Here is a 60,948-nt window from a genome sequence, read left to right on the forward strand (position 1 = left end):
AAAGCTTAAAGGGCCTACCTGAAACGGTCGAATTTTATAATAAAACAAAATTTGGGGTAGATATAGCAGACCAAATGGCAAAAAAATATAGCGTGAAGTCGGGATCAAGAAGATGGCCATTTCAAGTATTTTTTAATATTTTAGATTTAGCTGGCATAAATGCCTGGATTTTATATAAGGAAACCACAGGTGAGCAGATATCCAGAAAAGATTTTATGTTTCAATTAGCAAATGAACTTGCCGCTGACTATGAAAAATCACGGATAGAACAAAGAGCATCTGAGATCCAAAGTACATCAAAGAACTCACCTTATTCACGCAAATGGTGTCGGATAAGGTACTGTAATAATAATAAGACTACCACCATTTGCAGTCTTTGTAAACAATATGTATGCACGCAGAAGAAACTTTACGTTTGTAAAAACTGTGACGAATGATAACTTTTGTACCTAATAATTTAATTTATATTTGTATTTTATTTATTCTATTACGTTTATTATTATTATTATATTATTATATTACACTTCTTATATTTACCAATGGAAATTTATTTTAATATTCTTGTTACCAAAGATTTTGGTACTAAATATTCTTCATTATTGTACTTATTGTTATTATTATAGTTGTTATTATATAGTTTTTATGATCTCAGAACATGCAGTTCCTTTTGCCAGATAATAATAAATCAATAAATATAAAAATATTCTACTATTACGTATTTTTTAAAGACCAGTCATTTTGACTGGTATTGGTAGAGATAGCTACGTCTCAACTGTCGGTAGTTCTAGTGTTAAAAGGGGAAATACATTTTTATTTAATTTCTGGTTTCTACAATTGATTTGAGTGCAATTGAATTGTGTCTGCAAAATTTGAGCTTTCTTGTCCAAAGTGTGGCAATTCCGTGTCAAAAGATTCCAGGAGAAGTGGCGCAATGGAATCAAAGTGCAGGCCACCCCTTCTCCCTCCACCCCCAGGTTTCACGTCGTTCTCCAGTGGTCGCCGAATCCCTCGAACCCTTTTGTCCTTAACCGGTCACCTTAACCGTAACGTCCGCAGCCCGCTCTCGGAAGAGCAAAAGCCCCGGAGGTGGTCTTGCGTAATGCGAATACCATGTCGCATTCCGGGAACTCGGGGTCCCGTGGAAACCCTTCTTTATTCGATTAAATAAATTGGTAGCGATTACGTGGACGAGCCTCCGGCTAATGGAACCCGATAGCCGGTGATGAGCTGGGGTAATTAATGGCGCCGATCCGAAGGTTCATCCAGTTTCCTGTTTATTCTCAAGGATTGCGTCTTGTCCGCCTCTTTTTCTTCTCTTCCTGAATACGATCGCCCGCGACTTGTAATTAGAACGCTGCTGGTTCGAGGATAATTCGACGTTTCGACGAAAATGTCGGACCTCGAACTCGAACATCGGATATCCTCGAGAACATAACGAGAAGACAAACGTGGAACTCGTGAACACTCTGCTAGTTAGATCCGTGCGCGTGTAGACTTCCAAGGGCAGCTAATGTTAGCTGAAATAAAAATGTGGAACGCATTCGGAGACATTAACGTACTCGGAAACTATGAATCGTAACCATAGTAACCCTACGTTCATCGTCGAAGAGGTAAATCAATGAACTACCCCTAATATGGGCCCTGACCAAAAGCATAAATTGATTAGAAATTTGAGATTTATTCATATTCAATTTTCGGACAAAAATTCTGGAAGAAGTAGAAAGATGAACTGACATCCACACAAATTGCAATAAGTTAACCGCTGACCATAAAGAAGAAATAGAAAGGTGAACCGACAAATTGCAATAACAAGAAACATTTTTATTCTATCTGGCGGTTAGACTCTAAGCTATGGAAATATGAAAGGGAGCTTTTTGGAACGCTTCGCCTAATTTGTCACTTTCGAGCCACAATCGTCCCAAGAAAATTGACTGTACCACGGAGGACACCAGGGACGTCTCATCAGATTCCGCATTACGCCGGGCAACGAACACGGTTAGGCGAGTCCGGGGCACAGGTCGGGGGTGTAGCGGAATACCCAAAAAGGTTTTCGGGATGTGCGGCGTGTCGAGGGTTTACGAGAAACGCGGCCACCGCAACACACGCGGTGGCCGAGAGCAAACCAAACCAAAGATTAATGCACTACACTTACTGGGGCAATTTGCGCCAAGTGTCGGCCCTAGACCTGCCTGTATACCTCCGGTCCTCGGGGTAGATTTGTTCCAGAGGAGCGTTCTCGCAGGGAGATCCCTCTCTTTTGTAACAGTCACCCCCGAAAAGGATCCCGAAGAGAGTCTCTGTGCGCGGAACTTTGCGATCGAGGCTCCAACTGGGGCTACTTGTGGCCCTTCTGCACATTTGTATATTTAGTATGGTACCATGATTTGATACTTTTATACGCTTCTGCTACAATTGTGGGTCTGCCTCTGTTGCTATTTTATTAATAATTTATAAATAAATTAACTTAATAAGGAAGTAATGAATTATCACGTTCTTTTTGTTACGTTCTTCGGCTGATCTGTATAAAAATAATGCTAGTCCCTTTTTTCGGGCTGTTTTTCGCAGAATTAATTAAAGTCGTACACAACTCTGACCATAGTTAGTCTATGTCTATTTTAATTTGATTCAGTATTTTCTTCGTTGTATAAAAGTAATGTATGGGATCCGTATCTTCAGCACGTTTTTTGCAGAATTAATTAAAATTGCACACAACTCTGACCACGTTCGGTCTGTCCATTTAATTTTATTCTATGCTCACAGGAGGAGCTAATTAAAGCGAGTAACGAGGCACACACCCCAACTACGTTGCTCGACGCTCTGCCATTCTGATCTCCCATTGAATCAAGAAGCATATCACATAACAATTACGTGTCTATGCTCGAAGCGTGTATTATCGTTCTGTTTCTCGTTAAATCAGCGGTTTCGTAAAAATAAATGCAAGTTCATACTGTTCCCCGTTAAATCTGTAACGCCCCCCTAATTAAATAAAATAAAAAATTATATTGTGATTCGCTAATATTATAAGCTAGATCAAAATCATAATCGCACAGATTCATACAATTGAAATTCTACTGATATCCAAAATTATATTGTGACCATTACATTGCGTATACTCCAGTTAAATTGAAAGGTATTCCTTTCCCAACAATTTTAATGAAGTGACAATAATTTGATTTTAAGTTTTAGTTTCTAAATAAAGCCTACAAATATTTCTATAAATTCCAATCTCCACAGACAATTGCATACAACTCAATTATTCTTTTGATTCGCAAGCTAAAAATTTCCCCATGGGAAATATGAAATACAAACATCAATACTAATCACTAGACTGCGGATCTTTATGCATTTATGGCTTCCAAATATTTTCAAAAAATGATAGAATATAAAATTCGACAGAATTTAGTAGAATTTTGATTTATGTCAGATCTACAAAGGCTGCTGCCGCTGAAAATGATTTGATTCTACTTTCTCAAAATTCGTCTAGAAAAATTGCAAATTGCATAAACATCCGCAGCCCAATAATCACAATCCTGTATTTTCTAAAATTCCAAACGCTCTAAATTCATAAAGATCCGCGGTCTAGTCACGAAGTTCCATTACAGTCTCGGAGGTGCCAGTTCCAAGTCGTAATACGAAATTATGGCGGCATGATAATTCATTGGAGGATTCGACAGGCTACTCGGCGGTTTCGAATAGGAGAAGCAGATTAGCCGATGGCAAACAAGGCGAACGAGTGTTCGTCGGCCAGGAAACGTCTACTCGCGGCCGGGTATCATGGAGGGCTAGGATATAAGCAAATTAAACATGCATAATTAAAACGAAATAGCGACGTTCCTTCCGTCGCGCTGGCGCGGCTCGGCTCGGCTCCGGGAGGACCTAAGGCGAGGAAGGACCTCGTAGCAACATCTGGCTGCTATGAAGTATAAAGAGGCATGCGATATCATCCGCAGTGAATGCTTAATTAAAACCTCAGACTCCGGCAGCGAGAGAGCTTCCCCTAGTCGCTCGCTAATCGCAAGAACTGCCACTCCCGTTCAACGGCCGCTTCTCCGTCTTTCTGTCTGCGTCTCCGTCCTTCTGTCACACACCCCCGGCACCCATACCCCATGGTCTCTACCTTGTTCTCCGTTGATTTGGGATCTTTCGGCTGGAACTTATTGCAGGGAACCTCCTGCGAGCACGAAAATACCGGATTTTTTCAAAGCTTTTGCCAAACGCACAAATATCACTACAAAACTCATCCCTGTACAACGTCGACTAAGCTTATGATTGTTCGAAATGATTCTGAAAGAATCGAAGGTATGCATTGAATAAAATGTTTCGTCTCGTTCTGGAGCACTTCGTTGAATAAAATGTTTCGCTAGATTCATTCTAACACATTTAGCGATTCATTTTTTTAAAATTCATTGAATTAAATGTTTTATTGGTTACGTCCTAAACACTTCGTTGAATCAAATGTTTCATTCTTTTCAATCTAAAACCGCCTACAACAATTCTTTTTGTAAAACTTTCTCGAACAACGGGGTGGCCATTCACCCCCATTACCCGGAACCGGAAACGTAAAAGTCATTGAGCTTGACCGAAGGGGCATTCCCTCGTCAGCGAAACTAGAGAAATACGCCAAGTCCGGGCCGACATCCGCCATTAAAAATAAACCATCTTTCGTCGCCATTTTACCATGGCACGGTCACAAATAGAGAGAGAGAGAGAGAGAGAGAGAGAGAGAGAGAGAGAATGCGGGGCTCGATCTGTCAATCACCGGATCACCGAAACGAGTCCTCGGCAGTGCTCGCCTTTCCACAAGGGAGGCTTTCGCCCTACGTCCCTTGGAAACACGACCCTTCCACGAACTTTTTCCTTCGTCGACGTCTGAGGTAAAAGCGAACTCGTTAAAGACGCCAAATAAAATTGCCCCTTGCCTTTGAAGCCACAGGAAACGTCGCTTTCCTTTTTCGAATTGTCCCTTCTTTAATTGCTTCTCGAAGGACTGCCTTCAATTTGACGATAATGTGTTTCTTTAAACAATTTCCACAATTCCGCCAAATTACGATTTTCTAGATGGTTCCTAGAGAAACATTTCTGTCAAAATAATTCCATTGTTGATCGTTCTTTGTGAAATGGTTCTGACTGTAATTTTACCTGCTCATTTGGCTCACAAATGCACAAAATTTCTATTGATGTTCTGATTTTTCAATGAAAATCTGCAGACTAAACATTTTCTGATTTTTATAACTGCACCTACGCTATGATAAATTTCACAAAATCCGCAGTCTAATAACGGCCTTCATCTCTGAACAACGTCTTCAATTCCGCTCCTCGTTCCCTCTTTCGAGAATAATGAAAAATCTCCGGATACTTTACGATTTTCGTAAAATCCAAACGTCTGAGCCATCTGCGAGCCGTACATTCGCCGAAACGAGTACACTGTGTCGTTTACCGGTGAGATTTTCGCGTGGCGAAAATTTCTGTGTCTCTCGCGGTAAACGTCCGTGCTCGAAATCAGCGAGACTACGACTCTTATCTTATCTCGGTTAAGCTTAATACTAGAAAAATGGGATTCCACCGGCGCGGCGTGGCTCGGCGTGGCTCGGCGTGGTGGTGGCACGGCGGTACCGTTTCCCGCGACGAAACTGGAATTTTCTGTCTGTCAGTTCTCTCCTTTTCCTCTCCGGCTGCCACCGATTGCGAAATGAAGTTTTATATTAAGCTTCCCGGTTTCCTCCCTCTCTCCTTGCCCGTTCTGCACCCCCTTACCTCCGGAGGGTGGCTCCTCCAGGCCAACCCTGTCAGGCTATCCCACCCCCGCTTTTTTGTCGACGCCTTCCTCTTCATCCCCCTTCGCCATCCCCCGCCTCTTATATATATTTACGTACCGATAGATCGTTATGTCGGCGTTTGCATATATATTGACATCGCCACCCCCTCCGCGAAGATGCCCGATATAGTATAGGCTATCGAGTGGCATAAAGAAACTCGTGTACAACCGATCTTCGAGACACATTTTTGCCACGGCGAATTTCATCCCCAATTCGAACGCGTTTCGATCGCCTACTTGTTCCTCTTTATCTGCTAAGGGTTTTCTGTGATGGATAATCAACGCTCCGAGCGAAGTCACGTGTGCGTGTACAAAAATCTACATGGAATTTAAAATTACCACTAGGTTCGCGGGACTCGTCAAAATGACGGGTTCTAGAATTGTTAATTCACAATTGTCGAAATTGTAAAGATGCACGAATGAGAAATTATTCAACAAATTTATTTCTTTGGGTATATATTGTTAAAGAAATTGCTAAAAATTTGGATACACACAGTTTCGTTATTTTTATAAAGTAACGTAGAATAGGCATTTCTAGTGCCCCGTAAACCTAGTGTTAAATACCTCCACCTTTCCGTTAAAAAAAAAAAATGCAAAAGAGATACATATTTCTCGTTACAAAGAGAAAGACCCTTAACACTAGGTTTACGGAACACCAAAAGCGGCCAGTTTGGATTATTTTATAAAAATATCAAGAATATATTCAGCCAGATTTTTATCAGCTTTTATCACAATATATGTTCCAAGGAATAAACGTGTATATAAGGTGTATATAATTGTATATTAAACAATACAGAATCCGTAATTTTGACGGGTCCCGTAAATCTAGCGTTAATGTCATCTGGTGGGAATTTTTGAAATTGCAAAAACCAGATAGCACCGAATGCCTAAAATCCGCAGTCCACTCACCTATGATTTCTCGAAGTGTATAAAAATCTATGGACGACTAATTACAAACGTCTGACACGAATACGGCGAGGAGACCTTGAAAAAACGTGATGGAAGGATCGATCGGGGGTGGAATCGGGATCGGAAAAGCCCGTTGTCCCCGGAGGCGCGGGAAACGCGTCGATCCGAACTCGACACTCTCCACCCCTCCACTCCCCTCCTCCTCCATCCTCCCCGATATATTCTTCCTTGGAAGTTTTCGTTCGTATATTTCGAGCATCCTTCCTATATTCTTCGACGGTGCGCGCCAGAGGAACGAAGGGGTCGCGACGCGGGGAAGCGGTGAGCGCGCGCGATGAAACTTTTAATAAATGGCGGAGTCGATATGAAGTATAGGACTTTGACATATCGTGTGTCTGTAATGTATAGTTAAATCTGGCGGCAGATGTGGCGGCTGCTCTCCTCCCTCGTGCCCGATCTCTCGCTCTCTTGCCTCTGCTTTCCGCTCGGAGCCATCCGCGCCCCCGTGAGCGTTTGCGAACCGGTCGCCGCCCCTGCCAGCCTCGCCGAAATTTTCGCACCAACCCCGCGATCCACTGGATCATCGATCTTTGATGTCCCGATTTTTTCCTGGCCCTGCAGTTTTTTTCCGGACTACTTTTTTTGTGAAGAGGATGGTGAGAGGTTGTAAGAGTTTTTTGAAACTGTTATGCATCCCTTGAATTTAGAATTTTTTCTTTTATTGATATTGAAGGGTGTAGGGGTTGATTCTTTAGGAATTGCGAGTGAAAATAGTATTTGCATTCTTGGATGTCTGTGTGATAAGTATTTATTAAATTTCTAGTCTTCTGGACAGCGATGTTATTTTTCATCCCCTGAATCTAGGATAAATTCTTTTTTCAGACAGGGTTTCAAGACGGGCTTTGAATCCTGAAGAATTATGGATGAAAATAGTATTTGCACTCTTGGGTTTTGTGTAGTAATGGTACTCAATGGAATTGTAAGTTTTCAACAAGCCAAATGCTTTCTTTTTCTTCACCTGCATCCTCAGGGTCCCTGTAGGTACAATGATAATATTGAAGGGACTGGGAGATTTGCAGGTAAATACATATTGAAAGTAGAATAAGGTAATGAAAATTATTACGACATCAAAGTCTTGGATACACCTAACAATTAATCATTACACATTAAACTGACCAAAAAGTCAGAAGTGGTAAGTCTAACCAAAGAAGGGACACAGAAATTGCAGAATAGTAATGGACAAGGGGTGCAGCAGGATTGCATCTGCAAAAAATGTTTCATTTTTCTTCACTGGGGCATCTACATGAAGAATTGAGCAACTTTCGTTTTTTGTTGATAATTTCGAAGCTCTCGATCAAAGTGTAGTCGAAGGGATGAAGAAAGACTGGTTCGTTTCCATTTCGAAGGGTATCACGGAACGAGGGAAGTAGTGTATATATTTTTTAGCTTGTCTCGTTAAACGGTCGGCGAACTTTTCAATCAAACGGGCTGTCTAAATGAGAGCTTCTCCACAAAGCGGATCGGGTAATCTGTCATCAAAACTGCCCCATGGCAAGTCGTCGTAGCACCAGCCGGCGCCCCAGCAACCGAAACCGTTGCGACGACGTCACATCGGTGCATTCGATGCACATCCCACCGCACTGAATTGCCTATCGAACTTACTGCATCGTCCTCGTCACTCTCGCTCGTACATTCCGAACCGTTTCCGTGGTCGTCGCCCAAAAAAGTATGAAACATTTCAACCACCGAAATGCATTCGTATTTCGATAATAGTTTCCTTCAAAATGCTTTTGTAATCCATCCTCTGATGGCGATGGGAAATTTATTAACCCTTCAGAACTGGGATTCTTCCTTGTCTCCACTTTTCCCTTTTCCACCCTTGTGGAGCGACATACGCGTTAATACACATTCTTGACGAATTGAGATACTCAAGAACGGACGACGTGTACGAAAATATAAATTCTCGACAAATTTACAAAACTCAGAATGTCTTGATTAAATTGGGAGTTCAATATTTTGACGCAAGACTTTCTTGTTTCCATCCTTATGGAATGATACACATGTCAATATGCATTCTTGAGGAATCGAGGAATCTCAATATAAGGAATTGAATATTTTGTCGCAAAACCTTTTTCTTTCGTCCCTTATGGAATGATACGCATGTCAATATACGTTTTTGGCGAATTTATGAACCAAATACGATATTGAGAATGTTAACACTAGGTTTACGGAGCACTGAAAGTGACTATCTTACTTTATAAAAATAACAAGTATGTGCTGCCCAAACTTTTAGCCATTTTTTTTTACATAATATATACCCAAAGAAATAAATTTGTTGAATAATTCCTCGTGGCTGTACCTTTAGAATCTTAATAATCGTAAATTCAAAATATTAGAACCCGTCATTTTGATGGGTCCCGAAAACCTAGTGCTAAAAAAAGTCGTGATGATAAACTGTCGTCTGTACTCTTGTAACATTAACTAACTTATTGCGATGCCCTATGCTTTTTATGAACACTGGCGGGGCATTCAACGTATTATTCTACAATCCCAAACAACATTCACACACAACAAACAATCGCTCAATAAACTTCTCACTTCCACTCAACCCTCCAAGCACACAGTCCAAACCAACCCAAAACAACCCTCCCCTGAAGCAAGCTTTACAAGCAAGCACCATGTTCCTCCTTCGAGGTCAATAAAACTAATTCCCATGATCCTGAGATCCGCGATCCCGCGATCCCGCGATCCGTTCGTCTAGTTATCCACCCGCGGCCATAAACACGTACTCACCTCTCTCTCTCGCTCTCTCTCTCTCTCTCACTCTCTCGTTCCGTCGAGATCTCAGGCTAGATTTTTACCTCTTACTCCGCAATTCCCCCGCGCCGCAAGACAAGGGACCGCGTGGCCGAGCACGTGAGAGCTTCCCCACCACGTGGCGTACGGTGCGCTCGCGCGTCCCGCCCACATCTGCGCCGGAATCCATGACCGCCCAAGTCGGCCTCGTGCTCGCCGGGATCGAAAGCGTAGAGAGAGGAGAGAGAGTCGGCCGGTTGCAGCGTCGCAGGAAGGACCGTGTGTGTCGTGTCTGCGTGTTTCTGCTGCGTGTGCCCCGCTGGTTCCGTGCCCTCCGAGCCCTCCGAGGAGCAGGGGTCCGCCCACAGCTTCGGAGGGACGTGCCTCCTCCTCCCGGATACCGCGCACGGATTGGTTCGCCGTCTCTGCGAGCCGCGGTCACGTGACCCCCTCTCGCCCCCCACCGGCGCCGCGAAGCACGGATCCGCGGACCCCCTACCACGGCCAGGGCAAGAGAGACAGCAGTAACAACAGAGACACGCCACGGAGAACAGTGCAGAAGCGAAAAAGAGCGGTGGCGCGCGGTGGCAACTCTCGAGAGTGGAACCCGCCGTAGTGCGTCTCCTTCTCCTACCGAGGCCATCATCCTATCCGCCTCTTGCTCTCCCGGTGCAACCCAGGTTCCCCAGGTTCCTCCTCCTCTTCTCCCCGCCTCGCTCAAAAAGAGCTCGCCAGGCGCTCTCTCGCCTATCTTTCTCCTGTTGCCCTCCTCGGAGTACTCTACCACCACCTCCAACTTCTCTCCACCTCCTCATCCTCCTCCCCCTCCTCCTCCTCTACCTTCTTCCTCGTTCTCTTCGTAGACGAACATCGGAATCGCCAGCCTGCCTCGCCAGCCTGGGTTCCGGCCGATCGGAACACGCTCCTGGTAGCCGCGCTCTACCACTCGGTCCGCCGGCGATCTCGCGCGTTTTCATCGATCCTGTGACAGTGCTTCCGCGGTTTTGTGATCGTCGAGCCTATTCTCAGGGCGTGAGTGTTCTCTGTGTACCTAGACACCCCGCCTGCCATTGTGGGTTCTCTGACCCCCGTCGCGAACGATGTCGACGACGCGGTGAACGTGGTGCGCCCCGCCGGTGAACCACGCTGACAGGGTTTGGTGAACCGGGGCCCGAAGTGAGGTACCGTAGGTGTAGAGGTACACTGAAGTGGGGTAAAGCTGATGAAGGTGCAGAGAAGGTGCCGAATCCGAGAAGGTGCTGAGATGTTTGAGTGCTAGGGTTGTTGTGTCGATCTCTTGAACCAGAGACTTGGATGTAAGGTTGAAACAGTCGTCCCGGGAGAAGGGTGTTGCACTGAGATCCTTCTACTGAGAATGGTGCTCTAGTGCTGTACATCACCTGCAGAAGTAAGCTTTGAGTCCTTACAACTGATCTGTACCAGAGGCAGATGATCCGAGGTTGAGGGACACCGTGGTTCAACCCTGCCAGCATGACTGCTAGGATTATTGCGTCGACGTCTTGAAGTAGAGACTTGGATGTAACGTTGGAGGAGTTGTCCTATGAGAAGGGTGTTCCACCGAGATCCTTCTATCTAGGATGATACTCTAGTGCTGCACCCCACCTGGAGAACCCGAAGACGTGATTCTTGACTCGCTAGTCCTTGCAACCGATCTGTAGAAGTGTTAGGGGATCCTACAAGGTTGGGGAACAAAGTGGTTCAGCCCTGCCAACATCGACCGAGCGTCCGCCTCGTTCCATGCGCGGCAAACAACAGCCGCTGGCGCACCACGAAGAGGACCCCGACGAATCGGCGCAGCTGGGCAGCTCGGGCAACGTGCAGCAGCCCGGCGGACACCTCGAGGCGTTGGTCCACGCAGGCAAGGAGCTCGCGAGCCTGAAGACGAGGCCGACGACACCCGTCCTGGCGAACGACGGAGGGGGCGGCTTCTGGCTGGCCACAGTGGCCGCGGGGGCAGGTGCCCCAGCCGGGCTGCCCCCGCACGGGACCCATCATCCAGCCATGGACCCGACCTGCGGATCCGCCGAGACCGGGTTCATCAACAGCCAACCCTCCATGGCCGAGTTCATGACCGCGTTGCCGCAACTGGCCGGCGACGGTAGCCTGCAACACTCGCCGGGTACTGGAGGATCCATCAGTCCAGGGTCGCATCATCCAGGGTACCACACGATGATGGATCCCCATGGAGTCGCCGACCCCTCCGTCAACGTCCCCGAGTACCCCTGGATGAAGGAGAAGAAGACCACGAGGAAGAGCAACCAGCAAGGTAAGAAGTGATGCTGTTGGGGGTTGATTTTCATGGTTAGGGAACGGGTAGTCTAGGAGTTGGTGAGGTATGATCTTGCGTGATAACTGGACTGAGGATTTTATGCAGTTATGACAGCAATGAATTGGGGCAATTTAAAACAGTAAGAATATTAACAGAACTTAAGAATTGTAATTAATGTCAACAATTTTTATTTGGCATAAACATCCTCAGTCTTGTGGTCACTGTCTCCATGGATGAACTTGGGGTCTCCAATGGATCCTAAACTGATCTTTTGAAAAGGACTTCGAAGATGGGATTCAAGCTTTTATTGAATTGGAAGAGGTGACAAACTTAACTATAATTGATCCTAAATTGATGTGTTGAGAAGGATTTTGAAGAAGGGGTCCAAGATTATATTGAATTGGTACATGGGTTTGAGCTAGATCTAGGATTTAGGTTATAAAACTGAACTGTTGTTTGATAATAGGAAAGGATGAGGTAGGAGGACTCTTTGGGTTTTGGCGATTCAGTTGCGCGGGAGGCCGGAGACTTCAACCCTTAGTTCAATCCTTAATTCGACCCTGAAAGTAGACTTTCAGGGTGGACTTAGAAAAAACAACACGAATAATTTGATATTATACCTTTCATTCAATTCTACCCTTTAGTTTACCAAAAGCTTAACACCACACCTACCGAATCAGTCAAAATGACGGGTTCCTAATTTTTTCTTTCACAATTACCGAAATGAAACAAATTTTTTATGAGAAATGCTTGAATGAACGTCTTTATTGAAGCTCAGGTTGGAATAAAAATGGTATGAGGCTTGAATATTTATAGTCTTGCCATTATTACAAAGCAATATACATCAATTGTATTTATTACTCGGTAGTTCCGGTGTTAATAGAATAAAGGAAGTTTGTCTAAATCATCGAATTTCATTAGGCCTGTGGCTGGCTCAATAGTTCCACTTAGGGGTTGAAACATTTAAAACGGATCTCAGATTGCTTCTCCTCATTTCTTATCATTCGTAACAAACATTTCGCCAGAAAATCACAATCATCCCAAACAATATTTAAAATTCCTCCAAAAGCCTCCAACCCCTAACAATCTCTCGCCAAAAGCTCACCCAAATCAAGCTTCAAAAAAGTTAAGTTTTAGGATTAATTAATCCTTCAGGGGCGACATCATACCGACTCTGAGGAATATTTCAAAATTCGAAGGGCAGATAATTAAGTGCGACGTGTTTTTATGCATTACTGTTCGCTTTCTGGCATTTTAAGATAGTCTAAAATCTGAAAAAAGTCTACACCATCGAAAGATTATTCTAGCATCTGTAACACACATAACGTCGATCATACAGAATCAAATGGACAATCCATCGTCGTCCCTGAAGGGTTAAAAAGAAATCGGACACACAATCACTTCAATTCTCCGTAAGCTCTCAATTCGGCCAGCTCGTTCATAAATCACCGTGGATTAACGGGCTCGGAAATCGGCGAAAAAACGGTGCTCGTTGTCATTATCAATTAAGACAGTCCCGGTACACTCGTATGCTGGTCGTCACGGCGGGGTTCAAGCGACAAACAGTGGGCCGCAGTCAATTAACGGCGGTGGCGAGGATTCGGCGAGTCTGTTTATAGCATTAGCGTGTCGGGGTCAGGTAGCATAGTATATCGTCTGGCCAGGGGACACATTGTGGTACGCCACGGGGTGCCCAGTGTCCGTCGGCTAATGACAGTTCTCCTCTAACCTCTTGCTACTCCTTTTCCTCGAGGATCGCCGACATCTGGAGTCCATCACATGCGAAAACCGCGCGCGCGTTTTCCCCAAGCAGACACACTCGCAAAGTAGACGGTGTTTCTATACTCTCCACACCCCAGAATTATGATGTATCTCCTGGAGCGGACAATCGATGGACCGATGGCGAACACATGCGGACCCGCAGCCCGTAAACCCTTTCAATGAGGATGAATTATTGTCTTCCGGAATCCGCGTTTCGGTCCCCCGCGTGTCTTCGTCGTGGTGACCCGAGAACCCACCGGCGATTCGTTCTGGTTTGAGGTTTCGTTTGACGTCGATTAGGCTATTCGAACCTCGACTCCATTCAGCAACGCCATGTGTCGATCCCGAGCGGCTAATGATTTCTTTCGTTAGCCACCGCTCTTCTTACACGGCAGCGTTTCTTGATTTATGTACGCTTTGTTTGGCAGAGATCGACAAATTTGATGGTTCAGGGGGTTGCGTGAAGAATGAGTTTATGGTGAAGAATCATTGTTTGTTGAAGGAGGGTTGAAAGTTTGATTGGGATGTTGAGTTTTTGGTTTTCGACTGAGCGGTATGAGTTGGATTGATCGTACGTGGATTGATAGGCTGCGTAGTTGAGTTGGACTTTGTTTGACAGAGTTTGAAGATTAATGACAATTTAAACATTTTACGGTACACGATACAACTTGTTTAATTATTGAAAGATTAATGATTTTGACGACTTCGTGTGGCTAGATCCATCCAAATCATTACAAATCAACTTCTTCGATCGTCTTACTATTAACCCTTTGTACCGGACTGTCTTCGGAGACACCACTAATAAATTATTACGCTATAATTGAAACGATTTGAACATTTCTGAATTGTGTTTAATAAATTGCTAAATCCTCAAAATGAGAAAGGTCGTTTGCAACGAAAATATTCTACAGATAAAATGTCCGAATTCTGGAGGGAAAATAGCTTCGAGTGCAATGGGTTGAGGACCACCAAATTGAAAAATCAAAGTGAAGAGATATGTATAAAATTGTTATTGAATACGGTTAAAACTGAAAGCAGCCACTACACCAAATTGTACATGAAGATAAACCACAAGCCCAGGGGCTAATCAAATAACATTAATGATTAACGCCCAATGGACAGTTCATTTTGATTTATTAACTCGCGAGAATCGAGTCGTTCATCAAATCAACTGTGAAAAGAGTTAATCGAGAATGACCACAGAATATGTAAAATAATCGTCGAATCATTTTTACAAATAATTTGCAACAATTTCTCAGGAATGAACAATGAATTTATTTTTCTGTGTCCTTGTATGGTACTTGACGACTTTCTAAAACAATGCAGTATTAATTCTTCCAGTTCTTCGTAATTATTCTATCACAAGTGGATAAAATACTTTCTAATGTTTCTTTCAATACAATTTTGTGTGCATTGGATAGCGAACATTTTCTTCCACAAATATTTGATTCGAGTGCGTTCGGTACACTTCAACGCGGAGCACAAATTAAGAAATACCAAGATAATTATCGGGCCGCAGGAGACACATATTCAATCTTCTCTTTAGCATAAAATATCCAGTTGAGTAACAACTACGTCCAGTCCACCATGTGCACTTCATTACGAACTTTCACTAGACAACCAGACACTTAATGCCACGGTGCATGGCACATACACAGAAAGAGACGTAGAAATTTGCATCGCCTCTATAGAATTACCCCCCTTTAGCCCCGGGCTTTTCGAAAGGTTAATTGCCGAGCCGACAATTCCCCCTAAATTTTCTAGAACTGTCTTTCAAACCCCTTTGGAGTACTCAACATTCCTCAGGAAAAATTAATTAACCTGTTACTCAACCAAACACAGAATGATCACTTTCCGTTCTTATTCAAAGTTACTCCAATATCAACATGATTCTTTAATTTCATTTATCCTGCTTTTTCGTAAAATCTTCCGGTGGAAAATATTTTTATTGTTGTACGAGAAACATTATAATCGACGAAATGTTCAATCTCTCAAAATCATGGAAGAAACAAAAGTTCTTGACTCCTGTGCCTTGCAATTGGTCCAGACAATTTTTATTTTGCGCAAATATCCGCAAGTCTATTCATAAACCATGAGTAATACAACCTATTAACTTCCTCATAGATTCCAACGCAAAAGAGACTCATTCAACACTTCCCTAACACACTCATCAAAAAGCGAATTAGCAGGCTGGCAGCGTCCACAGTGTCAAGGTCCTCATTTAACCTGGTCCCGCGACCTTGATCACCGCCATTAACCCCGTAGACAGTGTCGAATGGTTGGTAGCCGGTGTCGATGAGAAGGTAGAGGAGTGCTCGATCGTTTTCCAGCAACTTGTTGGCTATTGTCGTCCCATCGAGGACCGATAAATCTGCGGGGGATAGGTCCGTGGCACGCTCCAGCGACAGAAGGTCGCATGTACACGCTGGTAGCCTGGCAATGGGATCAGAAGGGTGGCCAAGTTTATGGGCCACTAGGGCCGACGGTCCTCAAAACGATAGCCCCCATAGAACGCCTCTCTTTCCATTTATCTAACCGTTCGGAGGCCGAGCAAAGCTAAGCTGAGCGGAGCGGAGCAAAGCGGAGCAGAGCAGAGTGTTATCTGGAAAGTCGCGATCTGAAACGGCAGTCGCGGGACACACAGGAAGATTAAGTGTTTGGCACGAAGGTTAACCAGCCGTTGGCCAGGCGGTAACACGCGGAATCATCTGTAAATTGAGCCGAGGGCCAATGGGAGAGAGCGTCGGGACGGCCATAACTCACGCGGCCTGCTGGCACCGATGCCCACGTACCCTCTCTCGGCTCTCTTTGCCCTCTCGGCCCTCGCTCTGGACGCGTTTTGCCTTCGACCCCTCGGTGCGGTGTCCCTTATCGGACTCTCAACCCCTTCGCAATGACCATTGCCTACGTCTGAAAGTGAAAATTTTAAGATCTCGGGTCGTTTGGACAATCGGAGCAATTTCAACCCTCTCGGTGTGGAGGATTCTATGTTTTCACGTTCTTTAGCTTTGGTTTTTACATATTAATTTTTGTTCAGCTGATTTGTGGGCTCAAACTCTTTATCGAGACTCGCACTGAGCTCTGATAGTGAATATTTTAAACATTGAAGTTGTTTGGACAGTGGGAGCAATTTTCAACCCCCTCGGTGTGGAGGATTCTCTGTGCTTCAGGTTCTTTAGCTTTGGTTTTTACATATTAATTTTTGTTCAGCTGATTTGTGGGCTCAAACTCTTTATCGAGACTCGCACTGAGCTCTGATAGTGAATATTTTAAACATTGAAGTTGTTTGGACAGTGGGAGCAATTTTCAACCCCCTCGGTGTGGAGGATTCTCTGTGCTTCAGGTTCTTTAGCTTTGGTTTTTAGATATTAATTTTTGTTCAGCTGATTTGTAGGCTCAAACTCTTTATCGAGACTCGCACTGAGGTCTGATAGTGAATATTTTAAAGATTGAAGTTGGTTGGACAGTGGGAGCAATTTCAACCCCCTCAGGGTGGAGGATTTTCTGTGCTTCAGGTTCTGTAACTTTCGTTATTAGATATTTTTTGTCCAGGTGACTTGTAGGCTCAAACTCCTTATCGAGACTCGCACTGAGGTCTAATAGTGAACATTTCAAGGTTTGAAGTTATTTGGAGGTTGGGGAGCATTTTTAATTTCTGATTTACGAGATTCTCCAGCTTCGTTGTTTTACATGTTGGTATTAGTAAGTCAATTTTGGGGCTCAAACCCTTCGCAATGAACGATTCCGAAGTGAATATTTGAGACCTGGAGTTGTTTAGGGGTTGGGAACCATTTTCAACCCTTTCAGAATGAAAAATTGTTTGTTCTCCAGGTATCATCTAGGTTTATTATATCAATAAAAATTCTGTTGGTATTTGTGAATTAATGTATGGTCTGAGCCCCTACCAATGCTTAGAAGTAATAATTCTAAGATTTGGTATCATCGAGCGATTAAAAACAAGGGAACCTCGTAAGTATAAAATGTGTCACTTAGAAAATAATTTATCTTCCATCTACCCATCCCAACCTCAGCTGTTCACCGTCCCGTTAAAAAACAACCCTGTCTTCTACCTCGCAACTAAAAATCTTCACACACGAAGAACGTCTGAATCTTCACAACCTCTCAACCCCCACAATTCTCTTCCACATCCTCAAGACGTATCCCCGCCGGAAATATCAAAGCCGTAGATCTCCGGGAACAATCCATCCTCCTCGGTAAAATTTCAATTAGCGTAGTTTCACCCCCTGTTCCTCGAAGACGCATCTCGTCATCTTCGTCTTCGTGCGCTCCGAAGACAACCCTCCGTCAGTCCCCGGTTCGGCAGCGTGTGATCGTGCGTCACCGTGGCTCGCATTAAATTCCAATCTGTAACATGAACGTGTCGTCGTCTACGCCGCAACGCTATGTCCCAGGCCGTTGCTGAAGGGGATGGAACCACGTACGATTAGTTATTTGCCCGCCGAACGGGGTGGGTTCGGGGGTTTGCTTGGTAATTCTTGGCGGATACCTTCGTGAGAGAGATAGAGCGAGATGGAGAGAGAGAGAGAGAGAGAGAGAGAGAGAGAGAGAGAGGAAGAGAGGGAGAGAGAGAGGGAAAAAAGGAGAACCAGCCGCAAAAGGATCCACGAGTGTTTTTCACGATGGCTTGTTCGAGGCGTCTCATCAGTCACGTCGCTCCGGGTAGCAAACCGGAGGCGCCAGCCCAGAAGACTCGCCTCCAAAACGCCGATGTGTCAATTAATCCCTGCATCCCCCGGGACAGCACTAGGCTAGAGGCTGGATTATCATTATCCTCCTTGCTATCGTCCCCCAAGAACGCGAGAGCCACCCTACCAAGAGGACGCTATCTTCCGTCTGGTGACACTTCTTCCGTCGCCTACGACTAGTTTGCTCCCTTGTCGATTGCTCGGTAAACTATAGTGTTCTCGGACACGCGATTCTTAAATGATTGACACTTGTCACTTGGTGGCTCGACTCAGAAAACTGGTGGGACAACGAAATCACAAGAATGCGCTTTTCTAATTTTTCTAACGATCGGTACACTTTAGATTTTCTGAATTTTGTGGAACTTTTGGCCCTTGAACACAGGATTTTGAGATCTTTAGTTGTTTGTGCGTTTACATCAATTAACGATGACCCTAACGAACATTTTAATACAACTATCTCCCTTTTTATATCATTCTCTAAAGTATTGAGGCTGTCAGTAATTTGGAATCATAATGGTGCTGCTGATCACTTCTCTACACTATATCGAGGAAGAACTGTCTTAAAGTAGAACTAGCCGTTCATAACCAGACACGCGTGCATTTACCGTTCCAGAATTCATACTTTTAGTCACACTTTTATTCATACTACTTACAGAGAGAAGAACGTTCGTACAGATTCATTCATAACATTCAATGTAACAATAAGAAAACAAATTCTGAATCTCACAAATATCGTTTCAAAACACTGCGTACAATTCCCGACTTATTAACCCAAATTACTATATAAATCAACGCATTTTAATGATTACCGTCATCATTAAACAATTACCACTTCCGGTCGACCAAGAGGAATAGACACGAGTCATTAAAAGAATGATCCTCTATAGTCAAATATATTTACATTTTTCAAGCAATCAGGCTCGCTGGAACGTGCGTGTGCGCTAGATTCGTTAATTGTTTCGACCTCGATTCTCTAATCACATCATTAGTTTATCAAGTTCAGTTCAGTCCAGGTTTAGAAATTCATTTCTGTTACAACAAATCGATGAAACAGTTCTGCTACGATTCGTAATGAATTTCATTTGTTTACAGTCAGATTCAGTTTTCTGAAGCAGCTTAGGCAATTTTTTGTGGTTCAACAGCCTTAACAATTTCCATATTATTTATGACATAAACGCCCACGATAATGCAAAGACACTTCATCATGCTTGCTGATATTAGTAAAGCTCCAAAAACCACAAGTGCGAAAATGTATAAAACAATAATAATAAAAACGCAATCGAGACTATAAATAGAGAGCACAATTCTCATTTCGGCGAGCACCTGGAGGGTTAATGGCGGCGATATATTCGTTACTATCGAATCGGAAGCTAGCACGAGACGGTTTCCCAGGTCCGCAAGCCCCCGGAGAACGGATGAAATCCCCCGGAAACGGAAATACGAGCGCGTTTGGAAAATGTAAAAATACGAACTATTTCCTAGACAGTTTTATCCGGTCGCGGCTCGACGGTCGAGCATCGAGGAGGAGCAGAAAGAAGAGCCGAGGGTGGACGGTGGGATCAGAAAGGAAGAGGGGCGGCAGGCACCCCCGCACTTTTATGGCGGCCCATTTGGCGCAACAACGAGCGTGGAAACTTCTTTTAGTGTCGGGCCACAGATTCCGGGGCCGAAATATGCGTACGATTATGGGGTTCCGGATTATCAATTTGTTATACCGTGTTTATTATTTGAACGCCACCCGCGCCATCCCGAGGACCGCCTTCTGCAGCTGTAAACCGCGTGTTCCGCTTCGGGGGATGATACTGTGATTCCTACAGATGCTTTCCAACCACTCGCACAATGCTAGATCCCGGAACAGTGCGCTCAATCTTTATAACTATTGATACACTTGGATTTTATGAATTTGTAACATTTTTTACCTGCATTGCGACCCAAAACGCAAGATTCTGAGATTCTTAGAAAAGTTTGAGAAAATTTTTGTCCTCTTTGGAATGCAATAGAACCCCTAATTTTCTCGTTAACTAATTAATAGTTTATTTACTAGCCCTCGCCTAATTGGAACGCACACCTTTCGTTGTAACGTTCCAATTAACCAGAGTGTTTCATATCCATGTTCACAGTAGTAGTAATGGATCCCGATGTAACTAACCACAAAATATTGACAGCGTGCAATTCTTTCGTGAGGAATACTTCCAAGAATTTATTTCTTGCCACTCGTGTGCTCTACATTGAAATGAAAACGTCCTCTTTGGTGTGATAGAAGTGAAACGAATTTTTAGAAAATATGTGGAAAATGGTTATACTAATATAACCATTATAAAATGGTTATTGTACACTTCCTGACTACAAAATTTCGGCGGTCTTCAAGCAGCAAGAACTTTTCGTTTCAACTTTGTGAAGCAGTACAGAAGACACGATAAGAGGGCTCACGAGGATTTACGTCAGAGAATTGAACTATCCCTCGATTTTATGACCGAACGAGTTCCCCAGACTCTGGTTTTTGGCGACTCAGCCACCCACGCGGTCTAAGAACTTTAGAAAAAAAGTTTCTTCCTCGAAATCGACCTCTCTGCTCCGCCAATGGAAAAATCAGATAAACAAAACGTTCACAAAGTACACAATCAAATCTCGTATACTTTATGCATCAGCAAAATAATAAAATGAACAGAAAGCGATCAAATGAGGACTGGACAATTGCTTCATGCTGTACCAACATTATTTCTGTATTCTGAATTCAATTTCAGTGAACCACAAATTTTACAAACAATTTAAGGTACCAACCTTTTCAGGTACTCTAGACTCGTGTAACAGCTAAAATGGTGATGTTTATGAATTTTTTTCCAGAAAAGTATTGACAATATGCAAATAAACTTTCTTGCAATGTATAGATATATTCTTACACCATATGAGAACATTTTTTCTAATTGCATTTGTTCATTTATTTCTTGTCTAAATTTAACGGGGTCTAATGTCTCGAAGAAAAATTACCCTTTTCCACCAGAAAAATGTATATCGTTTGAAAAGTTGTTGTAAATAAAAAATAATGTTAATACTGGCGGAACAGTATCTGTACAAACCTCTAACGAGCTCTGTTCGAAATTGATCGGTCAATTAGTCTTCGAGTGAACCAGGGGTTAACTCTACGGTGTCTCGAGCTATAAAGGTGATCTGCAGCTTCGTTAGTTTTGCGAATTCGATCAAGAAATTGTACAAGCAGATTTTTCAAATGTACCACTTTCGATTTACGTAAAAAGAAATTGATTTTTTTGGACCCGTTGCACAAGAGTTCCGGTTTAATCTCGAGGAGTGAAATAACGAAGGCGTATTACTTCGTCGCAAAGAAACACGAGGCACTCGCGTTTATTCGATCGAACGGCACTCGCACCCTTTATCTCGCACAGCCAGAGATTCTCGGAACAGTTCTTTCCTCGAGCGTGTACTTTATCCTCCGTTAAATACGTTCCCGGTGATATCATAGCCTTAAGAGCACCCCTCTGTTCTCCTTCTTCAACCCCCTTTACCCCGGAGACGCGGCGTCGTCCTCGGAGGACCTCGCTCGCCGGGATTTCCTGCGAGAGTTATCTCTAATTCGCCGCGGATTTACTTGCCAATGAATCTTTAAATTAGATGCTCTACTCTCTCCCTCTCTCTCTCTGTCTCTCTCTCTCTCTCTCTCTCTCTCCCTTTCCGTGCGACGGAACTCTCTCCGCCGCGAGTCCTAATCGTTCAATCACCTTTATCATGAAATCGACGGGAGCACTCCAGGTTTCGAGGACCCTTCACTGACGCGGCCTCTTTCACTTTATTCCGCCAATCAGACTGCTCCTGATGAAACAAGATCAGGATCCTAATACTCTATTCTTTAGATTACCATTAATTATTGCCCGGGCGATTTAAAATAGCATTTGGGAAGATTCAAACTTTTATTGATTCTAAGAGACTTAGCGCATATACTTCGTACGATTTAAAACTAATAATTGAATACTACCACAGTAATCGCCATTTATAAGTCACATTTTTATAAGTCCACATCTATGGACAACTTTTGAAGTAAAAAGATACTTGTATCAAGCTTTCAACAGTAGCGAACATAAGGTCAATCCTGAACGAATTTTTCCAAACCAAAAAATTTAATTCGAAAGAAAGGTCATAGAAAACGACGATCGAGGTATAAAATTAACACTAGAACGACCGGAGCAGTCAAAATGACTAATTTTTTCTTTTACAATTACTGAAATTGTAAAAATGTTTTCATCGGAAATTTTTTAATGAACCTCTTCATTGAAGCACATATTACAATAAAAGTTGTACGAAGTCTGAATGGGCACAGTCTTGTCACTGTTACCAAGCAATATACGTCAGTCGCATTTATTGCTCGGTCGTTCTAGTGTTAATAATTAATATTGAGAGTGTTTCGCTGAAGAATAGAAAATGTACTTACATTACTTGTGTAATGATTTGGTAGATTTTATAGCATTGTGGACTCGGGTTGTATTTTGGGGAAACGTAAAGGCGATTTTGCGTTGTTCGGAGGGGTGAGGGGTGGAAACGCGCAAGGGAATCATTTAGGCCCGCGGTTCGCCGACTTTTTTGCCGGGACGCATGCAAATCGTCCGCAAAGTGAGACAAACCGCGATCGCCAGCTTTAATAATAATTTCATGGAAATGTTCCAAGGCACCGTCGCGGAACGACGACATCATCCACGTCGTCGTCTCTACGAGTCGCGCGGCCATATTTTCGCACGGCGAACCCCGAGGCCGGTGAATAATTCCGCGAGTTTTTGCGACGGTTACTCCAGTCACTCGTAAAAAGAATGTACGTGTAAAAGAACACACGCAGAATCTGTTGGGCGCGTAGAAATAAAAATGTAACTCCGTTTCTTCCCCTTCCAAAGATGAAATACAAGAAACACGAAACGATCGAAGCCAGAACAAATTAAAACGGGCTGCGAATTAAATGGCACTTGCTTCAATTTGTGCAGTTTTCTGACTTGGGTAATCTGCAGTTCGCACTTTCACTTAATTTCACTCGTCCCCTCTGCAATCGTTGTGAGTCATAGTACAGTGCATCGACTGAGTTTCTTTTTTTCTGGAAACACGTACATGTCGATTGTAGTTTGTTAGAATGCACTGTAAGTGAGGTCACACATGCTGGGAAAAGTTTATTCACCCGTCTTGGTCGCGAACAGGAATTTTAAACACTGTATTGTACCTCGAGAGAAACAATGAAGCAAAGAATCACACGTTGGATTTCAATTGAAAAAGTTCATTTTCATGTTCAAACAATTAATTTAAGTGTGAGAAGTGACAATCAGGAAGTGATTCATTGGGTTTAGTCGCTACAGAAAAGAAACGAAAAGAAACTGTAGAGGGTGTAGACGGTGGTCAAAAGTGTCCCCAAACCAAATTGAATTTGCAATAGGCCATTCGATAGCTGATCCAAAGAAAATACTTTGTGCCAATTTTCAACCCTATATGTCGACATGTGGGGTAGTAATGGGGTGAGAAAGAAAATCAGGTTTTTGGGTGATTTCTCTTATCCTCTTCAATTAAAAATTCTGAAAAAAATCAGGCATGTTTTAGTTATTAGAGTGCACATCTATAAATTTTTTCAGAATTTTTAGCTTCGAATTTTAAGAAATAAAAGTGGGGACACAGTCAAAAATATCAAAACCGCTTTCAAAGGTCCTTATAGTTTAAGATTTCCAGTTCAAATTTTCAGCGAACTTAATCATCACTCTATAAGATGCTCGTATTGATTTTTTAAGGAAAATTTGTTTATATATAAAAAAATTGTCCGACTTCCCCTCGACTGGGAATAAGACGCGGCTCGAAGGAACCGTTGCAAAGTGGCCTAACCGCGTTTCGGGGGTAGTCCCTCGCAACCCTCCATGGCACCGGCTAATAAATCGCCGGACTGGGACTGTTTATAAACCGTTTAACCGTTGGCAGGTATCGCGAAGTGGTACAGAAAACGCGACGCGAAAAACCCGGGCGTAGAGACGCCACCGTGTCCGCGTGGCGGGAAAAGCAGCTAAGGGAACGAGCACTATGATGGATGAGCGTGGACGAGTCGTGGAACTCCGCGGCGACAATAGAAACAAATTATTAACTGTCTACTTAGTAACGTTGTCAGCGTGCAAACGTCAATTATCCCGGGCTCGGAACTTCGATCATTCGAGTTCGTTAACTTTTCGGAGATGGAAACTCACTCTACCGTAGCCCTCGCGGAAATAATGGAAGCTAATTTTGCTGTAAACTCGATTATTTATTGTTACGTCTTTCGGCGGCGTCTTGTCAGCTGTGGTTCCCCGGTAACAATTCGAGAGTGTTTCATTTTAGTGTCTACTGCTGGCAAGTGTTCGCAGTGAATGTGTCGCGCAGAATGCAGAATGTGCATCAAGTGGGAAAATAATAAACGAATTGGAAGATCTAGAGAGTTACATGGGTCGCTGGCAAGGTATTGGGAGCAGGGGAGTACGTTGCTTCGAAATGTGAGTCGGTGGATGTACAATAACTTGAATTGAGATTTTTACAGTGTCAGTTTACATAGCAATATTTAGTGGCGTTTTTCAGTGACAATGTCATTTGAGAAATTCTAATAAATTAACTGTTATCGCGGTACAGTATATTAAATTGGATTAAAATATGAAGGGTGTGGAAGGTTCGGAGGGGTAACCAGTTCTTTCGATTTTTTGGAAGATTTTTCGGATTACGACCCGGCAGTGAACGTGTAACCCTCTTCACGCGAAACTATTTTAACTCGAAAACCAAACATTTTTGATTTCATGCATATGGAACCGATGCAATCTACAGATTAGATTAAATATTACAGATAGATTAGATATTTAGTAATTTTACTAAGTTTAGTGATTTAGCAATGTAAGTTTAGCGATGATCTAGCAATTTTTAATGGCGCCGCACAGTCGCCACTCGAGTGCTAAGGGTTAAATTAAGAAAGGACGTCAGTCGAAGCAGAGCATCGATCTCGGCCGTTCGCGGGAGCCATATCGATCAAGGCGAGCATAAAAATGCGAATTGCAGTGCGCTGTTCCCATACCGAGGCCGTAGGTAGCATTTCGATCTCACCGGGGGGAACAGGATAAAAACCGTGGGCCGTGTTCCACCCTAAAAATCGACGACGCGAGATTCTGCACGGCGGCGGCGGCGGTGGACTCGGCGAAAAACAATTCCGTGCATCGGTATCGCGCAAATGGCCGCCTCGGCCGAGGAATTGCAATCTCTGTCGAGGATCAGGGTTTTTCAGCGCGCGTTTCCTCGGCGCGGCGTCTCCTCGCAAACATCAGCAACGATATCAGCCCTGTTCTTTTTGTCGTTACGCCCGGGAGGGTGGGGGGAAGGGGAGGGAGACAGAGAGACAGAACTCTTCTTTCGTTTCTTCCCACCCCTCCCACTCCTCCGTTTCACCCATCAACCCCCCACCTCCTCTGGTCGTTCCTTTCTCGAACGTCGTCGCAGGACTCTCTCTCGTTTTATATTAAAAATGAACTGTCGCTTCCACCGACGCGACGAGCGACGGGCATTTGACTGTACTGCCGCCTTTTATTTGATAAATCGCGGGACGACCTTCTCTCTTTCGGTCATCTGAATTTCTAATGCGTTATTTCACCCGGTGCCGGCCACCCCCGTGTCGCGAGGGGTGAACGGACATCCCGGATGCGCGAAGAAGGGACGAGAAACGGATTCGACGCGGATAGAGGACGCGCGGAACGATATTACGCTCCGAATCCTCGGGATGATTTTGAGCACGATTTAATTGTTGCGCGGCATTATCGTAATTCCACTAATTCGACGCGATCGAATTCGATTTCCATCTCTGTCGGGGGGTACGGGCTCGTTTGACGATGTTGGGTCGGGTTTCATGCGGTTTGTTCGCTTTCCTGTGGGCTTCGAGGCGAGCGAAAAAATATAAATATCCTACAAATATAATAACAAGCTTTTTGCAATTTTTAAGATTCCCTTCATGACGTTGGACTGGGTTCGGCGTGGCATAATCATTGTCCATGGCACTTCGAAGTGAAAATCTATTTTTACTGATATAAATATCAGAGAAATATATTAACTTCGGTGTTTCCGATAAGAAAGAAAGACTTCTTGTGAGATCTCTTGGATCTTTTGGATCTGTTCCATCAATTTATGAGAATTGATTGATACGTGAGAATATTTCTTTTATAGTACAGTGGAAAAGTTTGGTTTGAGGATTTACGAGGCAGTTGCTGCCAGTCTGAAAACTGGCATTATAAGCAGAGGATAAATTGTGCGGATTATGCGACGGAAGCATTTCCAAGTGCATTCTCCCTCTTGACACATCCGATTTCACGACTCGCGACAGCCAGACGGAAAGTAGAGCGATTCCCAAAGAGTACTTTGGCAGGTCCGCACGCGCCTCGACTTTGGATCCACGCCAGCGCAACATGCTTCATCAAGTGCACCGCAATAAGAGACGAGCGAATGAGGAATCTCAGACGGTAAACAATGCGATCCCTGAGTATGCACCAAGTACACAAAACGCCGAAAGGTCTCGATCGCGTGTATGAACAATGCAAGACAATATATCTAAAAGTACTCTAGAATCGAAAAGAAAAACGTCGTATTTTGCAATTTTTATAACAGCAGGAGATCATTGAAAAATTTTCAAGAAATTTGAGAATATAGTCCAAAGTGTGTCCTTTCCAGGGCAATTTTTTAAAACACGATCGCTTCAGAAGTGAGTACATGAAAATTAATTGAAGTGAACCCATACCGTCCGACCGAATCGTCGCATCTTGCAATTCCTTGTAACAAATGCAATTTTTATAACAGCAGGAGATCATTGAAAAATTTTCAAGAAATTTGAGAATATAGTCCCAAGTGTGTCCTTTCCAGGGCAATTTTTTAAAACATGATCGCTTCAGAAGTGAGTACATGAAAATTAATTGAAGTGAACCCATGCCGTCCGACCGAATCGTCGCATCTTGCTTGTAACAAATGGAATTTTTATAACAGCAAGGGGACATTGAAAAATTTTCAAAAAATGTGAAAGTATAGTCCCAAGTGTTCTCTTTTCAGCGTAATTTTTAGAAATAAGCACACTTCATCATTGGCTCTATGGAAATTAATTGAAGCAAGCGTGGGAAGCAAATCGTCTCGTATCGCAACGCTGAGGCTAAAACGCGTTTACGTCTCGCCGAACCGGAGTAATTGCGAAGATGGCGTGTTCCGGGGGTTGGTTTGTCGAATCAACGAAAACCTGTTGCCCGTGACGGGCCTCAAAGCTAGAGAAAAAGTCTCCGCAGAAGCAGAAGCGGCATCGGGTCCGTGTTCCTTGGACGCGGCGCGCAGTTTAGCCTCATAATGCAAAGTCGCGAGTCATTCGGCGATCAAAGTGCTCGTGGGGAACACACCAGCAGCCCCTTTGGCTGTGTTCTTTTCTTTTTTTTTTTTTTTGTTTTCGCAACCGGGCGCAGGGCCACGCGGTTTCAAAAGGCACTGTCGGCTCTGATGGCTGTTTGATTCGCCAGTTGGAGTCACGGCCGAGGACGTTGACACGAGGAAACACGGTCTACGCGAGGCGACAGCGACGTGGGTGAGGCGATAGCACCCACTTCCTTTTGTCCGATCCGACCGGAGATAAAAGGATTTCGCCGAGCGCGGCGGAAATCGCCGCGGAATGAATGCCCGGGATGATCTTTCGCCTTTTGAATCCCTGATTTTTGCATTGTCTGTCTCGCCGTCAGATTCGCCTGGTGGAAATATTAATTTCCCCGCCGGAACGAATTAATACGCTGGCTGGGAGAAGAAAATGTGCAGGTTCAACTTTGCGTTTGATTGGGTTAGAGGAGACGGTGGAATAACGATTGGAAAGTTCTCTGTAAGCAGATTTATTTTTGACAGAAAGGTCGTCATGTTTTAGCTGCTTATGTGCGAGATATTTTCTGGTGTGTGACCGATTTTGTGCAGAGTGGTTCATGAAAGATGCTAAAAAATGTATTAAGTTGTTTCACGAAGATAAACGAAATGGGAAGGTATGGGTGAAGAATTATGTTGTGAGGAGGAAGCTTCACAAAATGCATCCACATGTTGCAGACACTATTTGTGGATCATCCTGTACAATAAAAGAAACAGAAGTCTGCAGGGAGAATTTTCTATGAAAAAGAATTATGCGTCACGTCAAATGCAAACGAATACGCGAAGCATGTTTAAGTAAAATATTATGTTGTGAGGGGAAAGCTTTACAGAATGCATCTACATGCTTTGAACACTACTTGTGAATCATCTTGTATAATACAAAAATTAAAATATTACGAGACGAAAATTCTATGAAAAGAATTATGTACCACATCGAATGTTAGCCAAGTAAAATTTACACAACCTTTATGAATCACCCTGTACAATAATTCAAGAGTACCATTGCAGGACAACATTTCTTCTAAAAGAATTTCCACTACCTATCATTCCTAATGTTTTGTGATCTACACTACGCATCTTTAGTATCCAAAATGTTTTGCTAGGATTACAACAACCCCTTACAAGCTTAAAATAAAAATTCGTCTGTAAACTCTACACTGACGTGATTAAAGGATTCGAGTAGTTCTCTGAAATCTCATGTTTCTAGAGCAAGATCAATTCCCATGGGAAAATTTTCGAAGAATTAACACTGATTACTAAAAAATTCGAGTAAATTCTACTGAAGGGTGAACAAACCAGTGAAGCAGCGAAAGAATTCAGGTCCCGCAAACGCAGTTAACGGTACCGAACGTAACGGGCCTGTGAAGCGGAGGAAACGGCGTGAAACGCGAGCAGAATAGTTGCACGGTCACAAAGGAGAGCGTAGAACGTCGGCCAGGGTGTTCTTCTGGCGAAGAAAAAATACGGAAGCCCGCGAAGCTGAACTCTGGAACCTCGATTTCGTGGCGCTCTCGCGGGTTCCGTTTTCGTCTCTCGATTCAGAGCACCACCGGACAAGAAAAACAATGAACCGTGGCAACGGGCGGGAATTCCACGGGTTTAAAATCAACTTAGCAACAATCGGTAGAGCGGTTACAAGCGCAGCCGCGGACTAAGCACTTTACTTTTAAGGGACATTAGCCGCGCGAGCTACGACCGGCCCCTTCTTACGAGTCTTTTCTTTCGCGGAAACCGAAACGCTGGAAGCTGGTGGTTCCGGCGACGACAAACGGGGGTTGGAGAAGGGGTTGAAAGGGGGTGAAACCGTCTGGGGTAATTAGCCGACGGTCGCAATAACGCTGCGTTGAAAGCTGGGCTCGCAACTGGCGATCGAAGTAAACAGTTATCTGTCGCTCGTAAAAAATTCTGATCGATTTTATGTGTTTCGCTCGAGATATCAATTTTTACGGGGTGAAAGGTCACTCTCCGGAACTTTTATAAAATCCGTTCTCATGGACCAGATACTCTAGAATCTATATATCAAATAATTTCGTAGGAATGCAGTGGAGTGGCCAAATAATAAAATCCACTTGCACAAGTTGACAACTTTGCATTAGAACAATAAATTTTTAAGCGACAGCTGTTCTTATAATTTTGTATGGAATACTGATGTGCAGAATACGTATATGCACACGCAAAATAAATATTGTGACTCCAATAATTTTAAGAAACTGGGGAACTGATTGTAAGTGTAAAAGACGCAAGTTATTAACGGACTATTATTTTATGCCAATTTTTAAGTCCCCATTGAACGATTTTTCAGCACCCTAGGGTCTGTCGTTGTTGACTTGGTTGACTTCTCGGTTTCGGAAATGTCAGCTAATAAAAAGTCATGCGACATCGAGCATCGGTCACGACGGGGGAGAAACTTTCGTAATTTCATTATCAACCGGTGCAATTACCTTCGGACCCTCTCGCGCACCGGAAGCACTGCGTCTTCGAGGGTCTGGAGAAGTTTGGATAAGACCCTCGACCTTCCGAACACAGTCTGGAAAAAGGTCAGCCTCTTCCCGAAGGACACATGCTTCGAGAACAAGCCCTGTCTTCTTCGAAAGAATGATCGAGTTGCTTGAACGGGTAGCAGAAGCCTGCTTAGGGGTAGTTTTGCAGGAGCAGATGCAACGCTTCGAATAATATTTATTCAGATCTATATATAAAAACAATTCTGCATTTTAAACTAGCTTCAGTCTCAACAAACAAAAGTACAAAGCATTCGCGATGATGTTGCGTCTGGTCGTTACGCACTGTTTCTACTTACTAGGAACTGAGAGCTGGTGGATAATTTTGTATGAAAAATGTATGATTTATACGTCAAATCAATTTTTCCTTTCACGCTAGCTATAGCTCCAAGGAACAGAGATAATAGGAATTCATGATTAGGTTATTGTGGCGGTTCATTGCGCACTGTTTCCACGTAATGCGAACTAAGAACTGATGAATAATTCAACAGAAAAAGATATGATTGACGTACACATTAACATTGACACTTTTTTATCCTCGGTTTCAAGGAACAGAAATAATAAGCATTCATTGGTAAAGATCGTGTGTCTGCTCATGACGCACTGTTTCTACTTACTGTCGATAAGGGGAGATTCTCGTGTAAGCAGGAAAGAGGAAGACAATTTTCGGAGAATGGTTATTCGAAATCTATTTATTAACCATGTCTGCAACTCTATATGAGTATTTCTAAGAGTAAAAAAATTAAAAAAGATAATAAAATTATACATATTGTAGGAGTGAAAATATTAGAAGAGTGTTAGTTTGTAGAATACGAGTGTACGTGTGAAAGAGAAGGAGAGGGAGTGTGAAGTTCGTGTAGAGAGTATAATCAACATTTTTCCTGAATTTGCTCAATCATTGAATCTAATACATTCATTGCCAGGTACCTATCATTGCCAAACTTTCGAACACAAAAATCGAACAAACCCTTTCAGATTGAACACAGCACTCCACCCAAACAATGTACATCGTGCTTCAACACCACCACCGAAAGATTCCAACAGAAACTCAAATACAGCAATACAGTGAATTCTCGATATATGTCAACAACACGGGTCTTGCCAGTGTCGTGTATCGTGCAGGAGCCTGTTATGTTTACACTCCTCGGCGTCCGAGCCTTCTCGAGCTTCGTGATCCCTCACGGGGTATACGCCGCGGTAGTGGGGATAATTCCGCGACGTTTATCACCCAGGCCTTGGCGACGTATACAGAGAAGTCACTGTACTCAAGACACTAGCGACTGAAACAACCAGCCCCAGTAGCAAACAGAGGATTATTAGAGGTAGGACATCGACAGCGCAGGAAAGAACAATCGCAGAAGTGGTGCAGGTTAGCAGTCAGGCCGGATCGATTGTCAGGCTCCGGTAGTCGAGGCATGACTCGTCGATTCGTAGGTAGATGCCTTCCGAGCGCGAAACTCCGTACGCGTTGGATGTGGCTGACCAGCCGACCGACCGACGGACGGCTGACTGCCTTTCTGATTGATGATCGCTACTGGACTCTCCGCCGCCATGCATACCCTATCCTCGACCTCCACCTACGTCCTGCACACCACGAGGCAACCCTTCGAGCGGAGAAAGGCTCGCCGATTCGCTTTACTCCGCTCCGATCCGCTTTGCCCGCTCGCTTTTCTGTTTCTCGTTCCCGGAATCGCGCCTCCGCCCTGATCTCTCTTTGCAACCGGCTCGTTTCTCCGCTAAATGCGCGATCTCGTGTCCGTAATCGGCGTCCAGTTCCAGGAAAAGTGCAACGCTGCGCCGCTTGCACCGCTCGCAACGGCACCTGTCGCGATCAAGGCTCTCTACCGGGAAACGATCCCCGAGCTGTTGAAAATTGCCGGTTTTTAGCGAGCGTCTCTGTCATGGAATTATGACTGCTGTATCATCGGCTGCTCTCTAGTACGAGACTGCGATCTGTTTTTGTTTCCCGAGGATTTTGTTTTAAGCTCTGAGGACTCGTTTGTTGGTGGATTGTGGTGGTCATTGAGGAAATTGAAATTTTTTGGTCCGCGAAGTTTGCTGGATCGGTTCTAGGCAGTTTGTGAGTTCTTGTCGAGGTGTCGATTGATTCTTTACGATGGTGGTAATTGTTTAAGCGCCACGAGTTTCTGCAGACATCCGAGTGAATGACAGGAAGTGGATTGCGCTTTTTGGGTTTAGAGAAGTGAAACGGCCAGACAGTAACCGTTGTTTAATTCATTATTTAGCCGTTTGGCTGTGGATCTTTATGCAAAATGAAAATATTCTGCGTCGATTGTGAGCAACAGTAGCTAAATAAAAATTCATTTCACGTTGATAACGACATTCAGAGATTTCATATATTTTTTAATGTTTTACGTTTCATCCAGTTGATTTCCTCGTAACTGCGTAAAAATTCGTAGCGTAATCGTGACACGGTAAAGTGAAAAAACTGTTGGTTGGATTAAGAAGAAAAGGTAACGTTTCCGAATCGCGATAGTGATCATGAATGAAGCGTTCGATAAATGCAATTTGCTTGATTGAACAGAGTAGGTCGTCTGTAAATGTGTTTTGATATCGGTGATGGTATGATTAACTATGATTAGCAAGTTTAATCGAGGGAGTAGAATCGCGCAGGAAAATCAGAGGAACGGTTTGTTTCTTAAGGGATGCGAGACAAGCACAGTCCATTATCGATTATCGGTGTGGGATTGCCGCGATATCATCGGGTCGATGTTGAAATAATGAATTGGAATAAGCAGGAGACGGGTCACGGTATGAAAGTGATGAAACGTGACTGTACGAAAATCAAACTTCCATCGTGTTTTCCTGGCTAACACCCCTCGCGTAAAAACCGCTCGCGTGGAAAGAGGACCGATTTCCACTCTGGTAGACGCGTATCCCTTCGTATGCGAATTTTTTAACACCATTTTCTGTTATTCATTGTATTCCGTTCTTAACCCTTGAAACAGAAATTTTTTGGAACAATCTATTATTTATGTTATTCTCTCATCAACCCTTGAGGCGCAATGTTTTTGGCCTGCATTTTCTTTTATTAATTTTATTCTACACTTAAGCCTTGAAACACGAATTTTTTAGACAGCACCTCCTATTATTTATTTTATTCTTTACTTAAGCCTTGGAACACGAATTTTTTAGACAGCACCTCCTATTATTTATTTTATTCTTTACTTAAGCCTTGGAACACGAATTTTTTGGACAACACCTTCTACTATTTATTTTATTCTTTATTTAAGTCTTGGAACACGAATTTTTTGGACAGCACCTTCTACTATTTATTTTATTCTATACTTAAGCCTTGGAACACGAATTTTTTGAACAGCACCTTCTACTATGTATTTTATTCTTTATTTAAGCCTTGAGACTTGAATTTTTTGGACAGTACCTTCTGCTATTTATTTTATTCTGTACTGAAGCCTTCGGACACGAATTTTTTGGACAGCACCTTCTATTATTTATTTTATTCTTTACTTAAGTCTTGGAACACGAATTTTTTGGACAGCACCTTCTACTATTTATTTTATTCTTTACTTAAGCCTTGGGACACGAATTTTTTGGACAGCACCTTCTATTATTTATTTTATTCTTTACTTAAGCCGTAGGACAGGAATTTTTTTCTATTATTTGTTTTATTTTCTCTTTAACCCTAGACACGGATATTTTTAAACTATTTCTTTACTTTCTAAATAGGAGTTTAGGTGCTGTGTACTACCTAAAAGCTACAATTCTTCATCCATTACCTTTCTAAACATACAACCCCTTACCATTCAATGAAAAATCATTTAATCGTTCGAATTGCAAGTAATTTGCTAAATTTCATATCGCACGACCTAATGCATTTGAACAAATTACAAAATATTTCTAGGAAATAAATAAATATTCCCAGTCACGATCAACTGCTTCTTACATCGGATTAGAAGTTGAAAACGAGCATGTTGGTGGTGAAATGTTTTAATTTCTTGTTTGTTGGTAATCGTGTTCGATGGTAACGCGAAAGCAAGTGGCTCAGAACCGAGCACCACAGAAACAGATCGGCATTTAACTCCTAATCGAGCAGAATACTAGAGCGGATGACCTGGCACGACCTATCCGAAGGAGCGGTTACAAGCAGAAGGGAGATCCACCCCCGATTCGCCCCCCTACACCCCGACCCCCCTCCCCTGCTTCCTTTCATTCGGAGCAATATTTCTTTTCGCGAGTCCCCTCGCGGTGTCCTTTATCTAACAAGGAGCAAATCATTTCCCTATTATTTGCTCGCTATCGCGCTCTCGCTCGCCCCGGCTTCCTCTTCGTGGCTCGTTTTGCTCGTTCGAGTGCTCGGCCTGTCTCGTTTCTCTAGTCCCAGGCAAGCGGTTCCTCTCTATCGTCTTCCTACCCTGTCGGCTATATTTTTTGGAACCTGTCCAAGGACTATTCATCGCGTCCCTTGCTCTTTCTCTCTTCCCCCTCTGGCTCTTATATTCAAATTTTTCTTCAACTTCAAATTCAAATGTTGTTTTAAGATCTTGGAGTTTGTGGACGTTTTAGGGGTTGGTTAGCTGGATATCTCTGCGGCCTATAGGAAATTGTCAAAACCATCCAGTCAATTTCCCGATAACCAATTCAGTCGACTTCAGTTTTTCTGACGAGCCGGAAAGATTAGTTGACCGAACGAAAGGAACCAAAGATTTTCGAGAATTACATTCAGTTGGAGTTACAAGAACAATAGTAAAGGCTACAACTTTTTGATTCGGGCCGGTGACGAAAATTTAAAAAATGTGTTTTCTAGATTCGTATAAGTTATGCTGATATTTCCTCGAGATTGGTGAATTGGTGTATGGGTTTTTAAAAATTGTGCATATGACAGTTTTTTCTGTCGATCTCGAAGAAGGACGATCAGGCGCACATAGAAAATTCTCAAAATCAAAAATCCTTTTGCTTCCCAGGTCCCCGTTCGTCGAAGAGAACCGGCGGTTCTCCTCGTAAACGTCTGAACACGCTCGCGGTTCGCGCGTCGTTTCGACCGTTTCAAACGATCGGGGGTGGTTCACCCCCGGGCGAGGGGGTGCGGTCCTCTCTTAAGTCGTATCAGAAAGCAGTAAGCGCCACTTGTTCGCCGAAATTACGGCCTGGATCGTAAGTCTTAAAACGTGACTGGATTCTCGAGCGTGAATCCCGGGTCCGGTCGAAGTGATCCGGCGAGGAGTCGAGAGGGGAAAAAAAACCGGTGCCTCGGGGTGGCAAAGGTGGACAAGGGGGTGTGGAAGGATGAGGGAAGGGTTCCGAGGTTGCAGTTAAATAAAACCGGCAAAAATCTTCTTCCCGGAGGGCGAGAACCGTCGTCTACAGGCGGGAAGACGCGCGGCAACGGCTCACGGACGGGCGCCATGTGTATAATAATGTTAAAGAATGTTAAATGCGCGGAGGGGCCCCGGCCCGCATACATTAGTTGTTAACAATGCTATAAAGGACACTCGGCCGGTGTCTCACCCTCTGCCGCCCACCCCCACCGAGCAGATTTACGAGCGCTCCTTTCCGCGCGATTCTTATGTAATACTCCGACGACTGCGGGGGTGTAAACACTTCGCCGAGGGGATGGGGTGGGAATGGAAATGTTATTTGACCTGGCCCGACGAGGAGGTTATATCCAGCGATTTTTTAGTGCGATCTTTACTGCAATTGTCGCGGTTGTTTCGGTCGATTCTCCGGTCGATTTGCATATGAAATGTCCAATTTTGAAATGCAAACGCCACGAATTGACTGCGGAACTGTGTGCAAAATAAAAATTTACTTATAGTGTACGTTTACGGACATTTACCTCCTTTACGAAATATTGAAATAATTCAATAGAAGACAGTCATGAAATCTCTGAATATAAATAGTAAACTGTATAAAATTAATTACACTATCTTTCAGTAAGTTGCGAAATTGTAAACTTCACGTATGTATGTGTGAAATTTCTATTTCTATTGCAGTTCATTGCAATTCAGGTAGAAAATTTCTATGTTTGCAGAAAGATTCGCAGTTTAGTTACGAGTATACTATAGTTTTCTAAATGTTTCTTCCAGCGAGTGTTGCCTTTAGAATCCGTGCACGCATGATCTTCCAGTGGTTAAATCGACGATTTTAAGACCTAGACGTAGTACGCGACAATTTCACCACCGCCAAAACATTCACGGTAACCACAAAACAAGGTTCGCATGGTTCATTAATCGTGTTACGCTGAATTATAGCGCGCGGCGTAATAAATCGACAGGAATCCTTCCGATTATTCCAGGCGGCCGCGAGCCTCGAAGAAAACCGAGCCCCGCGTTGTTGACTCTAAATATACGTGAACCGAATGAGAAGTGACGTTTATGTGCCGCGACGATAAATTAACTAATATCACCTTTAATTAGGACCCGATCCACATGCGCCAAACGCGTCTGCCGGGCCCTTCTTTTTTCCGGACTGGCCAACGTTATTGATTGCCTGAAATTTCTTCGACCGGTTGCTCAGATTTCGGACTGGAGCTTGTATTTCGAGCTGCGCGAAATTTTTGGCAAGCCTAAGTATTCCCACATCACGAACAATTCGATTTTAACACTACGTTTGCGGGACCCGTCGAAATGATGGGTTCTAATATTTTTAATTTACAAGTACTAAAATTCTAAAGATACGTCCATGAGGAATTATTCAACAAATTTATTTCTTTGGGTATATGTTATTTAAAACAAAAACTGCTAAAAATTTGGGCAGCACATTCTTGTTATTTTTATAAAATAATGTAAAACAGTCACTTTTAGTGCTTCGTGAACCGACTGTTAAAACTTTCATTGCCTCGTCTTTTCCTACTTTAGATTTCTCGTTTAAAAATGTTTGGTTTTTAAATGGAATTTTTGAATGTATCGATAACATTATATTCGACTGACCGCGCCTAGGACCATTTATTTTATTTAAAAATTTTATTTATCGTACATTGTTTAACAATTTTTTGAAAGATATTGTTGAAGATACTTCTCGTAGAGGCATCACTATTTTTGTTGTTCATAAAGTAATTTGTTCTTAGAGTATTCTCGGTCAGAATGGACCCAGAGGCTGTTGTCAGTGGGCTAAAGTGTTCTCTGAAGGAATAATTCAAAGAATAACACAAGGAATAATTTAACCAGCATGACGATTCGAAAATGATTGAAGATTTTCAAAAATTTTAACACATTACCTATTATAAGTCTATTAAAATTATTTTTAACAGCTGTGCTGTATAGAATGAGGAGTTACTGAAAAAATCTTCAGCAGTGGAAGATTGATTAAAAAATAAAAATTGTTCTATTTGTTAATTTTTTCCCCCAGGGGAATTGTACATTAATGCACCCTCCTAAGTGGAAGCAGTGTACAGAAATCGTAGATTAGGGGTGGCATAGGCAAGTTTCGCGTTCTCGTTTATTTCTCATCAACGAGAAACGTGTTTCGGTGGTGAGCAAAGGAAGAATTCACACAAGGAAAATATTTTCCCGTGGAAAAGCCACTGTCCACCGGTTCCCGGCGATTTATTCCCGGCCAGCCTCCGCCTTTCGAAGTTCTCCGCGGGATTAAGGGGAGTAATTTAATCGTAATTAAGTGTCCGCACGTTCGCGTCTAAGTACATAAAGTTTACACGAACCCGGTCCACTCTGGGGACCGGCTACGGTGGTCTAAAAGGGCGCCGGCCAGTGGTCGGTTTAAACAATTATCACAAGGGTTGCAGCTTGCACGAGTTGACAGGGGTGATAAGTTATAGCGCGCGGGCGCACGCGGGGTTGCTTAGGAAATGCTGCTGCGTGCCGCCTCGCTTTCGACCGCGATGAATTACAACTATTACTCTAATGCAGCTTTTCTTCCTAATAACCTTTTCATTTCATTCGACCGGGCCGCCCCCGAAACGAAAACGAACATAATTAGACAGTGGTGTCGGGTTATGAGCCCGGGGATTCGTAACCAGTACGAAGGATCTCCCCTTTTCCCGGCAAATTAGTGAAATTAAATGCGTTTTTTAACAGGAACGTGGAAACGTTAACAAACTGACCTCGAACAGATGTTTTTTGTTGGTTTCTTTTTGTGTTCGATTAGATTTCTTTCAAATTTTTTTCATACAAGAACGGCTATTAAAATAATTTCATTTTTATGGAGTGAGAAAACGCTCGGTTTTATGTGTTAGCTCTTGTAACACGACTGGGTATTTCAATAAATAAAAAGTGTGTTATTATCTTAACCCACTGTGAAACTGTGTGACCGTAGATTTGTAAGTTAAATAAAAAATTGTCGCCATCAATGATTATGTACAGAAGTTAAATACAAATTATTGATGTCAATTATTGCATCCAGAGGTTGAATAAAAATTTTCGACGTCGGTATGCAGAGCTTAATTAAAAATCATCACTATCAGTGATTACAGACGTTAAATAAAAATTGTCCTCATCTAATTACTGCGTATAGAGTTTAAATAAAAATGGTCGACCTTGATTGCTGTATACCGAGGTGAAACCAAAATTGTCCATATCAATTACTATATGTACAGAACCAAAATAAAAATGTGTCTCACCCCATAAAAATTCTAACAAGTTCAAACCAACATATCTGTATTCAGTCTCAGTCTGTCAATTTTTCCAATTGGTTTATAAAACGTACAGTCCAATTATCCACTCGAAACGCATTCAAAAAGATCGAAGAGGGTCCAGATTTCTCTCTCGCAGGATCCTGATTCGATCCAGCCGACAACCGCCTAATTACAGCGATATCGATCGATCGTGGCTTCACTTTCTCGCTGCGACACGTGAGAGATTCTCAGGTAATGATTCGCGCGACCGTAATTTCCCCGACGCGACGCGACACGACGACTCGCAGTCAACCTGGCGGAGAATAGAAACGGCCGGAACTGTATCTTGATGCTTGATGATTACGCGTGTTCGACGATCGACACGATGATGGGAAACGTGCCGGCAATTAGTGGCAATTATCCGTACGATGATTGCGACAAGCTTTCTTGAGGCCTGTCTCGAATCGGCCGAGTTCATAGGTGAGACTCCCCTCTCTCCTCTAACTGGAAATATATATGTATATACATATACATATATAACTCCGGCAATTTCTAGGAGAGATGTTCGAATTTTCTCTCTCCCGCGGAGAAAGTTCCTCGAGGATATCGGAGGACACGCGAGACTTCCAAGAACAAAGTAGTAACCGAGTTTAGGGGTGGGAAAAACGGTCCGAGGGGGTGGCGAATCTTATTTTCCGTCGCGACAGTTTACACTGTTGAGGGCGGGACGAACCGCGAAGGATTTAAAATTTGTATAGATTAAAATAAACTTTTTTATCCGACCGAGAGGGTGGAGAAGCCTGAGGAACGAGGGTGGAAGCGGCTACGTCACCAGACAAGAACAAGGGCTGGTTTTCAGGGATGATCGCGAGAACGGAACCGTAATGCAACCTTGACAATAAATCTTCTCAATTCTAACCATTTAATCTGAACAGTGGAAAAGGGAGTATTGATTTTTTTATCACAAAAGGTACTTCACTGTCAATACTTCATCGCGTTGACTGTCAACTCAACGACCAGGAAAATTGAGTGAAGCAATTTATTTATTGAAACAAAAACTGAGAAGTTAAAACTTGTGTTTTTAATTATTTTCTCGATCCTTTTACACTTCAATAATCAAAAAAGAAGTTCAGAAAAATGAATCGTAGAAGTCCAAAGAATTGCAAATATTTCAAATGTAATCTAGGGGATGATCAACACTGCTGAAACAACATAGGCGAATATAAGAAACGAAAGAACTATAAAACGCATTACACAACAGTAGAATTAACAGGTTAGAAGCTCTACATAGCAGAAAACAAAGAGAACCACGTAAGAAATAGAATTCCTAGCCACGCAAGTTCATTAAAAATTATATAATATTCCGGCGATAAAAACAGCAATTTCCGTGTTACCGTGTGTCAAACACGATCTCCTTATCTCGATCAGCGTAACAAAGTGATAAAAAGTCGGGCAGGAACGGCGCAAGGTCGATTAATAATCGCTTCGCGACGCGCGATTATCCGCTCGTGAAGGAAACCCTTATTTCTCTTTTTATGGTGTGGCGTGTCTTAATGGTATTACGGGGCAAAGTCGTTCGGCCGAAATTGGTCGGCCCTTTGTATTTTGATTATCGCCGGATTATTTTAATCACATTAGCGCTCTCGAGCAGCAACAGCAGCAGCAGGAGCAGAGGATACCGTGGGTACACCGTCGCGCGTCGGCCTGTTACGGTGAAGAAGGAGAGCACTCGCAAAATCAATCTCGCGTCTAATGGGAAGATGGCGCTTTTCATCCCTCAGGAGACCACTCCCGTTTTGCGTACCGGCCACCCTTCGTCTCGAGTATCGTTCCCAACCTCCCCAAACTTCGCTTCTTTCCGATACACCGAGACTTCCGAGCCCTTAAAGGGGGCATGCTAAGCGCCGCCAATTAAAGAACCACGTGACTCCTTGCTGTGCGAGGTGGGGGCCTCGAGATCACTCTAACTTCCTACGAGTCGGCATTCTCTGAATCCAAAAATTTCTTTTGGAAACTGCTATACATTAATTATTTCTTAAATATTGTTATCCTGCGATTTCAAAGGATCAAAGTTGATTCATTCTTTCTTGGGAAGGATTTCAACATTTTTCATAGTTTCTATTGGACGGTTGCAAATTACAACACAGCATAAAACGACTGAAACAACCTCGTCCAATCCGAAGTGAAAATGTAAATGTACAAATTGATTCACGACCGGATCTTGCAAGGATTCAGGCATCGAGGACTTTAATCTAGAGTCACTGTCGTTCGCGGTGGTTGCCAAGTAACCAAGTGACCGAGGCAGCCTCGCAGCTCTCTTGACTATGTAGGAAAGCAGCGAGTAGGTTGAATGATAGCAGGCGATTCGTCAGAATTTTTATTATCACTCGGGACAGAGATAGAGGCGCCTTGGCGGTGCGTGGCAGCCGCGGATACGCTGCCAAGGAACTTCACTTGCTCGTAATCCAGTCGATTTGTACCAGTCGGCCGCGCGTACCGGTGTCTAATTACAGGTACACGGGATTCTAATTGTGCCTGTTAGCGCACACATCGATGGGACAAGGTGGACGGAATGCGCCGCGATCAATCTCGCCGACGCTCGTTTCTGAAACGTTCGAATGGGCCCCGTGATTGTCGACAGCCATGCTTGAAATATTGTCAACGCTTCCGCGTTTTCAGGTTGCCGGAGCGAGCAGGTGGAATTTCTGCAGAGACTCGAATTTTAGCTGTTTTCCGAAGTTTTAGAGAATCTTTGGAGTTTGAACTGGTCCGAGGTGGGATCGGGTGGTTGATTGCTAGACTGGATCGTGAACCTGTTTTCTGAATTATTGCAAGTGAGATAGGTACCTGAACGGTTTCCATGTCTGGCTGAAAAAGAACCTTCGAGGTTTGAACTGGTTTGTGCAGGTCCTGTCGAATGTTTGCGAGACTGGATCATGAACCTGTTTTCTGAATTATTGCAAGTGAGATAGGTAACTGAACGGTTTTCATGTCTTTATGAAAAAGAACCTTCAAGGTTTGAACTGGTTTGTGCAGATACTGTCAAATGTTCGATTGCGAGACTAGAGTTTGAACATGCTACCTGAATTATTGAAAATAAGATAGGTACCTGAACGATTTTAATGTTTTATTGAAAGGGGACCTTCGAAGTTTGGACTGGTTTGTGCAGATACTGTCAAATGATCGATTGTGAGACTAGAGTTTGAACATGCTACCTGAATTATTGCAAGTGAGATAAGTACCTGTACGATTTTAATGTTTTATTGAAAGAGAACCATCGAAGTTTGGCATGGTTTGTGCAGATACTGTCAAATGTTGGTTTGCGAGACTAGAGTTTGAACATGCTACCTGAATTATTGAAAATAAGATAGGTACCTGAACGATTACAATGTTTTATTGAAACGGAACCTTCGAAGTTTGGACTGGTTTGTGCAGATACTGTCGAATGATCGATTGTGAGACTAGAGGTTGAACATGCTACCTGAATTATTGCAAGTGAGATAAGTACCTGAACGATTTTAATATTTTATTGAAAGAGAACCATCGAAGGTTGGACTGGTTTGTGGAGTTACAATTAGCAATGTTTCAAAAAATGAGTGCTAATAAAATTCACTAGCAACGAATTCAAAAAGAGCGACGCAGTGATTGAAGCACCTACGAGTAGAAATAAATGTAAGCATGATTTTGCACTTAAAGTTAGCATCAGAAAGTGCCATGATTTATGGGTCGACCTAATATCTGTACATACGTGAGAGACAATTCAAGATAGAACCTGTTGAGTTTATGTCCTCGGCCTGGCAATCGAGTTTCCCCCGTTGAATCTTCGTTGGCAAGGAAATAAACAGCATGAAGACAATGTCAGCAATATATTGGAGGATTGAAATGGTGCATCGTAGTCTGTGTCTATTGAATTACTGCATAAAGTTTCGTCAAATGAATCCTTTAAACCATAATTCTTGTAGTACTACTTAACCTAGCTTGCTGTTCTGCAGAAGTGACTTTCAAAATGGCTGCCACGTTCGTCCAGTTGAAGATACTTGGCTCAATTTTCCAGAGAATACTGCTTAACCAGTTAACTGTGTTTGACGAGTATACTCGTCATGAAGAAATGGCAATATTTTGTGTCATGACGAGTATACTCGTCAAAACAGCTATAATTCAAACAGCGGTTAACTTTCGCGACGCAACTTAGGTACATATTTTTCAAAGAGGTCGCAACAGCAAACTGGTTCAACATCGTACAACAGGATGTACAGTAGAGCCTCGGTAGTTGCACAAAACGGGATTGAAAATTCCCGAGAATCCTCGCTTCGAGAATTCTTTGATCCCTGATTCTTGAAAGAATGCTAATAATAATTTGGTATATAAATGCAACTAACAAGATTCGTATGCAAGTATCGATAGTGCAACTGTCGCGTTTCTACTGTGCCCATTGATTCTTTAAATAAACCTAATTTCGTATACAAAATAAATTATTTAGTTGCCGCGCGCTGCGAGCGTTCGGAGGTATGCAGCCCTCTCGAGCGGAATGAAAAATCGCGCGGTGTATTACGGCCGACCAAACGAAAAACACACTTGAGCGACAGCCGAGCCATAACTCTTCCCGGTTGATAATAAACGGAAACGACGCGGAGTCGCCTTGTTCTTATAAAAATGTATGCGGTGTGTGCGCCTGTGGAACGGTCGGGGCCCCGGCGTTGTTGCTCCCGTTAATTACAGCTAAGGGATTTATCGGCGGGGATCGGTGGAAAAAATGCACGCGTCAAGAAGGACCTGTACGACGTCGTTTTGATTCATTGCCCGCGCTGCCCGGGACGAAAATTACTGGTTGCACCGGCCGACTCCATTTTTCGATTCTATCTCCGTCGTCACGATAACAAATCCGTGCGGGCCGCGTGCGCAACGCGATCACGCTATACATCCGCGACCATAACGCGTTCGTACGAAACCGCATCAACCAGGGACAGCTGTTGCTTGGTGTGCGAGAACCGCTCGCCATTAGTTCTTCGGGCACGACTACGAAATTATTATGTATAGGCGCGGCTCCGAGAGCCGAGATAAACGTCGCGATGCGACCACGCGTTAATAATTCACCTGCTTCGTTTTTCTCGATCCCCGATACACGAGGAAATCGGTCTGCCTGGATCGCTTCACGCGCCACCGTGATCTAAGTTTAGGTCCGCTCGCGTGAGCGTCGAGGGGCTCGCGGAAAAATCAATTTTTAGCTTCGGCATTATGGCTGGGATACCTGAACCGTGGCGGTTTTGGACCGTTGTTGTTGGACAACAACATAGTTCAGTATTGCTATTTCGTCACATTGTCAATTGTCAATTTTATCTTATTATATGACAGTAATCATCTCATTTCTTTTCATACTTTCCCAAAAATTTGAAAGATTCGATTTGAGAGGAACAAGAATCACGAAAGACAAAATATTTCTGTAAATTAACGGTCTCTCGTTAGAATTTTATATTATTTTGTAGGCTCAATTTTTCTCGTAGAAACAGATGTTGCAATTTTTAATTGAATGTTTCTGGTATATAGAATAGAAGATGATTGGCTAATTCAGTCAGTGATTGGCTAATTTGCAGCGAATTGAGAGCGTGCAAAAGGGTGAATCCAGAGGAGGAATCATCGTAGACCCTGATTACGGATTTACGAGAAACCAACGGATCCAAACGCAGAATTAGGGTCGCCAGGCCGGAACTCGCGTTGGTTTTAGAGGGTTGCGTCCCGCGCGAACTATAATCAATTAACGCCGGGTTGAAACAAGAACCGCGGCGCGGCGGACCACCACGGCCGCGAAATATTTCCTACCTTCCTGCTCCAGTTTCGCAGGAACCCAATTGTTTCGCTCGATTGGCCCCCCGGCACTCCGTGATACGGTGCTCGATGAGAAACTACCCCTGTTTCAGGGCTTTTATCGAGCAGAAACGATGCTGCCGATTGAAACGAGAACTGGGGTGAAGAGCAGTGGCTCTTGGGTTGGGGATCGTGGTGCCGTGTGACCGCTGGTTACTGTGTTTGTTTGCTGGTTATGCGAGCTGTACGAGAGTCGGGGGCGTTTATCTGCTGGGGGTTTGGGGAAAAAGAATATTTAGGGGATTCGTGAATTTTTGATGTTTGGTTCTGGGTTCGTCGGGTGAATGTGTTCTTCATGATCTCGGTGATGTGTGGAAATTCTTTCCTTGCTTATCTAAGTCTTTTAGGGGAAGACACCCCTCAGAGTTGGGCATCTATTCGCATTGTTTCTTCTTATGATTTTAATGAAAGTTGAATGGTTGAGATTTCGATTTCAGAGAAGGAAAAATCGAGAAAATCTAAGATTCTATTTAACTCCAGTTTGTTGCAATTCAGGTAGACAATTTTTGACCTCACTGATCCTTGGCCAAGTTTAGAAATTCATTCCCGTTGTAATGTATTTCGACATATTCTCTGGAACAATGTAAAACCCAATTTTAATAGGATCTCTAGAATTCGAAAGGGTTGAACCAGTAGCCTTGACATGTCGAACATCGATACGCATGATCAACGGAAGCAATCTCAGGCCTGATCATCCCCAGACGATCACAGCAAGGTTCTCGGAGCGTTGCTAGCGGGTCGAGGTGTTCCGCACGCAGCGGAATAAAAGAAACCGGGAGAAGAAGGCGTCGTAGAGGTTGCGGAAGGTAGCTGGAAGGCAGAGAGAGGCTCGGAAGGTGCCTCGAGGATGAACCGCTTGGGTCGAAGGTGGTCGCTCCACCCCGATGATTGCAGGTTGCATCGGCACGCCTTCGGCCTCGGCCTCGGCCGACGGCGTGCGCGCGCGCACACCACACGTCGCCCGGTTCTCTCTTTCTTCGGTGCATCCAATTTTCTTGCACGAAGGGCCTCTCTCCTCCGGTTCGCGGCCACCATAATCATGTTGCATGTGGCCAACATGGCCGCCGATGCGCGCCTCGCCTCGCCTCGCCTCGCCACACCGCGGCAGCTGCAACGCCGCGGTTGCCGTTTCTCTGCGCGCGGTTGCCGCTTATCGCCTTTTTCCTCAGCCCTTTCATTTACACTGAAGCGGGGAACGAATTTTTCAAAGAATTTCTGCGAATCCGAAAACTTGACGGAAAGTGTCATTCTGTTGGAACCTGGAAGTGTTTCAAATGCTAAAACGTGTTATCTCACTGTTCTATAGGGTGTCTCGTATTTTTCACGCTTCCTCGGCTTTTTATGTATGCGCATCTAACCGCAGACGGGGGTTTTGAAAGAATTTTTGCGATTCTTCCCCTTGCCAGGTAAAAAGTCTTGTGTACATCTTTTGCGACATAAAGGTATGTACACTGTATAAAAATGCTGATCTTGTTGTTGTGTAAGCTCTCCCACGAATTTACTGGATGGTATGCAATTGTATAGAATCGTTTATTGTCGCGCATGAGTTCAAGATGGCTACTAAGTCACTGATTTCTGGTTTCACGAAGATATTACGTGCATACGTTCGTTAGACGTTCCAAGGTCACCGCAAGGTCAAATGGATACGTTCCCCCGACTTCATACAACTGGTAAAAGATTTAGAAAATAGCATATTTTGTACTCGAAGCTGTTTCGTCTCCAAAATTTGGACCTTTTCGGATTGTTTTGAAATTTTGGTGGTTTCAAAGAGCTTTTACATTTTCACCTCACCGAGGGTTCACGAGTCTCCGAGTAAATTTTTCGCGATTTTCCTCCTTCCCGAACCACCCCGCGTTTCACCGCCCTGTTTTGTCCCTTGTTCTTCCTTTTCCAGCTCTCTTTCTCCTCCGTTTCTCTCGGCCGTGTCGTTTTTTCCCCGCGATTCCTCTCCGCGACGGTTCTTCGTTCTTTTTGCACGCGAGTCCCGGACGAAACCGAGCCATGGGAAGTTATGCTAATGCGGCCGGCTCGGATTCTCGGAAGAAACCGCTCGCGAAAAATGCGGGGGGACACGCGAGCGAGAGGGCGGGGGGAGGAGGAGGCAGCGCGCAGGAAGTCGGTAATAACAAGGTGCGCCCTGTCGTTACGCGGTGTTCTTGCATACAATTTATAGGGGATTATGGCTCCGGGGACATCACGCGTGTGGTATGCTGAACTTCGCTCTAACGAACCAAGGGAGGACCTTAATGAAACCGCTTGCCGTCGGTTGGCTCGAGACTGGATCATGATCCTCCCCTTTCGGATCCCGTTCGGTACCGGTTCCCTCCCGATTCCTGATTTCGAATTACTCGAGACGATCTCGAGGTGCACGGAGGCCTGAAACGACTCCGAACACGAGATTATGCGAGGGGAAAAATGCTGATCGCCGTTCCATTGGAAGCATTCGTCGGTGACGCGTATTCGTCAGGATTAGCGAACTGGTGCGTCGTTTTTGCATTTGTTCCTGCAGAAATCTGGCAAATGTATCAAATGTATAAAACGTATGAAGTGTACGAAGTGTGTGAAATGCGTGGAAATCGTCTAGGTGTCGTGGACAAACGCTATACCCTGATCTCTTGTTGCTAGCATCGAATTTAGAAGAGGATAGCGAGTGAAACTTTTAATAAAAATTGATAGTACTTCATTGTTACCAAAGATTTTCCAATCAAAGTTCTACTAACATATTCCTCACACTTTTCTGATTCAAATGATACCAAACACGACACAATGTGGATAATATTTGATCGTTCAATCCACGATATAGCAGAACCTCTGCTATCCGAACTGGTCAGTGACTTAGCTTCCGTGCTAGATTTAATATTTACTGATCTGTACTGTACATGGATCGCTTTAGATTGAACTATTTAGTTGTCAAAACATGTATTGGGGAAATGAGGAGAATTTGGTTGCCGTTGGTTCGGATAGTCGAGGTTCTACTTTATCGTGGATTAAACAAATAAATATGATGCGAATTACGTCGCGTTTGGTATCATTTTAATCGGAAAAATGCCCCGAATACGATGGTAAAAGTTTCATAATAAACAAATGATTAAAAACTTCGACCCATTTGACTTCTATTCGCAACGTGACTGCAAATTTGACACGTTTATAACAAAAATGAATGGGTAACATGAATAAGTGACGATAGCGCGGCGATTTAAGCATGCTGCAGCAGAATTTTCAGTTTATTAAAATGATTAAGAGAAGATCCGACACTAAAGGGTTCAATCGACGATAAATCAGTTTCCGCAGCGATTCCTCGCCCCGAATTCCAGCCGCGGCTGTTCTTCAGGGTTCGGGCCAGTTCCCTATAGACAGGTGGGAAGGGTCACATGATGGCCGTCTTTGTAATTTGTCTTTTGTTTCCCCCGCGTCCGGGCCCGCGGGAAGAAAACTTACAGGGTAGAACAAAGGACGGAAAGAGCCGCTTCTATCGACTGACGGCGAACAAGAGAGAGGCGCTCACCGCTCTCGCGATCCTTCTCTTCTCCCTCTGTCCGACAGGTTCGCCAGTCCTCTTCGTCCTCTTCTTCAGACCCGTTCCCGCCGCGCGTAAACGTATGAAAAATGAGTGACGAGAGCTCGAAACAAACGAGGGGACAGCCGGTTCCGTGTTTCGGAACAGGTAGAGAACGGTCACAGGGTTCTAGCCGGAGGTAATCGATAACCTTTCGATCGGCTCGAGCTGCTTTCGAGATTCTGGAGCGGCCAGAAACTGCAGATTTTTGTGCGAAATAAAAATTGTCTCCCTCGATCGCGAGACATGGGAGTCGAATAGAAATTTCTTTCTCGCTTTAATCATTTTCAAAATTATCACATACTCTAATTCTTCTAAACCTTCTACTATTGTAAATTTGCCATCTTTCCGAAACTGCAAACAATTTTTCTGAATGCTAGGAATTCCATAATTCCGAGATAAAAGAGGGCGATTGCGATTTTTGAAGATTCACTCGAGAGTCTGGAACTGGTCTGGGCCATTCTAAAACTGTTTAGTTGTCTGCAGATCTTTTGGCAAAACGGGAATAAATTCTCCTCGTCTTAAAAATTTCAATAAATTGAATGGAACTGTTTAATTTTTTATCATAGATCCATAAAGTCCGCAGTGCAACGGTTACGAGCATTCTAATGAAACATGCAACAAAAATGACCGCCTCGACCGCAACAAAGTGCTCGCCTCGAGCGAAATAACGAATTGCGTCTTAGCTCGCGGAAAATTCTCTACAAGCTTGATTGAGTGAACAAGTCGGTCTAACCTGCCTGTCAAAAGGAGACACAGAAAGCGTTCGATCTCGCGTGACACCCCCGAAGACATTTTCCCTGAATTATTAGGTGAAAGTGTTGCGCAATGAACTGTTCGATTAAGAGAGAACACGGAAGGAGAAAATGGAGGATAATCCTCGGGGCACACTATTGCTTCGGCTTCGATAAGCTGCGATTACAGGCTGACGACTTGACCATTACCATTACGAGTAATAACACTGTGGCCGATTCGCCCTGTGGCGGTTTAATTTTAATTTAATCCTACTTAGTCCCCCCGGGGGCCGGTGTATCGATGCACACGATTTCTATTATAGTGTGAGATCCGTGCCCCGGGCACGTATTAGAGAAACCATTTTAGGATTGATGGCTGCGCGTTGATCGATGATTAATGTATCACTGTTCGAACGTTCTTACCGTGCGGACTCCGATCTGGATCGCGCAGAGACATTTCAATCCGTTTAAAAGTGGAGAGTGTTCCGAGGGTTTCCGAATTTTTTTCGGGGATGATTGATACAGGAAAAATTCTGATTTTTCGCTTTACGTGTCAATTTCTGTGCCTGAATGATTCATTCGAATTGTTTTAACCTCGGACTTATTTTAACGGAGAATAAAATTAGAGCGAAGAGTCAACGACTCGAGGGCGCATTGTTGAGCATTATGTTCTTTTCTGCTCGTGTCGCCGGCCGCAAGTTACGAGGCAGATACGAAGAAGAGGGTTCTAAAATAGCCCCGAGAAAAAATCATGGTAAAAGTCGTCGGCCCGGCGACATTATTAAAATAACAGTGGTCTTGTTAGTCGAACGTTCGTCAGTCATCGAGCCGGTAAAAGTTCACCGACGGCCGTCGCTCCACTCCGCTCGCTCAGAAATAGTCCGCTCCTCGTCGAAACTCAAAAACACCATGCTCCTCAAATTGCTACCCGAACCCATCCCGAAAACTCTGCTCGTTCGATCAAAGAAATAAACTCAAGTAACCCTGAAGCAACCCTTCAGCGTTCTAAGCGCGTTCAAGTTGGGAGAAACAATTTTGTAATACGTTTCCGTCGATCCGGCTAGCGAAATCGTTGTCGCGGACGCGTCTCGCGATATTTAGGCAACAAATTCTATTTCTGCGACGTGTAACTCAGCACGCGTACGGTTCCGTCACTCTACGCTCTTCATTCTGACTCGAGGCTGACAGTTCGTCATCCCCTTGGCCACTGGTCGCAAGAATGAGAAGCTCGCGGCTATCCGCGATGATGTATTTCGGTTCCGAATGAAAGAACCGGCAGATACAAAGCAGCAATTCCTGTCGCTATTTTCGGGACAGTTTATTTGCCTGCTGAAAACACTGACACCTTCGACTTCCGAGCCGCTCGTTACCGATGGAATCCTCGGGGTTCGTTGTTACATCCTGTTAATGCTCCTAGAAACTTGTGCTTTACCTCTTCATCCTCTCCACCTTCGTTTCATATTCATTTTTTGACACCGTGCGACTCAATCCCGCAATACTGCTAAACAGTGTCGCATCATTGTCAATGCGAATTTCCCCAATTTTTTGGAAAATGAAAAGGATGATACTGTGCATCTTTGTGCGGAATAAAAATTGCCCGTGTCAACTATTGGAAATGTATTCCCCCTCTTGGCCACTTGACTAAGTCGAAAATAATGTTCAACATTATTTTCTACAATGTATAAAATGTTTTGTACAAGACAGTTTGTATTTCACTGTTCTCAAATATAAACTTCTACTATTTGCCTAACATGTATAATAAAACGCATGATTAAAAATTGAGGCTTCGTCCCGAGTAAAATGGATCCTGCCAACGTTCGAAAAATAAAATGCCAGATTTCTAATTTTCTATTGAGTCTATAAACTGTTTAAATTAAATCTAGTCTATATTCTGAAGAATGAAAAGATTTAAAGTTCGACTTCAAAATGAAAAATTGAGGCTCGAGGCTTATTTATAAAAATAAAATTGGTGCAAACTGCAGTCAAAAAATACAATCCCAGTGGTTTATTAATTCTACCTATAAATAAACCGGCGTTTTTTTTTTAATTAAATCTGCCCCATTTTTATGGAAATGAAGGGCGCACGTTTGAAAGAGTGAAAAGGTTCAAAAAGTTGGTTAATTGCTCGGGGTCCAAGAGGAAAGAAAACAATTACGAGATGGCTAAAGATATTTCGTTGTTTGTCTACACAATTTAGAATGCCTTTCATTTCGCTCGCGTGTATACAAAACGTATTACACACGCTTAGCATAGATCGTCATTCATTTCTGGTGCCTGAAAAAGGCACTCGGAGTGCAAAAGGTTAATGGCTTTCGCCTCGGTAGTTTAAATCGGGAATTACTTGTCTATCGTTTCATCATTATCCTTCTTTCTCGCCTTTCAGCGGCTACATTCTCTCCCGGCTTTTTTACGAACTTCTACGTTCGCGCCGAGAATAGAATTCGACAAAAATTTACAACATTCGGACTTTCACTATTGTAACACATCCATTAAACCCTGTTAATTAACTTCGCCAATTAATTACTCGCCTTACCAAACTTGGGGCTTGACATTAATTACGATTTCCTCGGCACCGTTTTCACTCGAAGGTACGAAAGCAAAGACGAATGCAAACTATATGTTTCTGTATTAAACGTTCTAAGAAATGTGGTAAAATAATGTCCAGCAATACTTTTGTTTAGAAACTTTTCATTTTGAAACATTTTTGATTGAGAATAAACAGCAAATTTTGAGAAATGTTGAACTTCAAATTAATGCTTAAAGAAAAGATTTGAAGTCACTTTGATCAGTGATTCTTTTAGTAAGAAACTAAATTTTGTACTTCAATTTCGTGTTTAAAGAGGTGTACGACGTGTACTTTTCTTGTTTAATGATTCTTTTAATACGAAGCTTCATTTTGAACTTCTTCACCGAACAGCTTCGTTATTCGGCGATTCTTTTTTTCAAAAGCATGGTCTATTTAATGTATTTTAACCAACCATGAGGTATTTTTAAGAGAACAATTACTGTTACTACTAAAAAAAAAAACAGACAGAAATTATAAATTCACACACAGATAATGAACAATTTCCTTGTATGAGAATAATAAGTGTACCAATTTTCCTGTATAAAAATACAAGAGTAAAAACGGTGAATAATTTTTCTGTATAAAAATAGCGAATATACTAGACAATTTTATTGTATAAATATAGCAGATACAGAGACCAATGCTCTTGCATAAAACTGGCAAGTATAGTGAACAATTTGTCTATCTGAAAGTATAAAATATAGTGAAGAGTGACAGCAAATATGCTGAACAAGAAAGCCAGAGCAAATATAGTGGACAATTTCCCAACAAAAAGTTTAAAGAATACAAAAATCGGATTCCACCCCTGGAAACCACCCTATCGCAAAAGGGTCGCCAGACTGTACCGGCACGGGACACAACCAATAGGCGTGGAATATCGGCTGATTGACAGGTCCGTCCAGCCAATCGCGAGACCGAAATGCTGATGAGGCCCGCGTCAATCACGCGATACTTCCATCTCGCCCCTTGCCCGTCCCGTAAACCACCCTTATCCTCTGAAAAGCCCACGCGCCGGATTTGCCGAGTTTCGAGCACGCCACCCTCCCGTCGTCCACCCTATCCAACCCCTGACCCCCCTCCATTCGATTTCAATAATTATCCGAACCGTTCTGGTTCCGCTAGCAGGACTTTTCCAGTTCCGGAGACTTTCGGAAAATTCTCTCGGAGACCTTGCAAAAAAAAAAAAGAAGAAGAAAAAGAGTCGCGAATTCGCCACGCGAGAACCGCCGCGCCGCTAATTTCATAGCAGCCGATGATTTATGGCCGGCTGCAGCCGTTCCGTTATTGCAACGACCAACCGGGATACAGAAAACGTAAATGCCGAGTTACGACACGTTAATAGGCCGCGGGACCTTGACTTTTAAACGGGGGTAATCGGTGGTGCGCCGCGTGGCACGGATTTTTCGAATGCTTACTGGATCCTGCGATTGGAGGACACCGCATACTCGAACATTCCGGATGGACGATTCGGCCTGCTATTATAAAATTTTAACCCTGCATCCTTATTTTCGTCGACACTTTGTTATTTAAAGTCCTAATACAGCATAATATACAGTAAGTCCTTGACTTTCTTCCGCTAGATTGTTTTAATATTTCACAAAGGGGGCACGTTGCGTTTAATTAAGCATTGTAACAAACAAGGCAAACTAATTAATCTCCCATCGTTAAGATTCTTTTCTTAGAGTCTGTAGACCGAGCAGAGAATACTTCAGCTACTCGTCAAGCGCCGCAACATTTTCAGCCCTCGCTCGCGAGCTTCCTATCAGAATCGTAGTACTCTTCTAGGAAGACATCCCGAGGGCGTTCACAGAGGGTTTTACATAAATAAAACGGCAAGATTGTCCCCGGATAGCTTGCAGCGATATGATAGAAGGTATTGACGGATTCCCTCAGCAAATCCCCAGATAGAAATATCGATAAGGGCCGTGTCACTCACGCGATACTTCCACCCCCGCGTCTACTCTATGAAAACTCCACGTGCAGACTTTGCCTTGCTGCACCCTCTGTCGCCCTTCTCGTATCCTTCGCCCTCCAGCTCGTCCTTCTTTTTTATCCTGATCTCTGTTTCCTTCTTTCGTCCACTACCCCTCTCCCCCTCTCTTTTTCTCTATTTCTCTCTTGCTCCAGTTCAACACCCCCCCGCCCCGCCGACTGAGAACCACCCCTCGGCCACCCTCGGATCCACTCGCACGCCATGGGGTAGTTTAGCATCTCAGCCCTCCGAAACGAACAACCCTCCTCGCCCCAAAACCTCCCTTCGTTTCGTTCGCGACGCGTCACGCCGTACAGCAGTTCTTTTTTTCCTGCCACGATACCTCGAACGCGTTGCGAACATAGAGGAACACGTGGAACGGTAACCATCCCTTCGGGGAACAACCGTGACACCTAGGCCAGGTGCCTCGGCGATCGGTCATGCCAACGGAATCGGTCGATTGTCCGGAAAATTCGACGTTGTTCGATTGGAATTGTTGAGGAGGACACGCGTCCTCGGAAGAGCGATCACTGGTGGCGATCGGCCGTGGACGAAATCGAGGCGAAATAATAATGGCGGTAATGACCTCGGGAGATTGATGGGGAGGCTCCGCTCTCATGATACTGTGACGCTGGCCCCCTGGAAATTATGTGCACCGTGCGCAAAAATTAGGAAACAAAGGAAACATGACCGGTGGACGGAGAAGGGGATGAAGAAGTTGACGAGGAGGACTCTGCCTTCGTGTTGCCGCGATACTGGGTAACAGAAAATAGTATACATTGCGCTGAAAAATTAAGAAACGAATGAAACACACTGTGGATGAAGGAGGCCCTCTGCTTTTACGCTAATACTGCCATGTTGGGCTCTAGGAAATAATATACATTGTGCTAAAAAATTAAGAAACAAATGACACATACAGTGAATTGCAGATATTGCAGTGCATTTTCTTTCGTTTTAGAGTAAAGCTGAAGAAATGAAGAATTGAATTTCTTTAAATAAAATATTGTAATTTTTATGCGGCGGCATATCTCGCTCAATTCATTGCAAAAACAGATGTAACATGAAGAAACTGGCAATAAAAACCGTTTACTCTGAACGAGTGCCTAGGCTGAAACTAAATTAAAAACAGGAAACCGTGCCGCACCCCTAAAAACTTTGATTAATCGGCACAGGAAGTGAAAAAATACGTGGCATATAATCAAGAGGTAGGAAAAGCTCGAAAAAGGGATAAGAATTGATTAAAACGAAAAATAAAAGCTGGGAGCCGCAGAACATACAATTTTTCATCAATTACCTTAGAACCAGGCGAGTCGGTTTGATTGTTCGCGGCACAGCAATTTCCACGGCGCGCAGCGGTGTATATTATTCCCATTACACGCGAACAAGAAACGCCGCTCGCATTAACATACTACGAGTCCGGTCTCATTAATTACTGTCAAGAAAACGGAGAAAAATAACTTACATAACCGTTCGAAACATCCCGTCCCTTCTAATATTCTCAATAAACGAAGAAAAATCGAAGCACACGCACCGGCACCGGTGAAACAAACGATTCAATTATCCCCGTCACCGAACAATCGTGCGCGAAACCGCGGGAAACGCATTACGTCCAAGGCGAACCGGTCAACGGCGATTCAATTTTCATACGAGCCGTGCCTCGGGCCGATTACTCGCGTTTTGTCGTCCCGATTTGTATCTTTATGGCCGAGGAAAAATAATAAATAGCCGGGGGAAACGCCGGGTTACGAGTATCCGCTCGGCCGGGAAAAATCGAAGCGGTTAATCGACCTCGATCGCCATTTCCCACCCCCCACCCCCCAGATTTTCTATCCACCGTTCCCCACGACTTTAAAAAATTGTGCAACAAGCCGACATTCATCTGCACGATATCCCGAATCTTTTACATTTAATATTTATTTTTTTCAGAACTGTAATTGGACTGTTAATTTTATGCAGCTATAACAAAAATTGTATCAAAACGCTCGTTAATTCTCTGAACTCGTTCAGAAAAATACAAATTTGCACAACAGCTCGACCAGAAGATTAAAGAAAAGGGAACGAATAACAGGTAGAACGAGTAAAATCGAATTATGGGAATCCGGTTGCGAAGAAAAATCGCAGCCGTCCAGGGTTAATTGGCTGCATAGACCGTAATTTTCCTGCTGGATTTTAAATTAGCCTCGGATTTTAAACACGGAGACTTTGATTGAAATATTGCGTCTCGAAATCCCAGTGTGTAATTACGGCGGGCGACTATTAATGATTGTTTACACCGTCCTCCGGAGGAAGATTACCGCGGTTCCTCATCGAGATATCGTTCTTACTTTCATCCCCGCCGTGGTCCCTTCCTCTTTCGACGCTTCCCTCGTTATCTGTCGCGACAAGTTTCTTACTAGATAATAATTACGAGATGTTTCGCATCGACACGGAATACCGCTGGCTGGGAACTTGGCCAAAAGTTTCTAAGGAGCCCAGGCAACTCGCCGGAACAACGGCAGAACAGGGGGTCTCTCCTGCCGACGCAGGGGGTCTCCTTCTCTCTCTATCTCTCTCTCTCTCTCACTCTCTCTCTCTTGTATTGTTGCGCGGGCGTCCCTTGCTCTCCGCGAATCGCCTAAATGATCATTAATTAAACGACTGTTCGGCTGGCGTAATCGGGCAAAAACCGAAGACCGCCTTTGCCACGCGAAATGTGTTCCTGTCGTACGAATCTTGCGACGGGCTGTCGACATCTTTGTCTACTCCGGGGTCTAATCGGTTCGTTGACACGGGATCCAAGGTCCCATAGTGATGGATAATCCTTCATCAGTTTTATGATCGCCGCCTGAAGAATTAGGATCAGGATACAGTCTGAAAAATTGATAACAGATCGCAGCCCGAAGAATCACCACTGGATCGCTGTCTCAAAAAAAAACAGTAATTCTGTCCTAATTTTTGAAAGTCTATGGTCCACGGCTAAGGATTTTTTAAAAACTTCGACAACAATAAGAATTTCGATCGGGAACCTACAACTTACTCCCCGAGTAATATAATAGTTGCTAAAGTGATAAAGTTTCATTGTAGTTGGCTTGAATCCTACAGCAACCAATTAATCTAGTTGACTAGAAATGATTCCGGTATAATTTTCTGTACGATTGTTATTATCAGACGGTATATCTGATTTTTAAATGGATAGTATTTCAAGGGGAATCCATCTCCTTCGACTTTCTATTTCGGAAAGAATTCAAAGCAATCCGGACAGAAATGGGGAGTAGATCTACAACAAAAAGAGAAGAATAACCTCTCATTTTTCAGAGAATGGTCTGCCGAGGAGGCTGCGAACGGCCTACACGAACACGCAGCTCCTCGAATTGGAGAAGGAGTTCCACTTCAACAAATACCTGTGCCGGCCACGGAGAATAGAGATCGCCGCGTCTCTGGATCTCACGGAGAGGCAGGTGAGAACAACGAAAAATATATATCCTCAAAATCCATTCTCACCAAACCACCGAAACGTTTGCTTCGGTAAAAATGCGATCAATTTTCGGAAACTCCCAAATCCTGCGTTCCGCGAACGAGTGCAATCAGGCAATTAGACCCCCCTTATTCCGGAAACAATGTGTGCTACTTTTGCAATGCGAAGTGAAAGATCTTTTTGTAAACAATTAATCTCCAATGTCTAAATAACCATCATCGACGCACGAAGTATTCGAAAGATGTCAAAACTGTCCACCAGTGAGCTGAAATTTCAAACAAACTAAACAGGTGCAAAAACAATTACGGGAGAGTAGTCTAGTTCGACAAAGAAAATCATTAATGTTGTTCACGAATCATCAGTTATGCTTCGAATATGATTTAGCCAAGCTCAGCCAAATCAGAAAAATATTTCCAGCCTAGCCACTAATCCTCACTGTCCCCTATCTTCGGAGGAATCCGCCAAAAGCGAAAATTCTTTGCTCGCAGGTGAAAGTATGGTTCCAAAACCGGCGCATGAAGCACAAGCGGCAGACCTTGAGCAAGGAGGACGGCGACGAGAAGGACGGCTCGACGTCCGACGGCATGGAGAAGTCGAAAGGCGAGAAGCTGCTGTCCCTGGACAGCGACGAGAAGAAGAGCTGCCACAACTGTGATATCTCGGGCGTGAGCGACGTGGGCAGCACGTTATCAGGCGACGTGACGGAGCTGAGCTCCTCGGGCCGTCGCAGCAGCAACAACAACAACAACACGCCCAGCGCGACGAACAACAACAACAGCAACCCTGGTTTCAACGCGAACAGCAACGGTGCGAGCAGCGTCGGCAGTACGAACAGCGTTTCGAGTTCGTTCGAGAAGATGATAGCAGACGACGACTCTAGATCTCAAGACGGTAGCGAGGTGACATCGCCCAGCGTGGCATCTAAGAAGATATCGAGCGACGTCCGGGTCAAAGTGGAGAGCGGTCACAAGAGTCCTAACCCTGGTAAACAGATCTCCGTGAGCAAGAAATCGCCGTCAGCCACCACCAAGGAGCTCTGCTCGGTGAACAGTAACGGTGTGTTGTTGGCAATGCCTGATTCCACAGTGAGTACACCTGTGCTACCTGGCCAGAACTCGACGAGAAGCCTGACGCCGTCTTCTACGCCCGGGACACCGGTTTCCGTGCAACTGCAACAAGGTAGCCCGTTGGGGATCCAAGCCACCCACGCAGCCTACATGCAACGACCCAGGAGCTCTCCATCCTCGACCAGCTCGGTGGCACCTCCCATGATGCACGGGTCCACGAACGCAGGCACCATGTCTCCCCACGGTGCCAGGACCATCTCCAACACCCAGCAGACCCACTTCCAACAGCAGAGCGTCTACCAATCCACATCAGCCGTCGACTACCGAAACGGAGTGCCCAACAGACAAGCTGTCCCAGCAGCGACCCAACAGACCCAATCCCAGAGCAACTACTGCTCCCGTGACACCTATCAACAGCCCAGAATCTCGTACCCGGGTGAAGTGCATCCTCTGTACGCGAGACAGAACCAAGTGCTAAGCTCCAGAGTCCCTCATCATGTGCGCGGATCGACCAGCAGCACTTCAAGGACGATGTACAACGCTGGGTCCATGCAGTTCCATCAACAGCAGAGTCAGTACAGCAATGCTACCGGAGAGTACAATGGGTATCCTCAAACTGGGCCGCCCTATCACGCGTCGTATCACCGCGGGATGCAAGGGAGCAATGCTTACGGGCCCAGCCAAGGGTATCCGCAGCATGATCAAGCGGCTACCGAGAGCTACATGGCTTCAGGGAACTATGGTTACCCGGTCAGCGGCAATTATCACGGGGCTAGTGAGAATCTAGCTTCCCATGGACACGCTGCGGTGTCCGTGCAAACTGGACAGCATTATTATAACGATATACAACAGCAACAGCAGCACCAGCAGCAACACACTGCGGAGGGGTACGTTGCTCATCAACCTCCCATGCATCCAAGCTCTGGGGACTATCGGACGGGAACCAAGTGTCATCCTAACGCTTACTACGAGCAGACCAGCCAGCTGCATGTTCATCAAGGCGGGGAGGCCTCCAACATTCCAAACAGCTACGTGTCTTCGCCTGATCCCTTCCCAGCGCCAGGGATGACGACGACGGCCACTGCCATTGCCGCTGCCACCGCCGCTGTCATCACCCCGCCAGGTAGCACTGGCCAGGCTGAAGGGAACAGCGATTCCTACGGGAACTATGGGAACTTCTATGGGGATCCTGTTCATGGAGCCGCCCCTCCACCGTCCGCCGACAACAGCAACAGCTCCTCGGACTTCAACTTCCTGACGAACCTGGCCAACGACTTCGCCCCGGAGTACTATCAACTCAGCTGAGTTCACGAGACAGAGAATCCCTGCCAGCTGGACTGGAGCGACGAGCAGTGCCTGCTGAACGCGCTCTACTGATCATTGTGATGTGTACATAGCTGATCGTGCGTGGGTGTTCCGTGTCGGGGACAAAGGTTTCGGGGTAGCTGACGGCTAGAAACCGGAAAGACGTTACGGTGAACTGGTTTGGGGTTGGTCCTGGTTGTCGCGAGTGATACTTTTCGGTGAATCTGCTGGAGAATGTGGATCGTGATCGGTATGCTTCTTCGAGGATGTGAAGTGCTGTTCTGGGTCTAGGAAAAGTTTCAAGTCGTTGCGTCTTCGACGAAGCAGTCCGAGCGTATGAAACAGCGTGTGATTAAATTCAGTCTGAACGTGCGAGATGCATCGGTGTGAACTGACAGTCTGTCAAGGCAGTGACAGTCGGGAGTGACAAGGTTCGAATTGGTGCAACGATGTTCTCAAGTCTCATTTTTCTCGAAATGGTTTCTTGAACTGATCTTCATTGAGTATCGAATTGTTGTTCAACAAATGGATTGTGGATTTTTATGCGGAATAAGATCGCGTTAATTACAAGCCACTGGGAGCTACACATGGACGTTTATATATTTTCTTAATAATGTTATTGGGTTGATCGAGACATTTTTTGAACGCATAAAATCCGCAGTCTGTAGATAAAACTGCGACTGCTCCCCGGTTTAGCGGTTTTCTCGTTGCGCTAATCCGAGCCTTGTTGTGTCCGAATTAATACAGTGCACTCCAGTTTGTTTGATCCGATGAATGAAAAGTGAGACGCTTTCGCTGACGATCATCTCCGTCCGTAAACAATTATTGAGCCGATATTCAGTTCAATCTTCGACGTTCAACAAGCGAAACCAATCGGGAAGTGAGATCGACGAGGATCGTGGATTTCGATCGACGAGCCAGCGCGAGAACAGTGTAAATAAATAATTTCGAGACTGTGAGGAGGCAGTGTTGGGTTCTCGGGATCGAGAACTCGAGGTGCAAGTGCAATCTTTCGTGAACGATTTCTCGAAGTAGTTAGCTCCTGTGTACGCGTGATCGAATGAGTTTCCGGGCAAGAGCGGCGGCCATTTTGTCGGTACCGCGGCGCCATTTTGTCGAGGACAGTGACGGGAATGATTTTCTCAAGAATCCGAGCGACGATCTACATAGTATTCGGGAGAGTCTGTGAAGCCTGATAGATTCGCGAGCAATAATTGATAGTGAGAGAACGCGTGTACATAAAATGACAGCGGGAATATGTGAGTTTCATGCGCTCGCAGCTTTAGTGTTAATTGTTATTTGCAGCTGGTAGCGGTTATGTTTCTTGGAAAAGTTGTGTTGTGAGTTTCAGTCAAAGTGAACGAGACTCAATGATAGTGGATAAAAATTTGTACGAAGAAAATTGATTCTGACGAGGTTGGGTTCGGAAGTGTTAAATATTGAATTTTATTTTTTGGGGCAAACGTTGAAGAAATTTTTCACGCAAATTTTTATAAGCTTTATCGATTTTTGAACGTGCCATTATTATCTTCTTCTATTTCAAGGAACGTTGAATTGTTTATTCATCTTCGTTCCTGTGGTAAAACGTTAAAATAATCTATCAAGTGAATCATTCTACAGATTTTTCTGCTTTGTTGATTTCACAGCGTCTCGTTGGAGTTTTTTTTTTAGTTAAACATTCGTGCAGTTGTTCATCGAACT

The 60,948-nt window shown here is 44.0% G+C and overlaps 1 protein-coding gene across 1 annotated transcript; it reads left to right on the forward strand.

Moving 5' to 3' along the window:
• The first annotated feature begins 10,432 nt into the window (after positions 1-10,432).
• LOC143353880 (uncharacterized) lies at positions 10,433-60,557 on the forward strand. Its single transcript, XM_076787482.1, has 3 exons — positions 10,433-11,807; positions 56,716-56,858; positions 57,364-60,557. The coding sequence occupies exons 1-3, from the start codon at positions 11,279-11,281 to the stop codon at positions 59,245-59,247; spliced, it is 2,556 nt and encodes an 851-aa protein (XP_076643597.1). The 5' UTR covers positions 10,433-11,278; the 3' UTR covers positions 59,248-60,557.
• The last annotated feature ends 391 nt before the right edge of the window (positions 60,558-60,948 follow it).

Source organism: Halictus rubicundus, chromosome 4 (assembly GCF_050948215.1).
Source record: "Halictus rubicundus isolate RS-2024b chromosome 4, iyHalRubi1_principal, whole genome shotgun sequence".
Classification (NCBI taxonomy): Eukaryota; Metazoa; Arthropoda; class Insecta; order Hymenoptera; family Halictidae; genus Halictus; species Halictus rubicundus.

What these genes read in the sequence shown, in the direction of transcription:
- LOC143353880 (XM_076787482.1), top strand. Translation starts at nt 11,279, where the DNA reads ATGCGCGGCAAACAACAGCCGCTGGCGCACCACGAAGAGGACCCCGAC. An exon ending in GAGGAAGAGCAACCAGCAAG is followed by an intron (nt 11,808 to 56,715) that starts GTAAGAAGTGAT and finishes CTCATTTTTCAG; the next exon opens with AGAATGGTCTGCCGAGGAGG. An exon ending in TGGATCTCACGGAGAGGCAG is followed by an intron (nt 56,859 to 57,363) that starts GTGAGAACAACG and finishes CTTTGCTCGCAG; the next exon opens with GTGAAAGTATGGTTCCAAAA.